The sequence below is a fragment of the Hyperoodon ampullatus genome, assembly GCF_949752795.1.
Source record: "Hyperoodon ampullatus genome assembly, chromosome: 19".
NCBI classification, from domain to species: Eukaryota; Metazoa; Chordata; class Mammalia; order Artiodactyla; family Ziphiidae; genus Hyperoodon; species Hyperoodon ampullatus.
The window spans coordinates 13761606-13831565 of NC_136932.1; the positions used below are offsets into that span (position 1 = coordinate 13761606).

Here is a 69960-nt window from a genome sequence, read left to right on the forward strand (position 1 = left end):
GATCAGGGACCCACCCTTATATCCTAATTTAACCTTAATTACCTATTTAAAGGCCCCGTCTCCAAATATAATTGCATGGGAGGTTAGGGCTGCAACCTATGATTTTCTTGGGTGGGGGGGAGGTGGCCACAATTCAGTGTACTAACCTGTGTATATACACGTATCTATAAATATTTCTGCATGTTTCCACAAGTATCCATAATAAGCATGAATTCCTATTGGTGTCTCTAATTCTATTACCTCATGGATCATTCTAGCCTTTTCCCTTGCTTATCTGTAAACTCCCACTCCAACAGAGAGAAGTGGCTCACGGCATCCACCATCATGCACTCAGTTTTTCAATTCCAGTGTGCCTGCACAGTGGTTTCAGAATTAACCGGTCCCAGCGGGAAGCAACATTACCAACTACAGTATGGGTCTGTGTGCTGTTATTTTGCCTTTAGTCTTAGGGACCCACTCATTCCTAAAGTTACTTAAGTCAGCACCTTCCCCCCCACCCCCTCTATTTGTAATGCAGCTGGATTCTTTTGTCATTCCATCTGGAGATCCCCATCTCTTAAATGATTCTCTTACATTTGCATACATTAAGCTTCATACAGTCTCTGGGGGTTTTTTGGGGGGTTTTTTTTGTTGTTTTTTTTTTTTGCGGTACACGGGCCTCTCACGGTTGTGGCCTCTCCCGTTGCGGAGCACGGACTCCGGACACGCAGGCTCAGCGGCCATAACTCACGGTCCCAGCTGCTCCGCGGCATGTGGGATCTTCGCGGACCGGGTCACGAACCCGTGTCCCCTGCATCGGCAGGCGGACTCTCAACCACTGCGCCACCAGGTAAGCCCAGTCTCTGGGTCTTAACAAACGTGGACTTTCATGTGTCCACCATTACAGTACCATACAGAGTAGCTTCACTGCCCCCAAAATCTTCTGTGCTTCACCTATTCCTCCTTCCCCCCACCCCCACCCCTGGTAACCATTAATCTATTGACTGTCCCCATAGTTTTACTTTTTCCAGAATGCCTTGTAAATGGAATCCTACAGTATGTAGCCTTTTCACACTGGCTTCTTTCAATGTAGTATGCATTTATGATTCATCCATGCTTTGTGTGCTTAATAATATTCCATTGTATGGATGTTCCAGTTTGTTATCCTCTCACATACTGAAAGATATCTTGGTTACTTCCAGTTTGGGGCAACTATAAACAAACCTGCTATAAATATTTGCATGAAGGTTTTTGTGTGGATATAAGTTGTTAACTCAGTGGGGTAAATACCTAGAAGCATGCCTTAGTTCAGGCCGCTACAACAGAACACATAGACTGGGTGGCTTAAATAACAAACATGTATTTCTCATAGCCTGGAGGCTGGACATCCAAGATCAAGGTGCCGGCAGATCTGGCACCTGGTGGGAGCTGCTTCCTGACTTGCCGAGATGTCTTCTTGTGTCATCATAGAGCGGAGAGTGGAGCGTGAGAGTGAGCTCTCAGGCCTCTTCTCAGAAGAGCCCATCAGAGGCTCTGCTCCCATGGCCTAATCCCCTCCCAAAGGCCCCACCTCCTCACACCATCACACTGGGGGGTTCAACAGAGGAAATGGGGGGACCAACATTCAGTCAATAGCCAAAGCACGATTACCGGATCTTGTAGCCTCTGGGACTATGGGGAACATGGGTGTCACCCAGCAGCTCATCCTGGTCTTGGTCTGAGCCACTGACTGCACATTCTCCTTTGCACCCACCAGTGCTGTAGGCTTGGGGGTGTAACCCCCACCAGGTGAAGGAAACGCTCTTCTGTTTCTACTGTGCTGAGAGCTTTTTAATCAGTAACAAAATAGACTAAGTTGAATCCGTTGCATTCAAAACACGCGTCAAACGCTTTTCTGTACCTATCGACTTAATCATAGGCTCTTTCTCCTTTACTCTATGTATGGGATGAACTGCATTGCTGTGTTTGATGTTAAACTAGAGAAACCCAGACCATGAGGTCTATTTCTCACTTGTAATGGGTCTTTTTTTTTTTTTGGCCACACTTCGTGGCCTGTGGGAACCTAGTTCCCTGACCAGGGATCGAACCTGTGCCCCCTGCAGAGGAAGCATGGACTCTTAACCACTGGACTGCCAGGGAAGTCCCCTATGATTGGGTTTTATTTCAGATGTTTTGTACACAAGTGCCTGAGTGAAATGGGCTTCTCATATTCTCTTCCCATTTGTCTGCTTCGGAGCCAAACGCAATGAGCTGGACACATCCCACTCTCTTCCACTTTCTGGAACATTTTGTCCAAGACAGGAATTAACTGGTCCCTGGAATCAGGGTGGGACTCACTCATAAAGCCCAGGCTCCAGGCTGGGGGAGGAGAGGGCTTGGACAACCACTTTTTAGTCTATTCCTGTTCATTACTTCATTTTGACCTTCTTTTTGTCATTTTATATTTTTCCAGGAATTTATCTACTTCATTTAGGTTTTCAGTTTTATTACTTTATAAGTGTTCCTAATGCTATCATTTAAAGTCTGTGCTGTGTCTGCAGTTATTTCCTCTTTGTTTATGTTTTATTTGCAGTGACTTGCTTTTTCCTTCTTCCTTGCCAGAGTGTTTTCATGTGATTGTTCTTCCAATGAACCAGCTTTGGGTTTTGTTCATCTCCGCTCTTCCCTCTCTCTCCCTCCTCCATTGATCTCTGCCCTTTTAAATTTCTTTTTGTATTTTCTCCTTCTTGTTTCTTTGGGTTGGCTTGGAATTAAACTGCATTTCCGGAATCCATGCTTAGTTGGTGCAGAGCTGGTCTTGAGTCAGCTGCCTTTGCCAGCCCATCCCTCTCTCGATGTCACCGAGATTGTTTTCAACAACGGTGACGGCTGACCTTTCCCAGTGTTTGTGTGTCCTGGGCACTGCAAGACCCTGTAGCACAGCCCCCCTCCACCCCTGCCCCACGCTCCCAGGCAGGTGTCATGAGCCCCATTTGAGAGCATTCCAAGTCTAGCCTTGATCTGACCCCGGAATCCTCAGCTCCTGCCCCAGCACCCAGGGCACCCCGCCTGGAGGCCTCCCGAGGGAACAGGCTTCGGGCTGGGCAGGGCTGGGTCACTCATCCAGATGCCCTCTGCCGGCTGAGATGGTGGGGTGGCCTGGCTGGAGCAGGCTGCTGCAGGGTCTCTCTGCTGTCAGAGGCCCCAGCCCCCTCCCTGTCAGGGACTTTACCACGGGACCTTCCAGGTGTGTGAGGCCCCCAGGGGAAGGGGTGTTATGGAAGTGCCCATGGCTGCCAGCTCACTGGGCGGCACCTGTAGAGGCCCTGCCCACCTGGGGCGGAAGCTCGGCCCGGTGACTCACTGCCCAGTCGCACAGCGTAACTGGAGATGCAGAGGTCAGCGGGCGAGGGGTCTGGGCTCTCCCAGCTGGCCTGGCTGCAGGGCACACAGGGTAGCCACGAGAAAGGGGAGACCACCCGAGGCCAGAGACAGGCCAACAGCTGCAGCCCATCAGAGAGGGGGATGTGGAGGTCACCCCAACTTCCTTCTGGCCGGGCCAGAACCACAGGTGCCCCTGCCGTGTGGGCATCACTCCCTGCCCACAGGCTACCGTCTCTGGCTCCTGGGATGGCATCTATAGCCCTGCCCATCCCCAGGGCCAGGAGCAGGGGCTCTCTAGGGAGCTCTGCGGGCAAGGAGGAGCAGGAGCAGGAGCAGGTCTAGACCCTGACTAGAGGATGGCCCCACCACCCTGCCTGCAGGAGATGACGGTGGACAGAGAGGGGTGGGGCTCGGGCTCGAGGCCAGAGGCAGAGGTGAGAGGCCAGGAGAAAGGCCTCCTGCGGGAGGGGCTACCACCAGAGGTCCCTCCACTCATGCCAGGGCAGGGTTGGGGGGGCCAAAGCGGTGCTGCCCACAGACTCCAAAAGAGGCTGCAGGGATCTGCTTCCTGTCCAGGAATAGGGCTTGGGACCACTTTGGGGCCCTCTTGCATCCACTGACCATAGGTGACACTAGGGCAAGCTCCAGAAAGCACCTGCTCTTTTTTTCGTTTTTTTTAAATTAATTTATTTTTTGGCCGCGTTGGGCCTTCATTGCTGAACGTGGGCTTTCTCTAGTTGCGGCGAGCGGGGGCTACTCTTCATTGCAGTGTGTGGACTTCTCATTGCGCTGGCTTCTCTTGCTGAGGAGCACGGGCTCTAAGCACACGCGCTTCAGTAGCTGTGGCACACAAGCTCAGTAGCTGTGGCTCGCAGGCTTTGTTGCTCTGTGGCATGTGGGATCTTCCCAGACCAGGGCTCGAACCCATGTTCCCTGCATTGGCAGGCGTATTCTTAACCACTGCACCACCAGGGAACTCCCAAGCATCTGCTCTTTACCGGTCCCTCCTGAGCCAGGGATTCAGGCTGGAAACCGGCTCCCTGAGGCTGGAAAGTAAACAGGGAACCACAAAGAGGGGGTGGGGGGTTTGGGCTCAAAGTTCAGTGTTGACTTACTTTCAGAGCGAGACTGCCTCAGCCCCTGGTGGCCCTCTGTCTGTCCAGTCTAAGTACTGAGGACCTCCTGGGGGGCTGGGGCAGGGTGGGGCGCTCCCGAGCTGGGCCTGGTAACACAAAGACCAAAGACCTGACTTGTACCTAGCCCCGGTGGCCAGTAGCCTCTCGAGTGGGCCCCGGCCCCCTGCCCCTGCAGCTCTGAGGCTCAGGACTCCAAATGTCAGATCCCCTGCCTTACAGAGGGACAGGCAACACTCACACTTGTGGATGTTCTTTAGCACTGCCCTGGGGGCTGGCACAGCAGAGCCATCCATCTACCTGGCCTCCTCCAAGCTCACACCCTCACCTGACGGAGGTAAAAGACCTGTCTGGGAATCAGGCTCACCAAAGCCTCTATCCAGTAGGCAGAGACGCTAATCACGCACCGGGCTCCATCTAAGGCAAGGGGGTCTCCACCTTGGCCCCAACGACACTGGGGGCTGGATCATTCTGTGTGTGTGGGAGCACCCTATGCACTGTAGGACGTTGAGAGCATCCCTGCCCTCCACCCGCGAGATGCCAGTGACCCCCTGATTGTGATAACCCAACATTGCCAAATGCCCCTCCACACCCCCACCCCAGTTGAGACCCCTGGTCTCCAGCAGCTCTGCCCAAGAGAGCTCTCTGGGATGATGGAAATACTCTGTTCTGTGCTGTGCAATCCAGGCATCACTGAGCATGTAGAACGTGTCTAGTGAGACAGAGGAAGTAGGTCTTTACTTTTACTTCATTTTAATTAAGCTATAGAGCCACGCATGGCTAGTGGTTGCCTTTGCAGCAAACGCCTGTCAGTGCTGGAATCCTAGCCCAACTCTGGCCTCCACCCCAGTCTGGCCTGTGCCTGGGAATTTGGTTGGGGGCATGAACTCACTTCCATTTCCCTCCTGGCATGGGTCGGGGCTGCATGCCTCTACCCGATGAGTCATGGGGTTGGCACGGAGCACCCAGAGCCTAGAAGGCTGCTCGGCCCAGTCCCATGGGTGCTCTGTCTGGCCAGGGCCCTGGGTGTCCCCAGCATTTCCTGGAGTTTTCCTCGGCCAGTGGCTGGGTACTAGCTGTGTGGGAAACACTCACATGCACATACAAGCCACCAGAGCTGCAGACCAGAGCCCCACGGCCCCGTGTCCACCTGGAGCCTGTCCAGGAGCTCCACAGTCCTTGTTCACTTCCCGATGGTTGGCTCATGCATTCTCAATCCCCCAGAAAAGGACTCACTGGGTGAATTTTGTTAATTAAGTGGGGATGATCATTAGTACTGGTGGCAAGGGGTGGGCACGGTCCTGACTGCCCCTGGATGGGAGCTGAAGGCTCCTGAGGGGGGGCCCGGCCCTGGGCTGAGGTGAGAAAAGAATCCCGGTGCACAGCCTGGAGGGCACTGTGCTTCCAGAGCTGCCCCTGGAAGGTCAGGAGCTGAGGACGCAGCTGGAGGACTCAGGCCCAAAGCGCAATTGGAGTGGGCCTGGTCTGTGTCCCCTGAGGCAGGCCCTGCTGTGGTCCCTGCAGGCCCTGTGCTGGCCCTGGAATCACTCCCTAACCCCCGAGTCTCTTCCTGCTTCCACAGGGAGGCTGTTGGGAGAGAAGACATGCCTTTCAGTAACAGAAAGCAAAGTTCTAAAAGTGGGTGGGGGGTGCTGAGAGCAGGCTCTGGGCCTCACCCCGGGGACAGTGGGAGGCTAGTGGACTTGGAGCAGAGAGTGAGAGGGCTGATGTGTGGGGCTGCTGTTTAAAGGTCAAAGGTGGTTTCCATCAGCCAAGGGCATTTGCTCCTCATGAAGGAAGCGAGCCTCACCTTTGGCTCAGGGAGGGGTAAGGGAGTGAGCACTTCCTGTGGGACGGTCTGTGTGGGCTGATCTCCCCCTCCCCCTCTACCCTGGGAGCAAAAGGAAGGTTGGTTGTGTTTGTCCTGATGGCAGTGGAACCCCGGACCCGTTATGCCCCCACCCAGCCCAAGGGGACCTTAATGGGGTGTTTCTCCTCCCCACTCAAAAGACCAACAAGAGTCTCTGCTCTTCCACTTGCTCAGAGGCCCCAGAGAGAGTTCCCAGCTCTCAGTCCGCATGTCAGGCCCCTGGGTGGGGAGGGGTCACAGTGAATTGTGTGCAGAAGTGCATTCCCACCCCTGCCAACCCACAGAAGCCCCTCCAGGTGCTCTCTCTTCCTTCAACATCTGAGGGGCCAGCTGCTTCATCTCTCTGGGCCCGTGAGTGACCAATAAGCAGAGTCCCCTCCCAGCCACGATGGATGTGGGGCATAAGCAAGACAAAAACTCTTGTTTTCAGTCCTTGGGTTCTAGGAGCTATTTGTTACCCATCCCAGCCTGACTGAGACAGTCTGTACCTATTTGATCCCAAAGTATCCAGGGCTGAACATGGGCACCTGGAAGGTGTGGGGCTGGGGACTCCAGGGTGCCCCGCTCCAGGGTGGGCACCTGCTGGGCAAGAAGCACTGGCTGCCTGCAGGGGCTTAGGAGAAGGTCGGTCGGGGGGGGGCATACCCAGCCCCATGGGAGAGCCCCACAGATGGCGCTGAGGGTCCAGAAGTTTGCCCACTTTCCTTATCCTTCCTCCGGCTCCGACACTAGGGTAAAAAAGCAGGATCAGGAGATGAAGGGACCGTCCCCTCCAGCCCCTGGGAGCTGCATGCGACCTGGGCTAGTGAGAGGCTGGACCCAGGATCTCTGGAAGCTACCCACCAGGGACTTGGATTTTAATAAATGAAGAGACCAGAAACCATGGACCGCCCAGGAAACCCATCAGGCCTGGAAGGGCGGTTTTCTCAGGGCAGGCTCAGGATGGTGGGGAGAAAGCTGTAACTGCTCCCTGCCCAGGCCCCCAGGTTCAGGCTGCCCAGCCACGGCCCAGCCCTCCCTGCTCCTTCCTCTCCCTACATGGGATCTCCACCCCTCGTGCTCTGCTGCTGCCCTGGAAGCCCCGCAGCACTTTGCATTCATCCCTGATGTTCCCTCCCCTTCCTGATGTTAATAAGCAATTTTTTTCTGCTGTTATATATTTTTTAAACATTTTATTTTATTTTATTTTATTTATTTTTGTGGTACGCAGGCCTCTCACTGTTGTGGCCTCTCCCGTTGCGGAGCACAGGCTCCGGACACGCAGGCTCAGCGGCCACGGCTCACAGGCCCAGCCGCTCCGCGGCATGTGGGTTCCTCCCGGACCGGGGCACGAACCCGTGTCCCCTGCATCGGCAGGCGGACTCTCAACCACTGCGCCACCAGGGAAGCCCCTTCTGCTGTTATTTGAAAACAAGACACAAACTATTTTTCCCACCAAGATGCTCTACTCCTCACCTTCCCCCCATAACAAGATGAAATCTATGGAAAATTTATTCCTGTTTCCTTGCCTCCTGACCACCTATCATGAGACCTCAGGAAGGATTCTATCCCCTGACTTCCTACCCCCAACTTCCAATCTTTTAGAGCTAGCCTACTGATAGACTTCCTGACAGCATCCATATCAAGGATCTTTATTCAACACTTACTTCCCCCAGTTCCAGAGAGATTATCACTACCTATTTTTCACTACATGTCAGCATGCATGCAAGTATATGCACACAAACCACATGTATGTGCACGTGTTTCTGGGCACACATCTGCATGTGTGTCTGTGCACAGATATGCATGCATGTATGCACATGAACTCACAAGTGCATCCGTGCATGTGGTGTGCATATACGCACATGTGAGTGCACACATACATATGTACACGTGCACACATGCAGGCATGCACATTGTACACATCTCTGTGTGTGGGCGTGTACACATGCATACATACAGATAGGAGGTGGGGGAAGACAGCTCACCACTGCTCTCCTGGTCCCTTTACTTCTCTGCCCTGAAAACTGGGTTCTGTCTCATTCTTGTTTACTAGGAGGCCTCTCTGGTCCCCTTCCTGGCTGGGCTCAGCGTGTCCAACTCAGGTGCTGGCACATGAGTCCAGCGAGCAGTCTAGGCTCTCCGAAGATGCTTTTCCCCAGCCTCTGCAGGCTTCGGGTCACACAAGGAGCCCAATGTCAGTCTGAATCTTTTTCCTTTGACAGCAACCGCTTTCTCAATGAAGCTTTGAAAATCTCTTCCTTACCCGTGGGGTTTAGATTTATCAGGATGGGCCTGGGCGGGGCCTGTCTTGGCCTCCTGCCTGGAGCTCTCTGGGCCTCGCATGCCTACATCCCAGGATCTTCCTAGAGATGTTCTATTATATCTGTCCAATGGTCCTGGTCACACTAACCACCTGTCGCTTTTGCTCCTCTGGGACTCCATCCACAACTGAGGTCTAAGCCTCTCATTTTTCCTGTGTGCTCCCTGCATTGGGAACGCAGTAAAACTTTTCTTACCAAAGTATAGTTGATGTACAATATTATATTTTACAAGTGTAAAATATAGTGATTCACAACTTTTAAAGTTATACTCCGTTTGTAGTTATTATAAAACATTGCCTATATTCCCTGTGTTGTATAATATAACCTTATAGCTTATGTTATACATAATAGTTTTTACTTCTTACTCCCTTACCCCTACATTTTTATTCCCCCCACACACTGGTAACCACTAGTTCACTCTCTATTTCTGTGAGTCTGTTTCTTTTTTGTTGTATTCACTAGTTTGTTGTATCTTTTAGATTCCACATATTAGTGATATCATAGAGTATTTGTCTTTCTCTGTCTGACTTATTTCACTTAGCATGATACTCTCCAAATCATCCATGCTGTTGCAAATGGCAAGATTTAATTTTTTTATGGCTGAGTAATATTCCATTATATATATATATATACCACATCTTCTTTGTCCATTCATCTGTTGATGGACACTTAGGTTACTTCCATATCTTGGCAATTGTAAATAATGCTATGAACATTGGGGTCCACGTATCTTTTTGAATGTGTTTTTGTATTCTTTGAATATATACCCAGGAGTGGAACTGCTGGGTCATATGGTAGTTCTATTTTTAGCTTTTTGAGAAACCTCCATACTGTTCTCCACAGTGGCTGCACCAATTTACATTCCCACCAACAGTGTACAGGGGTTCCCTTTTCTCCACATCTTCATCAACATTTGTTTTTTTGTTTTTTAAATTTTTTATTTATTTAATTTTAAAATTTTATTTATTTTTTGGCTGTGTTGGGTCTTTGTTGCTGCGTCAAGGCTTTCTCTAGTTCCGGTGAGCAGGGGCTACTACTCTTTGTTGCGGTGCGCAGGCTTCTCATTGCGGTGGCTTCTCGTGTTGCGGAGCACAGGCTCTAGGCACGCGGGCTCAGTAGTTGTGGCTTGTGGGCTCTAGAGTGCAGTCTCAGTAGTTGTGGCACACGGGCTTAGTTGCTCTGTGGCATGTGGGATCTTCCTGGATCAGGGATTGAACCCGTGTCCCCTGCATTGACAGGTGGCTTCTTAACCACTGCGCCACCAGGGAAGTCCCTGTTGGCTTTTGCTAAAATCATAGAGCATTTGAAATTGCGGGTGCTCTGGAAAATCTAGAATCGGATAGCCTCTCTGGGCCTGTTCCTGCATCTCACAAGGATGTACTGATGATCTCTAAGGGAACAATGCAAGTTAGTATTCCTATGGTTTGTCAACATGTAGCAGGAGCAGAAAGGAGGAGACTCACCCCCTGGGTGCTCACGTGGGAGTCAGCTGAGGATGGTAGTCACAGGGGGCGAGCTTCCCTCCAGGGTGTGAGCCTGGGCCACAAAGCCCCTCCTTGGTGACCCTGGGCTGCCCCAAGCTCTGGTCAAGGGGAAGCCACAGGTAGACATAATTTGCAAATGACCCCGGCCCCTGACCCATTAATTGGCTCTTGCCGGTGACCTGTGACCTGGGGCAGAAGAAGAACAAGTGACCAGGACCAGCCAGTAGCTGAAGGAGGCACAGCAGGGAGGTCAGGGGAGCTCAGGGGCAGAAACTACTGGAAGCCAGAGTAGCCAGCCAGAGGAGGAAGGAGAACAGAGGGAGTGGCTGGGAGGTGTGGGGTCACCATGAGAGACTGCAGCCAGGGGACCCAGAGCAGCTCCCACCCCCTGCCCAGCCCCAGGTCAGGTGTCCTTCCAAGGACATGGGCACATGCACATGCCTCTTGTTTCTGGAGATTGGAGTGTGTATCTATCCCTCTCCCCCAAAGAGTCTGACAACCCTTGGAGGGTTGACGTGAGGTCGGGATGGGAGAAGGGAGGTGTGTGCTCTCAGGGGACAGGAAAATGCAAACCTCTGCAGCCCGATGCCAGCCCTGGCCTGACCTCAGAAAGCACAAGGGCTTCGTTCATGCATGGGGCGTTTGGGCATAAGTGTGGGGTACGGGCTTCTTTTTGGGGTGATGAGAATGTAAAATTGACTGTGACAATGGTTGCTATATACTAAAAACCATTGAACTGTACACTTTAAATGGGTGAATTGTGTGGTTTGTGAACTCTGTCTTGATAAAGCCACTCACACAGGCACACAGTCACACACAGCACAAGCCCAGGAATCTTCTGCACACCAGGACACACACGGTCTCAGCTTGCTTCCTTTGCGCTCTGCTTTCACATGAGGGCAGAGGACAGGCTGGGCATCCCCTCCCCTCCAAAGCTTCCTCACCTGCCCAGGAGGTCAGAGGGGGTTTGGGTTGAAGCAAAGGGGACCATGTATTTGGAACTGCATTAAAATCGCGATGCCAGGTGGAGTGGGGATGGTCTGTGGAGAGACGTGGGACCCTGACAGCAATGCACAGGGGATGGAAAGAGGTAGCAGGGACCAGCTGGGAGTCCAGACAATGGGGAGGGGCCTGCAGGGACGGGATTCGGTGAAAGGCCTCCAGCCCTCCAGCCCCCACCCCACAGGCTTTTGGATAAGACTTACCTTCTGTGGTTTCAGATTAAAATAAAAAGACCCCGGGCAGGGGTGTATAGGCCCCCAGCCCAGTTGGGAACACACCTGGGGCATCCTAAGTGTGAGTGAGTTTTGAGGGGGGAGCTGGCACAAGCCAGTGTCCCTGCTGGAAGCAGAATCATGAGCCTTGGAGGGGGCGGTGAAACCCACCCTGGCTGCAAAGGCGGGGGTCTGAGCCTGGCAGTTCTGCTTGGAAATGGCCTGGGCTAGGAGCTGGGAGTTCATCCATGTGAGTCATCCATGAAGCCAGCGTTTACTGAGTGCCTACTATGTGCCAGGCGCAGGCTGGGTGTCAGCTTGGAGTCAATGTGAGCTGGGACACTAATGAGGCCATTTCCAACAAAAAGAACACTCACCTATGTGGGAGCCTTCATGCCACATGCCAGCCTTCTGGCCGTGTTATTCCTGGTCCTAACACCATGCTCCAAGGGCGGGTCTAAGACACTGACTTTCTCCTTCTCAAGGTCACACAAGAGCAGGGCTAGGGAACAGAACATGAGCACAGAGAGGATTGCAGTTCTGGAGAGTGTACCAGGCTCCCACTCCGGTGGCCAGAAGTGGGGAAGCAGCTGTCATAGTACAAGCCCTAGCCCTGCAAGGGTGCTTCACAAATGGGAAACTGAGGCACACACAAGGGACGACTATGTGATTATCCTGACCAATTCTGAGAAAAAAAAGAAGCAGGCAGAACCCTGGGACCTGGGGGTAGCCCCAAGAGTTGCAGCTTCTTTCTGAGAAAGGACATCGAGGCCCCAGTAGGGGACTGCTGACCAGCGATCAGCCCAGGGCAGCTAAGGAAGTCGCCAGTCCAGTATTTTCAGGGAGCTGGTGCCAAGCCCCTTTCTGTTTCCAGTCTCCACTCATGGCTTTCTCTCGTGGGGAAACTGGACACTTAGCATATTCTGCCAGCAAGGCTAGTTTTACTAGTTTGGCAAAAATCTTCCCAACACCCTAAGACTGAGAAACTAGGCTAACCACTGTGCATGGACATGGGGTGTTCCTAATTGCCCGCCACTCATTAGCAGCTGATCACGGTTTGCCTTTCAGCCTCTCCTTCTGTCTTCGCACTGCTATGTAATGCTCAGGAATTGATGCCCGCTCCCCCAAATTGACCTCCAACTATTTTCAAACAGGGGCTGCAGTACTGAGGTTGAGTGGTGGAGAGGGAAGACTTGTGAATGGAGAGACCAGGCACTTTCCTTCTCTGCAACCAGGGAAGATGATCCTGAATGGCGGCCCTGGCAGCTATCTCACCCACACCTCTATGTAACCCCTGTGCTCAGAGTAGTATGTTTGTTAGCTGTCCAAAAATATGTATTAACAGCCTGTTTTATGGTTCTTTCTTTTTGGCTGGGGTGGGAGATAGGCCTAGAGAAGCATCGACACGAAAGTCATTCCTTCTTGGTTCAGGCACCTCTCTGAAGACCCAAGGCAGACTAGATGAAAACATTGATCCAGTCTCCAGGCAATGGAACTGGAGAGGCAGGCAATGCAGGCCTCACCCTCTAAAAGGTGGTAGTGTCACCCTCACCCTTCAGTCTGACACCAGGCCCTAGGACGGCTCCTCCTTCAGTCCTAGGCTTGAGAGTGCGGTAGGCCTGGGACTTACCTCATAGGGTGGGAAGGGAACCGCACAGTGCAGGCCCCGGCCAGCCCAAGAGACCTGTGCACACTTGTGTCCCCTGTAGCCTGGCCTGTGTCACTTCCCACAGGCACCGGTGCAGGGAGGACGGCCCCCTCCTGGAGAGTCCCGAATGTGCGGGTCTGGGGCCTGGAGGGACAAGCTCTCTCTCCTCTCTCCCTCCAGCAAAGGGCACTGCCTGTGTGCTTGTCCCAGGCTTGTCGCGAGGAGACGCTGGCTTCCCAGACACCTGCGGGAACAAACGAAGACCCTGCGAGAGCACGTGAGTCCTGCATGCGGAAGGGGGCCAGGCAGGGGGCTATCGGCCCGGGACTGCTGCGGGGAACAGGGGGTAAGGAGAAGAATGAGGTCCGGCCTGGCCTGGACGTCCGAGGGTCGCGAGGATGAAAAAGAACGCTGGGCTGCGGGGCGGGGGCCGGGGGGCGGGGGCCGAGCCCCACCTGTCGCCCCGCCCCGCCCCGCCCCGCCCCGCCCTGCCCTGCTCGGCCCCGCCCCTCCCGCCCCGCCCCTCCCCAGCCTGTCTTCCGAGGCCCCGGACCCGCCCTAGCCCCGCCCCTAGAGCTGTGAGGTCCCGCCGCCGACCAGTTGCCGAAATCGAGGCCCCGCCCCTTGGTCAGCGCGGCCCCGCCCCACCGGGTTGCTAGGGGAAGTGACGTCACAGCGCGATGGCGGTGGCTCCTTCCGGCAGCTGAAGGGGGTTTAGGCCCGGGAGATCCGAGTCCATCCGCGGCGGGGAGAGGGCAAGCGGGGTGAACAGGGGCCGGAGCAGGGGCGGCGGCGCTCAGACTGTCCCATCCGTCCCGTATTGAGGCGTTGGGGGCGCCGGGGCGGCCGGAAAACGATGGTGAAAGCGGGGCCGTGAGGGGGGCGGAGCCGGCAACCGGACCCGCAGTAGCGGCAGCAGCGGCGCCGCCTCCCCGAGCTCAGACCCAGGAAGCGGCCGGGAGGGCAGGAGTGAACCGGTCGCACCGCCGCCACCGCCATGGAGCTCAGAGTGGGGAACAGGTACCGGTTGGGCCGGAAGATCGGCAGCGGCTCCTTCGGAGACATCTATCTCGGTGAGGCGCCCTTCCCCGCGGATGGGCAGCCCCAAACTGGCGTCCCCCGGCCCCGGTTCCGCTCCGGCCCCCTCCCCGGCGACCCCGCCCCCGGCGCCCTCAACCCCAGCCCCAGCCCCGGGCATCCCCTCCGGCCCGTGGCGGTAAGCCGCGTCCCCGTCGATTCGGGCCTCCCAGTTCCCCAGGCAGGAACTTGCGGCCTTTCCGACCCGCGCCCTCGAGGGCACCTGACTAACGTGCGCTCGCGGCCTTTGGGGAGCGGCCGGGAGCCTCGGTTAGGCCCTCGCTACCCGCTCGGCCCGCCCGCCTTGTGTCCGCTCCCGGTGTCCCTCCATGCAGACAAAGGGCCGTCGGCGAGTGCGGCCCCCGCGTCCTGCGGGCGCGAGTAGAAACCGGGGCTGGCCGAGGCTTCTTCGGCGCTCCTCGCGACGATGCAGCCCCGGCTGACCAGCCCCTCTGGCCCGGGGTCTGGGCCGTGGACCGCAGGTGGTGCGCAGGGTCGCCTGGGGGCCAGTAGAGTGGTTGTTGAGAACATGTTGCGCATCCAAGTTCTGTACTAAGTACCTCGGCTTAAACGAGAATGACATTCAGGTGATTCGGGACAAAGTCAGCGCTAGGGTGTTGGGAGAATTAGAGGCAAATAAAGTGGCAAAGGTCTGCTCATGAGCTTGTCCTTTTGCTATGAAAATTCTCCAGGTAGACTGGAAAAAAATGGGATTAGAATGTTCTGGATTGTTTCAGATTTACAGTGAAAGAATGCGCACATGCACGTGTGTGATAAAAGGTTGGCTTGAGTCTTAAAGTTGGAAGTTTTAAAAATATAAGCGTTTCTCAGAGAAATTGTGTGTAAGTTACTCCTACCCCCGCATTTGGGGACATCCAGCCTGGCCCGCGATGCATGTGCAGAGGGACTGTCATTGTGCAAGTTTGGGGGTGAACATGCTCTGCTTGCGCAGCCCGCTCTGGTGTTTCTGTTTGGCTGGTGTACTTGTCAGGGAGGGTCAGGACTAGATTTGTATGTCAGTAATGCTTCTGGTTATGCCTTTCAGATGGTCCCAAGTGTGTGTGCTCACCGCCCCATCCTTGCCTCTTGTTACCTGGAGAGGATGCACGACCTCCTGGGCTAACAGCGTAAGAGGATTCCACACTTAGGGTAGTTTATAACTGCTTTTGGTACCCTTACCCTACAGTGTAATCCTGTCACATCAGTATGTGCTTTACTGCCCTGCTGAGTAAAAACACACTTTAGAGATACTTGCATTTTACTATTTAAATATTTATGTCCAGTAGTCAGCAGTTGCCTTCTCAGCAGTGTTTTGGGAGGCGAAGTGCTGGGTAAATGCAAGCTGTTTGCCTTATTTATAGAACAATAGATTTTGGCAAAAGTTTTAACTCAGGATCTAGGAGCTGCACTGAAAAACCAATCTATTAGCCACCCTTACACAGATACGAAAAAGTAGATATTTTGAACCTTTTTGTTCTGTGGTCTGAAACCTTGCCAGACAGTTTTCTGCTTTCTGAAGCTGCGTTCAGACAATCAAATCGTGGAACGTTGTCACCAAGTCATTCACAAAGAAGTTGAGAGTTTCGTGGGAGACCCTGAAAGCTTATTCACAACTGTGTCCTTTGGGCCTCACCTTGTTCTGGGCACACCAGTGGTGCTTGATCCAGCCAGACATGGGCTGACCGGTCCCAGAGGGGTCTGTCCTCAGTTTCCTCCTTCATGTTTATCCTAAAATGGATAGACTCTGGCTCTCGCGCCCTAGTTATGAGTACCCACATGGCCCACCCACTGGAGTACACTTAGAGTTACTTGTGTGCGGTTGGGTACAACCGATTCGGCGTTGACTCTTGGCCCATGTGGTGGTCCCTTCAGGCTACATGCTACCCCACTGAGGAAATGTGAAGTGGTCTTGTTAGATTGAGATGTGACTGGAAAGGTGGGTCAGAGGAAGCTCACTATATACTGAAGTTAAGGGTCACAGATGACCGATCCAAAGACCATGGGATGGGTTGAGTCTTCTGTACCATGTTTTTTTTTTTTCTATTTGTTAGGCAACTAGTCGTTAGTTGAGGAATTCGGTCCTCATCTTAAAAATCGTTATGTTCTACGTATTCTAGTGTGACAGCAGTTAAAGTCGTTCCTACTACTGTCATTTTGCTATAGGTCAGAATGCTCTTAACTCCTCCTTCTTCACCTTGGTTTAAATGTGGGGTTTGGGGTCTTGGATTTCCACCTGTGACTTTCTAGTGCTTTCAGACGTTTGAAGCCGGGGGAGGGGGAAGAGAGAGCTGTCCTTCAGCTTGCCGAGTACCTTATGGACCAAGAAGGCCCGGTGCTAGCCTCCCTTTCCAGCAGCCTGCTGTGCTGACATGAGCATGTGGCAGTGTGCCCTGCAGGTGATTCCAGTCCTTCCCAAACAGCGTGAGCCCCCTGTTCTCATGGAGTTCTGTTCTTGTCCCATGTCTGTCTGCTATAGGTGGTGGCAGTACCTCGGACCCTCCTCCCTGCCCCCCATTCATGATTGGTAGAATGGAGGTTTTCTTCCTGCCAGCTGTTGGCATTTGTACTTGATCCTGTTGCTCTGTCAGTTTATCGGAGGATGGCCTCATCTGTCCAGCTGTTACCCAGGTGGACTGTGTGGTTTGGCTTCATCACATACACAAATGCTTTTGGGGAGCTAAAGCTTAGTAACCTCTTCATATTTTTGATTTTCATGTTTTTCCCCTCGCTGACTTTCATTTCTCTTCCGTGGCACCTAGCAGGGTGTCTGGCACACAGTAGGGGTTCCAAAATGGTGGCTGGCTGGCCGGGAGAGGAAAGCAGTTGCCTGTACGCAGCTTTCATAGTCACGTGCCTGTGTCCTTTAGGGTGATGGCTTGAGTGTTTCTAGATACCGCATCAGCTGCCTTCTCAGTGGTTGCCCTGCGAGAGTGCCCTTTGCCCTGCTGTTCAGAGGCCTCTCCCTATTTCTTTGTCGATAAGGCAGTCATCAATGGGAGTTACCTTTTTGTACCAGGACAGGGTCAATCTTGGGGTTAAGTTCATTTATCATCTGCGTTTGCTCAACTTGAGGGGCATAATTTTGTTTTCCTAGGCCCAGCATTAATCTGTGTCTAAACATAGACTAACATCTTCGTCTAGTGAGGGGGAGCTCCTGTCTGGCACTGGAGCTGCACAAAAGAACTGAGGTTGTTGGGTGATAAAAGACCGCACTATAAACAGACACTGAGTAAACATGATGTGCCACTTGGTTTTGACTTGCTCTGAATCTGGAACCCAGAGCTCAATAGTATCTTTCAGATTTTTGTTCCCCATCTAGAAGTACTTCTAGAAGTTACCTGTTGTGAAGGACCAGGTTTTGTAATTTCCATTCTGTGGCAGATCAGCACTTTTGTAAAATAGGATTAAAATGTTGCAGCAATGTCATGTTGCTATCAGAGCTCCTGGGTGCTTCCTCGCTGTCCTGTATTTGTCCCCTTGTGGACTGGTGGTAGTTTGAGGACAAGACTTGGAGCAGCACTGCCAGTAGAACACAGGGGCTGCTGTCAGCCAGGGGAGGTGGGACCAGGACTGCAGGGCTACAGTGGTGGACCACCCCAGTTTTGCTCAGTGGTCTCTTATGTTTGGTTCCCATGGAATACCCAGAACTTGAAGCGCTGCTGCTTCACCCAGTGTTGAGGACCTCTCAGAGGAGGCAGCCTGCGTGTGTGCTGCCCTCAAGGCTGTTTGGCAAAGAACCCAGGCTCTCCTCTTTGAGTCATCAGACTCAGGGCAACCTTCACAACTGTGATGCTGTAGAGGGCTGTTTCTGTTTCCAGGTGTGATCCTGGGGGAAGTGGGCTCTGTTTCCAGGTGTGATCCTGGGGGAGGTGGGCTCTGTTTCCAGGAGTGATCCTGGGGGAGGTGGGCTCTGTTTCCAGGTGTGATCCTGGGGGAGTTTGGCTCTGTTCCTGGTGTGATCTTAGGAGAAGTGGTCTTTGTTTCCAGGTGTGATCTTAGGGGAAGTTGGCTCTGTTGCTGGTGTCATCCTGGGGGAAGTGGGCTCCTTTGCTGGTGTGATCTTAGGGAAGGTTGGCTCTGTTGCTGGTGTGATCTTAGGGAAGGTTGGCTCTGTTGCTGGTGTGATCCTGGGGGAGGCTGGCTCCATCTGCTGGTGTGATCCAGGGCGGGGGGGAAGCTGGAATTCATATTGTGTTCCAGAGTTGCCTGTGGTCATTTGTCCCCAAGACTGTCCGTATTGCAGGGTGACTCAGGTGTTAGCTTTACCAGCCACAGTACAGTGGAACCAGAAGTGTCCTCAGCCTTCTTGAAGGTGCTAGTTCAGTAGGTAGCCTGTGTGGGCCCAGGCTGTGTTGTCACTGAGAACCTGCGTCCTGGCACAGGTGACAGGGCTGACATAGTTGGAGGAGCAAGAGTGCTATCATCAGAGGCTTCTCTGCTCCTGCTTTGGGGTGGGGGGAGTTGCTGATGTAACGAGTAAGGTGAGTCATCTGTTCCTCATGGGCTGGTGAGTTCAGTTCAGAGTGCCAGGTCCTCACAGGAACTCAGAGTTCATTTTTCGTTTGCACAGTACATTTTACAATGAAGTAATTTCTCTTGTAGCTAGATAGATTATCCCAGCCTCAGGGAGGAAGAACAAAATGTATTACCTGTCTTTCTTCTGAATGCCCAGGAGTCTTTGTGGAATGGTAAATGGAGTTCTTAAATTTAGAATGGTCACTGGGAGTTACCAGATAGTGGTTATTCCCATGGAACCCCAGCATTGGTGACCGGGTTTGGATCCAGGCCCGCTAGAAGCAGCCGCATCTCAAGCAGCTGTCTGAGCAGACTAGAGGAGAAAGTTTCTCTGTCCTTCTTGGGCAGTTACTGGGTTCATGAATATCAGCAGACAGCTCTCCTGCAGGTCGTCATTGTTCTAATGCTTGCTGACCTTACTCTGCCTTTTATCCGGGAGTCTTAACATTCTCTGTAACCAGTAACCCATTCATCCCACAACTCCCTCATGAAACAGACTGCTGGTCTCCCTGCTGAACTCAAATGGTGAGGGAAACTGAGTCGCCAGGGACTGGCAACATTGCTTTGCCCAGCAGGATGGGTCTGCGTTCTGTCTGGGCTGCTGGAGCCAGTGTTAATTCCTTCACGAATAACCATAGTCCTGGGAAGGATTAAAGTGCTTTATACTTAGAAGGAGCTGGTGAGGAGAGCAGGGGGTAGCTAGGTGTGTGCTTTCTAAAGACTGCTTTTCCCATTCTCCCCAGTGAATGCTCCTTGAGGGAGGGCTTGTAGCATAGCTTTGGGTCAGATTGGAACTCGGGAGCATTCGTGTGTGAAGCATGGAGGGGTAGTGGTTGTCACATTTGCAGGCCCATCTTGTAGTAAAGAAGAGGACGGCATCTTGAGGTTAAAACTCTAATCTTTAATCACGATCTGGTAACCAGGAGGTGGGAGCAGATGTATTGCTGGTTTTAGCACAAAACTAGCAAAAGGCGGGGCTTCCCTGGTGGCGCAATGGTTGAGAATCCGCCTGCCGATGCAGGGGACACAGGTTCGTGCCCCGGTCCGGGAGGGTCCCATATGCCGCGGAGCGGCTGGGCCCGTGAGCCATGGCCACTGAGCCTGCGCGTCCGGAGCCTGTGCTCCGCAACGGGAGAGGCCACAACAGTAAGAGGCCCGCGTACCGCAAAAAAAAAAAAAAAAAAAAAAACCTAGCAAAAGGTGAGTGACAAGTACACGTTGCATAGATGTGATTAGGGCTTTGAAAACAGAGCCCAGTCCTGTTCCAGTGTCCATAGGAGATGCACAGTATGTCCTGGTCCCTGGGAGGGGAGAGGTGTGCTGGGCCTCCCTGGGCCTGGCCTGGCCTGTGATAGCTGAGTGATGGCTCCTGCCGTGTCGTGGGAACCGAGTCCCCTTGAGAAGCGCCCTGCTGTATGCGGCTTGGTACCTGGGCCACACAGACTGGGATGGGCTGAGGCCATGTGGGAGTTCAGTGGAAACCCAGCCACCCCTCTGGAGAGAGGCTCGCACACACCCGAGACCTGTCAAGGCAGCGTGGAGAAATGGGGCCCACATGGAATGTGTTGCCCTGGGACTCCCCACTGTCTGGCTTTGGGTGGGTGAATACAGGGCTGAGCAACAGGCTGGATGAGAAGGTTTAGACCAGATGGGGGTCCTATGGAGAGAACTGCATACCCTGTCTCTCGGTCCCCTGGTGATCAGAGTAGAGCCGTATGGAAGTGGGTGATGTAATACCAAATAAGACTTTTCTGTATGTGTCAAATATTCCTGTTTTAAAAAGTGAAAATAGGGATATTTTCCCACAGGGGTTTATCTACCACTGACACCATCTTGTAGTAGAAAGTGGAGTGCATCCATCACCTGGTCCTCCTTGGAAGATTCAGATAGCACTCATTGTTTCTCCAGCATGTTGTAACATTGGGTGAGGTGGTAGACACCAGACGATTAACATTTGTGATTTTCTTTTCTTTGCCAAGGTACGGACATTGCTGCAGGAGAAGAAGTTGCCATCAAGCTTGAATGTGTCAAAACCAAACACCCTCAGCTCCATATTGAGAGCAAAATCTACAAAATGATGCAGGGAGGAGGTATGGTCTTTACCTGTTAAGAAAACCAAGGTGGTGTTTGATGAGGGAGAATGCAGATGTCATGAATCACAGTCTGGTTAATTAGGAAAAGGGGCAGAAGCGTTCATACCCTTGACCCCATCCTGTGGCTTCCCTTCAGATACTGCCTGTAGAGGGCCTCACTCGACAAAAAGAAACATCATTTTATGCTTTTTGCATAAATATTCTCTTCCTTAGTTTCATATTACATACTGGTGTCTTTGAATGCAGACTTGTATGAACGCTGACCTGGAGCTTGCTGCTGGTCCTCCTGTGCCGCCTTGGTCATGCCTGCAGCTCTGCAGGTCGTCCCCACAGACTCTCCTGAGTGAGACCCCTTCTAGCTCAGTTACTGTCCCCATTCTGTGAAACCTCCCCTTGGGCCTGAGGGTACCTGGTATCAGAGTGCCCATCCTGATTTCAGAGTCTACCTTTTAGAATTCTCTGGACTTTGAGATTGTTTGGCTAATGGAGCAGGAGGGGGTCTTATTGGGGGTCTCAGAGTCCTGAAGACATTGCAGCATTTTGAAGGGTGTGCCTGTGCTGCTCCCCAAGAAGCTCAGGAAGCCCAGGCACAGCCCTGAATGTCTTGAGCTTTCTCTGGGGACAGGGCTTCGTGTGTGAAGAATAGCTGTGTTATTTCCTTTTGGATACCCTTCGAAGTAGAAGCCCCCGTGATACTTTCATAGTTGGGGGGGTGGGGGTGGGGAAGGCTCTTGGCACCTTGCCAAAAGAAAGCTTGTCTTCAGAGTGTGTGTTGGTCCTTTGGTCAGGTGGAAAGGGAGGACTGGTGATGTGACTTCTTGACATCTTTGCCTCACAAAGCAGTTTAATCTGTGGTGCTTAATATCAGAAACCAGCATATCTCAGTTGACGTAGCACAGGGTGTCTCTTTAACAGCAGATATATCTTAAAGCAACACAAACAGTCCTATGAGACGACTGCAGAAGGGGGTGTCCAGTGCCGCTCGTCCTGGGCATTATGGGACCAGAGCAGGCTGTGGGTTCTCAGATGGCACATAGGGAGGAAACTCCCTGGCCCGTCCTGTGCCCAGGGAGACGTTGGCAGAGGACCCTGCCAGTGTGTCTGTCCTCTGGCGGCCCTCAGCAGGGTTCTCAGGTATCAGGGATGGTCTACACAGCTTTTAAGGTGGTGATGAGTAGGAAGAGGTGACTTGGTTTATGGCCTTCGTGGTGGGAGGAGCTTGGTGCTGGGGGTTGGATGAAACCTTCTGACTGAAAAGCTTGTGTGTTTGAGGAGCAGCATCTCTGAGAACTTGGAAGCTGGGCCCCCAGGGATGGAGGGAAGAAGAGCTGACACCCAGGGAGGAGCTGGTATAGTAGATTGAGACTCGGCAGAGGGGAATTTCCCTGGTGGTGCAGTGGTTAAGAATCCACCTGGCAACGCAGGGGACACAGGTTCGAGCCCTGGTCCGGGAAGATCCCACACACTGTGGAGCAACTAAGCCTGAGCGCCACAACTACTGAGCCTGCACTCTAGAGCCCGTGAGCTACAACTACTGAGCCCGTGTGCCACAACTACTGAAGCCCGCGTGCCTAGAGCCCATGCTCCGCAACAAGAGAAGCCACCACAACGAGAAGCCCGAGTACTGCAACGAAGAGTAGTAGCCCCTGCTCACCGCAACTAGAGAAAACCTGCACGCAGCAACGAAGACCCAACGCAGCCAAAAAGAAAGAAAGGAATGAATAATTTTTTTTTTTTTTTTAGGGCTTCCCTGGTGGCGCCGTGGTTGAGAGTCCGCCTGCTGATGCAGGGGACACGGGTTCGTGCCCCGGTCCAGGAAGATCCCACATGCCGTGGAGCGGCTGGGCCCGTGAACCATGGCCACTGAGCCTCCACGTCCGGAGCCTGTGCTCCGCAACGGGAGAGGCCACAACAGTGAGAGGCCCGCGTACCACAAAAAAATAATAATAATAATAATTTTTTTAAAAGACTCAACAGAGGGAATTCCCTGGCAGTCCAGTGGTTAGGACTCTGTGCTTTCACTACCAGGGGCATGGGTTCAGTCCCTGGTCAGGGAACTAAGATCCTGCAAGCCCTGTGGCGCAGCCAAAGAAGAAAAAACTCAACAGGAGTTTGGTTTAGAACAAAGTCTCCTCAGAAGCATAGCCGTTTGTTGTGGAAGCTGTCTTCTGCATGGAGGACAGGGAGCAGCATCCTAGGTGCCAGTAGCCCCCCGCCCCCAAGTTAAGATGATCAGAAATGTCTCCAGACGCTGCTCAATGCCCTTGGGTGCACCGTCGCTTCCTGTTTTGACCCCCTGCTTTAGGACGTAAAGGATCACTTGCTCTCCTGGTCTTCCCATGCCCCTTCTCTAGGATCCTGGAAACCCACTGGGATTCCAGAAATAGATCTTCTCCTGTCTGGCCCTTCCCCACGCATAGGTCAGGTTTTACTCCTGTTTCAGATACACACTTGGTATAAATTTCTGTTTTAGAAAACAACATTCTGTCCAGGAGAGCAGAGAGCACCATCTTGCTGCTGTTCCGTGAGCTCGTCCTAGCCAAGATAAAGCTGGGATGGCAGAGGAGATAGAGGTCGGCTCTGCCCAGAAACCTCACAGCTCTGCTGTTGACCAGCCTTCTACATCCATCTCATGTGGGTGCATCTCTGATCGTGGCTCTTTTTATGTTAAGTTCTGGGCTTCGTTGCAGGTGCTTGATATTGACGGCATCGTAGGAGAAAGCTCGAAGCCCAGGGCCTGCCTTGCCCTCTCTAGCTCGTAGTACAGGGTTGCCTGGGATGCTGCCTCGTGATGGTGGCCTTGCAGTGCTTGGCTAGAGACAGCTGCTATGCTGGGTCACTCAGGTCCCCTAGGGGAGGGGTTAGCATTAAAAACAAAAACATGTTTTGGGGGTGGATGAAATGGGTGAAGGGGTTCAGTTGTATGGTGACATTTGATAACCAGACTTATTGTGGTGATCACCTTTTATTAGTGTATACAAAGATTGAATTGTGTCGTACACTTGAAAGTAATATGTTATATACCAGTTTTACCTGAATAAAAACAAAAAACACACGCTAGTGTCAGGTATTGTTAAGAGCGTTTTTAAACATGTGGGCACGTTCTACGCCACACAGTCATGTGCAGTGGGTATCATCAGCCTCGTGTAACAAATGAGGAAACTGAGGCTGTGTCCAAAGGACACAGATTTGAACTTGAGCATTGTAGGTCCCAGGCCACTCCTGCACAGCGGCCCTCCATGGCGGTCAGGGATCACGAAAGTGCCCCAGGGCTTCCCTGGTGGAGCAGTGTTTAAGAATCTGCCTGCCAGTACAGGGGACACAGGTTTGAGCCCTGGTCCGGGAAGATCCCACGTGCCGCGGAGCAACTAAGCCCTTGTACCACAAATACTGAGCCTGCGCTCCACAGCCCGCGAGCCACAGCTCCTGAAGCCCGGGTGCCTAGAGCCTGTGCTCTGGAACAAGAGAAGCCACCGCAATGAGAAGCCCGCGCACAGCAACGAAGACCCAACACAGCCAATAAATAAATGAATGAATGAATGAATGAATATATATATATATATATATATATATAATTTTTTCTTTTAAAAAAAGAAGAAGAAGAAAGTGCCCCAGGTCTAATTGGAGCAATAGATAAAAAACCTGAAATAGCAGAAATAATTTTAAGTTAATTACGTTAGTGAAGGACATGGGTGGACACCAAGTTTTTATCAAAACAGAGTGGACTGCCGGGCAGAACCTAGAGGCTAAGGCTAAGGCTGCGCTTCCCCATCCTGATAACCCCACAAAATGTCTTTAAACCATGTCCTCCTTCGGGAAACTCCAAGTGGAGAACCTTTGTTTAGTTCACAGCTGCTTCTGGTCAAGGTTCATGGCGGGTGTGGGACAGGAGTGTGGGCCCTTTGTATCAGAGAATCCAGGCCAGGGGTGAGGGTGGGAGCTCTGCGCTGAGGGTGGGTGGATGCCGCCAGCAGCGTGGCTGTGGCGCCACCAGTGAGTAGAAACAGGCAGCTTCACCCGAGTTCACTCTCTCTCATCTCATGTGCCTGTCCGGTTCCCGCACTGTATTTCAGACAATCACGGTCTTTTTGCTATGAAGTGTTTTACAGTACTTAAGAACATATGTAGCTCGTGGCTATCAAGAATACTAAAGTGAACCCCCAGGACTCCCACCTTCTTGAAAGAGGGAGCAGGACGGCCCTCAGCACCTGTGTGCCCACCCCAGGTCGCCCTCTCTGCAGCTGCCCAAAGCCTGTCTCCGCATGCCCTTGCCTAGTTTGTTTTTATTTTTATTTTTTTAATATTTATTTATTATTTGGTTGCACCGAGTTTTAGTTGCGGCAGGTGGGATCTTTGTTGCAGTATGTGAGATCTTTTAGTTTCGGTATGTGAGGTCTTTAGTTGTGGTGTGTGGGATCTAGTTCCCTGACCAGGGATCAGACCCGGGCCCCCTGCATTGGGAACACAGAGTCTTAGCCACTGGACCACCAGGGAAGTCCCGCCTAGTTTGTTTTTAAAGTTTTGATTCCTCGTCATCCTGCAAGAAATTGGTTTTTAAAAATCTAATGACGGGGCTTCCCTGGCGCAGTGGTTGAGAGTCTGCCTGCTGATGCAGGGGACACGGGTTCGTGCCCCGGTCCGGGAAGATCCCACATACCACGGAGCGGCTAGGCCCATGAGCCATGGCTGCTGAGCCTGCGCGTCCGGAGCCTGTGCTCCGCAACGGGAGAGGCCACAGCAGTGAGAGGCCCGCATACTGCAAAAAAAAAAAAAAAAAATCTAATGACATTGTCCAGAAACATTTGGCCGTTGTATTTACAATTGTTTTAAGGTTGAATTGCCAAACGCTTCATGAAAAATTGTATTTGTGTTAATACTGAGTCCCCATATTTATATTGAAACTTCCCGCAAATCAAATGGAAAGCATTTAGCTAGCACTCTCCCTCATTTTTCACCCCCAAGCATATGTTTTGGTATCTTTGGACTCGATGAGGGAAAAAGTATCAAGTGTTCAGAGCTGCACATAAGAGTCCAAGTGACCCATTTCCCATATTAAGGGCATGTGGGCAGGAGCAGCTGGGTGTCCCTGGCATGACTGCTCGCCTGGGCACAGGGCAGCACTCTGGTGGCTGTGTGTTTGACCTACAGCCTCACATGTCCTTCCCCAGCCCCAGGAGCAGCACTCTGGCGGCACAGGTGCATTTTTAGCTTCCTGGTCTCACTGCATCAGATGTCTGAGGTTACAGAGCAGCAGTCTCTGCACAGGCGGCGGGATTATTCTCGTGAATGGCTTTTGAGCTGATTTCTGCCTGGGGCCTCAGCACTTAGTTTACAGACAGTCTGCTTAGGATGAAGCAGGCTACACAGCATCCTCTTCTGGCCAGAGAACTGAGAATAGGAGGACCCTGCTTCTGTTGTGTCTTATCTTAGGGTGATGAGGTGCGTTGGTGTTGCCAGTAAGAAGGAAGGTGCTGCCAGTGAAACAGACCGTCAGAGCAGACGAGTGGCAGGTCCGCGCCCCGTGTCGTCCCAGTTCATACTCTTTTGAATATGAGTAATACAGTCTTGCCGTGTGTGTTTACGACTTTCTTTTTTGATCCACTGTGTTCCTGAGGTTCTTCCATGTTTGACACAGTTGTGGTTTGATGGGTTTCATTGTTGTTTATAGACTCTTGTGTCTCCATAAACAGTCCTCCCTGTGTTGAAGAGCCCTGGCTAGCTTCTAGTGTTTTGCTCTTAAGGATGGTGCCTCAGTGACTCCCTCACCACGTCTGGTGCAAAGCCTGTTAGTGGAACTGCTTTCCATGAAGCAGGCAGGTGCTCGGCCTGCAGGGTGGCACCCGGGCCACAGGGATGTGTTCCCAGGTGGTATGACACATTTACCTTCCTGCCTGCACAGCCTCAGAGCTCCTGTTGGATCCACACCATCTTCAGCCTCGCCATTACCATTCCTCTCCAGTGTGTCATGGGGTGTCTCAGCTAGCACAGAAGCTAGCACAGAAGGGAGAAATTTTAAAAATTTAAAAAATTTAAAGGATGGAGAAGGAAGAAATAAAACTTATTTGTGCATGATTTAACTTCCTACATAGGAAACCCACAAGACAAGTTAGAGCATTGAGCCAGATAGCTTAAGATCAAAGGATAAAATCAGTTCCTTTCATTACACCAATAACGGTCAGTTAGGAAATGTAATTCTTTTTCCCCTCAGTATGAGTAAGTCTTTATTCATTGCATTTGACAGGGAAAAGCGAGGGGAAGGGCCAAGATGTGTGACGGGACTTGGCGAGTGGGAAAGGAAGTGCTGGCACGGCAGAGTCAGCCACTGAGTCTTTGTTCTCCAGGCCCCAGGGCTTAGTCTCCTGGAGTTCGGGAGCAAGGGGAGGGGAACAGGAGAGGACAGACTCCTCCTTCCTCGTAAATTCAACGTTTCAGACCAAGCTTTGGTGTCTAGCCGTGAGCATGGAGTTATATTTCTGTTTCATGTTGAACAATCATGTGGCCACTTTGACAGAAATTTCTTGCACTTGCACAAAAGCTCCTGAGTGACTCCGAGATACATTCATCTTTCCCTGCTTGGTCTCCCAGCCTCACTTTCTACATAGAAGGCCCCCCCTTGCTTTTCTCTACCCAGGGATTTTTTTTAATACTTATTTTATTTATTTATTTGGCTCCTCTGGGTCTTAGTTGTGGCACGTGGGATCCTTATTGCCGCATGCGGGATCATTTAGTTGCGGCGTGTGGGACCTTTTAGTTGTGGCATGCGGGATCTAGTTCCCTAACCAGGGATAGAGCCCGGGTCCCCTGCATTGGGAGCACGGATTCTTAACCACTGGACCACGAGGGAAGTCTCTACCCTGGGATTTGAGATTAAAGTAGGTTTGATCCATCCAGTTACAGCAGTGTGTTTGTCATGAATCATGTCAAGGAACAGTCTTGACTTGGAGTTGGGAACAAGGGATGGAGTGTTTCTAGCTGCTTCAGCACTTTTGCACAAATCACTTAAGAGTTGTAGAGACACCACACAAGCTAGATGTACAGGTGTGTGGGCTTCTGGGGGGTTGGGGGTGGAGGAGGGAGTAGAGTAGGAGTCAAGTTTTAGGACAGATTTGGTCTGAAATGGGGGAAGGGGCACGAAAGAAAGGATGGCTCAGGACCCCTGTTTTGAGTGGGGCCCTCCCCAAGTTTATGTTTCACATTCTTTGCCTGGTGCACAACCTTTTGTCTGGCTGTTCTTTGAATACAGTAGGAAGTTTGTAAACAGTGAAACCCCAGAAGAACATGGAAAAAGACCAACACATTATATTTACACCAACTAGGCTACCTAGCGTTCATTTTCAGATCAGTGGCTCATGAAGTCCTATGAAGCCTCCAGTAACTAGAAGGGCAGCAGCTGGGGTGACAGAACCCGGCATCAGACATACGTCCCCCCAACCCATGTGCTCCAGTGCATCCACCCCATTCCAACACCACGAGTCCCAGCCTGTGAACTGAGCCCTTTGTCCTTCACCTGCTGCAACACTGACCATTGCTACTGCGGGCAGGATGCTGGCACCAGGCACTAGAGAGAAGCCCTTGCCTGTGGTCTCGAGAAGCCGAGGCAAGAAACCCCCTGTTAAAGCTTAAGGATTTTGGTCTTTGCTTCATCTGGCCGGTTGGCAGCTTGGGGTGGGTGCAGAGGTACCCTTTGAACCCTTTTTTTATGGATACACAGGAACCCTAATGAAGGATCGGGGAAATGAAGCAAGTCTGTGCCTGGGGTTGGAGATCCGGCACTGGAATCCCTCACCCAGCCGTGCCTTCCTCTTGGCGCCGGCACCTGGGTCTGCCTGTCCTGACCTGTCCACGGCATGTTTCCTGTTGAGGCTGATTTCCAGCCTTCCAGTAGGAGGAGATCAAGTCATGGGGCAGCAGTTAAAACCTCGTCTCCTGTGGAACATTGAAGGTGGAGGGGTTCAAGAGGACACACACGCAAGCCACCTCTGATCAGGAAAAGTGAGGTGATTCAGTAGGCTCTGCCCTCCAAAACATTGTTCTCCTTGGTAACAGAACATCAAAAGATATTCCTGCTGTGCAGTCCTGGAGCTGCTGCCTTCTGCCTGGGATTGCTCAAGGGCTTGAGAATGCACTTCCTGAGACTAAAACACACAGAACGTTTCTATCAAGGAGAAAGTTAAAATGCAGAAGATGGGTCACTTGCACACAGCTAGTGCAGTTGGCATCCTGAGAAAGTGGGACCCCAAGGAGCAGTAAACAAGTGGTGCTGGCTGCAGGGGGGAGGGGGGTTGGTAGCAGGTCCGCAGCTGTCGCCAGCCACCCCTTTGCCTGTGCTCTCAGCCTGGCGTCCTGTCCCAAGAATGGGTCAGGAGGAGGGGAAGCCCTGCCTCAGCCCTGAGAGACTCTCCCAGAGAGCAGTGGTTTGTGCTTTGGTCTTGTGCTCAGTCTTCTCACGCCGACACAGGAAGTGTTATTATTACATAGCCTTTAAAAGGAAAACACTTCCCTATCCTGGCCGCTTTCAAAAGCTGGAAATTTGGGGGTGGAGACCAATAAGTATGCAGGTTCTGGAGGGATTTCCCCCATGCCCTCGAGCACTTGCATGGAGCATGGTTGGCGTTCCTCTGTCTCACCCCTCCCCCTGGCAAGAGGGAAGTGGGTGGATGCCGTGGTAGGGGTGGCAGTGCCCCTACCCACCCTTTCCCTGCTTTTGCCACTATGTTCCTCAAACCTTGTGATCGTGAAAAGCGCCACCCACTGTGGCTCAATTCTGCCCTCTGGTGCTTCTCACTCCCCGCACAGAACACCCACCAGGACTGGTAACTGGAGAGACTCCAAGCCCTTGGGGGACTTCTGAAAGGTCAACTCCACTGCTTCTCCCTCCTTCAAGCTCTGGAAGCCCTCTGTATGCAGCTGACTCTGGGGCTCAAAGACATCCACTTGGAGGCCAAGTGTGACCCCAGTGGTTGTGGATAGGAAGCTGAACCAGGTGCATGGTGACCCACTTTGAGGTGCCAGTACCTCACAGCAGCTCTGCTGGCTCCTTGGAACAGCTGCCTGCAAGCAGCTGTTGGACACAGAGCCCACAGTAGTGGAGCCCAGATCCCTGGTCAGGTGGCTGCTGGCCCCAGAGGAGTCCAGAGGCCAAAGTTTCATTCTTAAATACTGTAAGTATAGAGGAATAAATCCTAAGCCAAGTGTGACCTGCATGCAGAAAAATTTTAAACTTCATTGGAGGGGCTTCCCTGGTGGCGCAGTGGTTGAGAGTCCGCCTGCCGATGCAGGGGACATGGGTTCGTGCCCCAGTCCGGGAAGATCCCACATGCCGCGGAGCGGCTGGGCCCGTGAGCCATGGCTGCTGAGCCTGCGCGTCCGGAGCCTGTGCTCCGCAACGGGAGAGGCCACAACAGTGAGAGGCCTGCGTACCGCAAAAAACAAACAAACAAAAAAACCAATAAACTTCATTGGAGAACGCTGATGAGGACTCAAGCAAGTGGAGATGTTCTGTTCATGGAGAGGAAGGCTCGGCAAGATGTCTCCCAGAGCTGCTCAGAGGGCTCAGGAGATTCCAGTCACAGTCCAGCAGGGCTCTCCTCCCAGGGACAGGCTGACGGATCCGCAGAGCAGCGAAGGGCCAGGTTGACTGAGGTGTAAATGCCACACTCACAGAAAGCACTAGTGACGACCCAGCACCCACTTGGGTGCTGGGCTTCTAGTATCACTCCCCACCGAGAGGAGCCCAGATTCCAGGGCGAGGCAGGAAGAAGGAAGGCGAATCTGGAGCATGTGGCTGAAAGGAAAGAAGTGCTCGGACACTGACGGGCGTGAGTCCACAGGACACGGGAGAGAGCTTGAAGTGTCATCTGTTGCCCCAATTTGGGACAGTTGAAGCCTCAAAATGAACAACGGATTATAACACGTGGAGGAAACTCTCACTCTCACCAATATGGTGTTGGAAGTCCTAGCCTCTGTAGTCGGACAAGAAAAAGAAATAAAAGGTATCCAAATTGATAGGGAAGAGGTAAAATTGTCATTATATGCAGATGACATGATACTATATACGTACATATATATATATATATAAAACCCTATATATGGACTCCACACAAAGACTACTAGAAATGATAACGAATTCAGCAAGGTAGCAGGATGTAAGAGTGACATACAGAAATCTGTTGCATTTCTTTACACCAACAATGAAATATCAGAAAGGGAAGGTAAAAAGACAATCCCTTTTAAAATTGCATCAAAAAGTATAAAATACTTAGGAATAAACCTAACCAAGGAGGGTGAAAGACTTATATGCTGAGAACTGTAAAACGTTGATAGAGGAAATTGAAGATGATTTAAGAAATGGAAAGATATACCATGCTCTTGGATTGGAAGAATGAATGAATATCATTAAAATGGCCATACTACCCAAAGCAATCTACAGAGTGAATGTGGTCGCTATCAAATTACCTATGACATTTTTCACAGAACTAGAACAAATAATCCTTAAATTTACATAACACATGGAGGAGGGGAGGAGAATTCATGAGTCCACGATGACACACACACACACACACACACACACACACACACACACACACACACACACACACACGTTAAGCTTCACAGAGGCAGAAGGAACAATCAGAAATGGAAAGTCACCACTTTGTGGGCACTTATTATTGATTGGTTTAGACCGTAATCAAAGGTGGATGCAAACATACAACTTCAAGTATTGACACTACCCTCAAAGCTTCATCCACAGATTACTTATTAATAACAAAGACGGGAATTCCCTGGTGGTCTAGTGGTTAGGACTCTGCTCTTTCACTGCTGAGGGCCCAGGTTCAATCCCTGGTTGAGGAACTGAGATCCCATGTGCCCCGCATTGCGGCCAAAAAAACCTTACAATAACAGAGAAAAGTACCTTTTGGTGGAGAAATCTGGCAGATTTCCATCTGACAGGTCATCAGAACCAGCCATCAGGCAAATCAAATTTAGGACTGTTCAAAATTGACCTGAACTCTTCAAATATGTCTCTGTGATGAAAGATTTTAAAACTGTTCTAGACTTAAACACGGCAGTGCATGGTCCTAGATTGTACCCTGGGCAGGAGGACTAGCCTGAAGGACGTTACTGGACATGCAGTTGGGGAAATGTGAGTGTGGACTGTGTCCGTCTTTGGAGTGTCAGGTGTGGTCACCTGCAGTGTTGTGCCCCCCACACTCCAGACACAGAAAGACCCTCGTGGGCACAGAATTCTGACTTCAGTGGAAGAGGTGTTACGGTCAGTGAGGGGGGCCTTGTGAACACACAGTGCTGAGGTCTCTGGGAGTCCTGCCTCCCCTCACTCCAAACTCCACTTTCAGGTGGATCAGGTGACTTCAGTGTGAAGAGGAAGACTAAAACATTTTGATTTGTTTAAATCAGCGTTATTGGGGTGAATCAAACTGCATGTGTTTTGAGTGTGTGATTTGAGAAGTTTTGCCTGTGTCCTCTCATGAAACCATTGCCATAATCAAGGCGGCGAACACATCCATCGCCCTTCAAAGTTTGTTGGGTCCTTTTGTGGTTCCTCTACCCCTGCCCTCTGTCATCTGCTTCCGTCGCTGTAGGCTAGTTTGCATCTCCCAAAGTTTCCTGTGCAGAGAGTAGTACTGTGTGTTCTTTCCTTGAGATTTTGTGTGTGTGTCAATGGCTACTCCCTTTTATTGCTGAGAAGTACTCCCTTGTGTGGGTAGTTTCTTTGTCCCTGCACCTGTTCATTTGGGTTGGTTCCAGGTTTCAGGTACTCCAAACAAAGCTGCTATGAACTTTTGTGTAGATATTCATATGGACGTTCATTTCTTTTTCTCCTGAGTAAGTGACTTGGAGTGGAATGGCTGAACCAAAAGTAAGCGAATGTTTTTCCTCTTTAAGAAACTGCCAGACTGCTTGTACTTAGTTCCCACCAGCAGCATACAAGGGCTTTGGTGGTTTGAGTCTTTCAAATAACTTGTTTGTTTTATCTAAGTTATTGAATGTATTGGCATAAAGCTGTTTATAATATTTCCCTACTAGACTTCTAATATTTGTAGAATCCAGTGATGTTACCTCTTTTTTTTTTTTTTTTTTTTTCTGGCCGCGCCATGCGGCTTGTGGGATCTTAGTTCCCCCGACCAGTGATCGAACCGGGCCCTCAGCAGTGAAAGCTCGGAGTCCTAACCACGGGACCGCCAGGGAATTCCCTCTCATTCTTGATGTTGGTAACTTGTGCCTTCTCTATTTTTTCCCTGATCAGTCTGATTAGAGATTTATCAACAATCTTCTCAAAGAAACAGCTTTGGTCTCAGTCATTTTCTCTGTTGTTTCTCTGTTTTCTGTTTCATTGGTTTCTGCTGTGATCTTTTATTTCACTTCTGTTTGCTTAGGGTTTAATTAAGTATTTTCTTAAGGTGGAAGCTGAGATCATTGATCTGTTTTCTGTAGTATAGACATTTCGTGGCTATAAATTTTCCCCCTACCATAGCAGCATCTCAAATCCTGATGAGTTTTCATTTTCATGTAGTTCAAATGCTGATTCCCCTTTTGATTCTTCCTTGATCCATGGGTTATTTTGAACTGTATTATTTAGCTTCCAGATATTTGGGGATTTTGCGGAGAGCTGTTGTTTATTTCTAATTGAATTCCACTGTCTTCTGAGAACATACATTGTATAACTTGAGTCCTTTTTAGCTTTATTGTTTTATGTCAAGAATGTGGTTTGTCTTGATAAATGCCCCCTGAGAAAAAAAAGTGTGATCTACTGAGAGGGGTGATTGACGTCTCTAGTAAGATTGTGGATTTGTCTCTGTCTCCTTGCACTATTGCCTCGTGTGTTTTGAACCTCTCTTGTTAGCTGCGTGAATGTTTAGAATTATGTTTTCTTGATCAGTCAATGCCTTTATCACTGTGAGATGACTGGTAATATCCCTGGAAATATTCTTCTACACATTCTACTGTGTCTGATGCTGACATAGCCCTTCTGCTCTCTTATCTGATGTTGGTGTGATATACTGTCCTCCTTGTGACCTAGTTGTATCTGAAGGGTGTTTGGTGTGGGCAGGGCAGTACATCTGGTCCTTTCTTTTCTGTCTAATCTGAGAAAGTGTGCCTTACCTGTGGTGTTTACATTCAGTGTGATTAATGACAGGATTGGGTTTGCTGTTAGTTTTTGTCTCATCTGGTCTTTGTTTCATTTCCCTCCTTTTTTACCTTATTTTGGATTAGTCAAGTATTTTTTACATTTCTTAATGATTTTTCTTGTGATGATCTCCTTTTTTGAATTCTGTCACTATCTCTGTGTTGTTACTTTAGTGGTTGAGTTAGGGTCTGTCATCTCTTTAGCAGGATGCAGAGGAACCTGACCTTGCGGGCTTCCACCTGCCCACCTGCCTGCGTGATAGTGTCATGTGTTTATATTTACATGTTGTAAATATTTCAGTGCGTTGTTATTTTTGTTTAAGCAGTCACATCTTTTAAATTTAAATAATTTTTTATGTACTTATGTTATTTTCATTGCTTTTCATTCCTTTTTGTAGGCCCAGACTTCCATGTGGCATCATTTGCCTCCTGCCTGAAGGACATCCTTTTACATATGTCACAGTGCTGGTGATTGATTCGTCACACTTTTTGTATCTGAAACTGTCTTCATTTTGTCTCTGCTGAGGTGTTTTTCGGCAGATTGCCTGTTCTTTTCTCAGCACTTGGAAGATGTTCCTCCACTGTGCTCTAACATGTCTTTTTTCTCTGGCTGCTTTCAAGGTGTTCTCTTTATCACTAGTGAGCGATTTGCCTGTCAGCTATGTCAGTGTTGTGTTCTTTATGGTCCTTGTGCTTGGGGCCTGTTGAGTTTCCTGAATCTGTGGGTCGTTTTCCTCAGCTCTTTCTTTCAGTGTGTCCTCTGTCCCCCTCCTTCCCTCTCTCCTCCAGTTACAGACGGCGGGTACCTTGATGTTGTCCCACAGCTCTGAAGCTTGTGTTGGCTTTTCCAGTAGTTTCTACTGCTGTGCCTTCAAGTTCACGAGTCTTTTCTCCTACAGTGTCTGGTCTGCTGTTAATCACACACCCAGTGTAGTTTTCCTCTTAGACTTTGTAGATTTCATCTTTGAAAGTTAAATTTGGGTCTTCTCTCCTTTTTTTGGCTGCACCATGCAGCATGTGGAATTTTAGTTCTCCGACCAGGGATCAAACCCGCACCCCCTGCATTGGAAGCATGGAGTCTTAACCGCTGGACTGCCAGGGAAATCCCTAGATTTGGGTCTTTTTTTTTTTTTTTTGCGGTATGCGGTCTTCTCACTGTTGTGGCCTCTCCCGTTGCGGAGCACAGGCTCTGGATGCGCAGGCTCAGCGGCCATGGCTCACGGGCCCAGCTGCTCCGTGGCATGTGGGATCCTCCCAGACTGGGGCACGAACCCATGTCCCCTGCATCGGCAGGCGGACTCTCAACCACTGCGCCACCAGGGAAGCCCAATTTGGGTCTTTTATATCTCTGTCATGTTGTGCCTTTGTTTAACTTCTTTTGACATGGAATACAGTTATAGTTTATAGTAACTTTTATTGCCCTTCTCTAATGATTCTAACTCAGTTTCTGTTGATCTCAGTGTGGATCACGTTTTCTGCTTCCTGGAATATCTGGTAATCTTTGGATGCCAGACACTGAATTTTACCCTCTTGTGTGCTGGGTATTTTAATGTTCCTCAAATTCTTCCTCAGCTTAGTTATGAGACGATGGTACTTTCATCTGCTCAGTTCTTGCTTCTCTGCTCACACTCTCAGGCAGGACTTGGGCAGTCTGGGCTCATCCTGTCTCAGGTGTCGGTGTCATTCATTGCCTCATGTTCAGCGTCTTAGAAAACCTATGTCTTTCTGTATGTTCTTTGTTCTCTTTTCTCTTCTTGGTTATTGTGGATGTGAGGGGAAGTTGGGTGCCCATTACTCCATCTTGGCTGGAAGCAGAAGTACTTTTAAAGTAATAAGCATCTCTTTCTGACTCTGAGTTCGGGAAGGGTGTCTTATGTAAGATACCAAAAACATTACTCATAAAGGAAAAGACTGATACATTCATGTTTGTTAAAATTTAGCATCTCTTCTCATCAAAAGACTCCACAAGAAAATAAAAAACATGCCATTAACTGAGAAAAGGTATTTTCCTCACATAAAAAAGATAATAGTTTAATATCCAGAATTTATAAAAGAACTGCTATAAATAGGAAAAAAACACCCTGATAGAAAAACAATGACAAAGATACGCATAGACATTTTAGAGAAGAGGAAACATGTAATGCCAATAAATAATGAAAAAAGATCCAAATTGAGAGTTCAGTGAGACACTATTTTACATCTGCCACTTGATTGATAGAAATTAAGAGCTCTGACGAGACCCTGCATCCAGCAGGAACTAATCCATTTGTGGTGGGGTTGTAAAGTGGGTTATTTATTTTGGAAAGCAGTTTGACGTTACCTTGTATAGTCAGATAATTTGTACCCTGTGTTTCTAGGTCTATACCTGGGGAAACTAGCTAAGAACAAGAATTTCACATGTGAGAATTTTCACCAGCGGACATACATAAGAATGTATTTAGCAGCACTGTTTATAATGGGGAAAGCAACCCTAAACAGTGCAGATGAGAGAAGAATAGATGAAGTGTGCTGTCCCCTCCAAGTGGAGTATTTCATAGCTCACACTCTCAGTTTACTAAAAGCAAGGAAGGGGTACAGTCCTGTGCATTTGTTGTCTGGGGGGCGCAGGTGTGGGAGGAAAGGGGAGTAAAAGTAGATGCAATTACTGGGAATGTCCCTGGTCTGTGTGGTGGGCCACAGGCTTTTGTTACATTATGCCTTATAACCTATGGATTTGTTAAATTTGTTCTCACGTAATGTACAAATGTATTTTAAAAATATTTAATTGTAAAAATGAAAAGTTGCCCCGTTGATATCAAAACTAAAACTGTTAAGGATCTTATAGTGCCAGAAAGGAAGACAGTGCTCAAAACAAACAGAGCCTGCAGTGATGGGGTGTTAAAGGGCCACAGGAGTCACGGAGGAGCCACGAAGGCTGGGATGCTTGGAGCAACAGAATAAGTGACATAGTGTTGGAGTACAGACCAAAGTATAAAATAGACACTCATGGGTCCGTACTGATAGGAAAAAACACCGAATAAGTAAATGGGGAGAAAAGACAAATCTGTGTGGAAGCATTCCAAGTCATATGTATAGATGGCTGTGCCCTCCGGGAGGGGGCCCAAACAACCCCCTGAAGTGTGGGCTGCACGTGGTGACGTCCCCGCAGAGAGAACAGGATGGAAAGGGGAGAAAGAGGAACTCCCCAGCAGAGACACCTGACAGGCACACCTCGGCCAGGTGACCAAGGGCACAGCCACGGTGAGGAGTCATGCTGAGAGCACAGGCCCTGACAGCATGTGGTGGGCAGGGCACTTTCCCTCTGTGGTCTCCCTCCCCCAAGCCCAGAGTAATAACGAGAAAAAATCAGGCAAACCAGCAGACGGACAGTCTGCACATCCCTGCCCAGCCCTCCTCCAAACCACTGGGGTCGTTCAAACCAGGAAAGTCTGAGAGACCGTCCCGGCCAAGAGCAGCCGGAGGAGATGTGGTGAGTAAATGTCATGTGGGGTCCGAGACAGGTCCTGGAGCAGCAGGAGGGCATGAGGTTAAAACTGAGGAAACCTGAATAGTGTGGACCTTAGTTAATGACGGTGTATCAGCACTAATTAAGCATTAAGCATCGCACTGGTGCAGGATGTCAGTTACGGGAAGACTGGGGGTATGGGAGGGAGCACGCCTCCTCCTCCTCAGCCCCTCGTCCCACCCCTTCCGTGAAGTTGGCCTCCCACCCTCTCCACACGTCACTTCTGACTGCTCCTGCCCGGTCCTCTGCTGGCGTCGTGGGCGGTGCACGGGAGGCAGACTGACGCTGGCTCTCTTGCAGTGGGCATCCCCACCATCCGGTGGTGCGGGGCTGAGGGGGACTACAACGTCATGGTGATGGAGCTGTTGGGACCCAGCCTGGAAGACCTCTTCAACTTTTGCTCTAGAAAGTTCAGTCTCAAAACCGTCCTGCTCCTTGCTGACCAAATGGTAAGACTTCATTTTTCTCAAGTGAAGGGCAGCCTGCGTGCTCAGCACAAGCTCGATTTGATTCATCAGAGTCTGATGAGGCCTTCAGGGCTGTTTGCTTCCTTATTGTGCGGTTAGTGCACAGGGAGAAAATGGAAGCTCGTTAACTCTGTGAAAGATAGTGACCCTTGGCGGGCAGGGTGCGTCTGCGTGTGGGCCTGAGTTCCCTGGGTTTCCTCCGCCAGGCTACTGCTTGGGGTTCAACCTCTCACCCCTGCTTCTCCACCTGCAGATTAGTCGTATTGAGTACATTCACTCGAAGAACTTCATCCACCGAGACGTGAAGCCGGACAACTTCCTCATGGGGCTGGGCAAGAAGGGCAACCTGGTCTACATCATCGACTTCGGGCTGGCCAAGAAGTACCGGGACGCCCGCACCCACCAGCACATCCCCTACCGCGAGAACAAGAACCTCACCGGGACGGCGCGCTACGCCTCCATCAACACGCACCTCGGCATCGGTGAGCCCTCCCGCCCCAGCCACAGGCCCAGCTGTCCTACAGCCTCCTGGGGGCCCTGAGGGGGGTCAGCATGTTGGGTGTGGAGGCTGGCGTCAAACTTTTGTAGCAGAGGCTGGTGTCCGGGCCTGGAGACCTTACCTTGTGGGGAGTGGGGAGACAGGCACGTGCTGGGGCTTCCTGACGGGTGGCAGTGCGTCTCTGAACAGCACAGCAGGGGCACTTGTGCTGAAACAAGGAATCCAGGTGTCCTTCCCTGTGGCTCTGAGTTCATCCCCAGGAAGCGGGGTGTTTGCCGCTTTGACCCGCTGTCCTCTCTCCCCAGAACAATCTCGAAGGGACGACCTGGAGTCTCTGGGCTATGTGCTCATGTACTTCAACCTGGGCTCACTGCCCTGGCAGGGCCTGAAGGCTGCTACCAAGAGGCAGAAGTATGAGAGGATCAGTGAGAAGAAGATGTCCACTCCCATTGAGGTGTTGTGTAAAGGCTACCCTTGTGAGTGTCCTCAGGTGGACAGCGAGCCAGCCCTGTGGTTCTGTGGGAGGATGGGGGCCTGTGAGGCTCCGGGAAAGGGACCAGGGAAGCCCCCCAGAGGCTGGCTGCCGAGGCCCCACTGATGTCCTGCATGGTAGGGGGGTGAAGGGTGAGCAGGCGCCCTGCCCTTTAGCTGGCCTCAGCCTTCTGTCCCTGGCGCTCCTCTACCTTCTTGAGCTGTAAAACTCAGGGAGTTTTCCTTTTGTTTTTGTGGGACTGCCCTTGTGATAAATGCCTCATGTGAAACTCTGTTGTGCTCTGTGTGCTCAGTTTTCTCAGCCTCTTTCCTCAAAGCATGCTCAGTGTTTCAAGTTCCAGCTTTCACACCCTCTGTTTGGGTGGCTGGGAGTGGTCAAGGGTTTTGTGGACAGACACCATGCTGGCTCCCAGTCAGGGGTACTGCTGGTTACCTCTGAGTTTCATGGTGTTTTACAGCTGAATTCGCCACGTACCTGAATTTCTGCCGTTCCTTGCGTTTTGACGATAAGCCTGACTACTCATACCTGAGACAGCTCTTCAGGAACCTTTTCCATCGCCAGGGTTTCTCCTACGACTACGTGTTCGACTGGAACATGCTCAAATTCGTAAGTGCGCCCCCAGCTTACTGACTGCTCAGCGTGGAAGGGGCATGCCGGTCAGCAGAAGGCCACTAGCTGCTGCCGTCCCTTCCTGGGAGCTACACGGGGTGGGGCTTCAGGAGGCATGGCTGCCACACGGGGAGCACGAGGGGTTCTGAGAAGCCAGATGCCTGTTGGCAAGTGAAGAAGGCACCTCAAGGCTGCAGCGGGGCTGTGGGGTTCCTGGGCCTGAGATATGTCCGCAGTGCAGGTCTGCCCAGACCAAGGCTCTTACTTGGAATGCTGAGGTCATTTTATCATCATCATCATCCATCCTAAGGACATTGAGGCTGCTCTGGCCTGTGAGTTCCTTGTCACTGGGGTGTGGCTGCCGCCGGGTTGGGTGAAGACTTCCTACTCCTCCCCCTACCAGGCCGTGCCGAGGCCCGGCCTCTGAGGGGGTGGGTGGCCTGGGAGGCGCTGTGTGTTAGGTCTGCGTTTGGCCTTGTGATGAGCTAGACTTACATTTGATTTCCTTTGTTACCCAGTTCGTTCATTAAGTGTGAGCCTGTGTTGTGCGCACGCATGCTCCCGGGGCTGGGGGTGGGGGGGCTTGAACTTTAATTTGTTTTCCTCTCTAAAACAGGCCGCCTGTCCCTGAATCTGTTGTATGAGTTTGTTTAATCTCCAACACTACGGCCAGAATTCCAGTTTTTTTTAAATTTCCACTTTCTCTTTCATTAAAAATGTGTTCTATGAGCTTAATACAAAAATGGGCTCGTTTCTAGGGTGACAAAATCTGATGGAGGAACAGAACCTCCTCTTCAGAGGGTGCAAAACAGGAAGCCTTATTCCATGGCCTCACAGGTGCAGGGGTGTTCACACAGGGACCAGGTACGGGTGGGGGGCTGCAGCCTCCCAGAGCGGGGGCCAGCCCGCAGAGCCAGCCTCCCCTGGACCTCGCCCATGCCATCCGGGTGCCAGGCCCCTCTGTTAGGGTGGCCTTCGAAGGACAGCCTTTGGGAGTGGTGCCGCAGGTTACCTGGAGCCTGGACATCAGAGTGGGCCTCCTGCCAGAGCCACTTTAATAAGTTCTTTGTTCTAACATTGTCATCCCTCCCAGGGGCTCAGCAAACCTCTTCTGTAAAGGACCAGGCAGTCAATAATTTTAACTTTGCTGTCAGCACAGTGGTGCGACCACTCAACTCTGTGTTGTAACTGGAGAGCCGCCCAAGCAGTGCGGCAGTGAGTGGGCATGGCTGTGCCAAGAAAACCGTATTTGCAGGAACGGGTGTGGCTGCATTTGGCCCGTGGGCTGCAGTTTTCAGACTCTTGCCTTACAGCGCTGGTAATTAGGATGTGACCTCTACTAGGGCAGGTATCTTAGCATCACCACTTAAAATCAAATGTCCCCGTGTTTCTGGTGTGATGTTCACTGAAAGTGTAACTAGCTGTTTGTTCTGGGAGCAACTAGCTTAGCTTAGGTGGTGCCCACCGCATGGCCCCCCGGGATGAGCCTGGCTGCTGGCCTCCTTATTTCAAGTGCACCAACAGGACATGGGCCTGGCCCGGGCATCTGGGCTCTAGTTGGACCCCTCAGCCAACCAAATGCTGTCCCTCCCACCTGCCTTGCGGACTCCCCCAACTGTCGCCGCATTGGGCCACCTCTGACCTGGGCTGTTTCCCATCCCCGTGTGAATGGTCGCAGAGAAGAGGGCCGCCAGGTGCCGTTGGTGTCTGGGTTCTGAGGAGGTGCTGAGGCGATGGGGTGGGGGTTTCCTCTGCTGTGCTGGGAAGAGGAGACTGAGAAGCCTGGTCCTGCTCGCCCACGGTCGTGGGACGGGCCATGCGTGGACCCAGAGGGAAGAGTGCCTGGCTTGCCGCGAGGCTGTGGACGGCTTTGCGGGCAGACTGTCCCACACGCCCCGGTGTTTTCTCGAGTGGCAGCCAAGGGCCTCAGGTGGTTTTTCACCAAACCCAGTTCAGTTCTGGTCTCGCCCTCTTTCCTCTGTAGGGAGCCAGCCGGGCAGCTGACGATGCTGAGCGGGAACGCCGGGACCGAGAGGAGCGGTTGAGACACTCCCGAAATCCAGCCACACGCGGCCTCCCTTCCACGGCCTCGGGCCGGCTGAGGGGGACACAGGAGGTGGCTCCTCCCACCCCCCTCACCCCTACCTCACACACTGGTGAGTGGTCCCGGGGCTGCAGCTTGCACCCCGGCCCCTGCTCTGCAGGCAGTAGGGGTTCTGTTTTGAGTGTCACTTGCTCTGGACACTCCAGTGTGTGACCTCGTGGGGTCTGGGCAGGAGTGCCTGGTGGGTGAAGACACGTGCATCCTTATTCTGATCAGTTCTTATTTCCGAAGTTAGGTCAGGGAACGCCCTGGGACAGTGCCTTCGGGAATGTGTTTCCCAGACGTTGGCCTCTTGAAGGGTTGTGTTCCCTGCGAGCTCTGTTGCTTTGCCTCTTGTTCTTCTCATGGCACGACATCCTCCATCACAAACCTCTCCAGCCTCTTCCTTGCTTGTCGAGACAAGCGTTGTAGGCAGAGGCCCCGGCTGCCCTCCCACTGGACACCTGGTGCTTCGCTCCCGGGGCATCAGCAGAGCCTGTGGTGCCGGCCTAGTCTTAGGGTGCAATAGCCTGTCCTGTGCCCGACACCAAGGCAGCCGAGGGTCCTTGTTAGACGTGGTTCCCGAGGAGAGACCCCGTGCTGGAGCGTGGGGCCGCATTCCGAGGCCTCACGCTCACCCCTGTCTCCCTCTCCTCCAGCGAACACCTCTCCTAGGCCCGTGTCCGGCATGGAAAGAGAGCGGAAAGTGAGTATGCGGCTGCACCGCGGTGCCCCGGTCAACATCTCCTCGTCCGACCTCACGGGCCGGCAAGATACCTCCCGCATGTCCACCTCACAGGTACGCGCCGCCGGCGCCTGATCTCAACCCAGGCTGGGCACTGCAGGCCTCTGGCTTCTCCATGTTTGGTCTGGTCTTACGGGCTCCAAACAGAGTGGGATGATAGTTTCGAAGGCTTTCCTTCTTTCCTGCCTTCCCTTTCTCCCCATTTTTGGGTGTTTTAACCATTGGGGGAATGTTGCGCCCCTCGCAGTTTGGCCCGTTGGTTGAGAGCCTCTGTGACGAGCTTTGTGGGGTAAGGGCTCTACACCCAGCCGCCCCCCGCCACCCCCGCAGTTGTGCTGGGATGTGCCACGGGACCTTTTCTCTCCGGCTGCCCTCCGTGTGGCCCCCAGCCCCCGGCCAGCTTTGGAGGCTTGGCCGTCTTCCCTGGGCAGACTGGAAGCGCCAGCCTGCCTGCTCATGCCGTTTGTCATGGGCACCTCCAGCCTTTGGGACTCTGTCCTCGTTCTTGTTGACCAGGTGCTCCCCCAGCAGAGAACCCGGGGGGGGGTGGGGGGTGGCGTATTGCCGGCGGTCACTCTGCAGTGTCATGCCCAGCGCATGGCGACGTGCTGTGGGGCTGAGGGTTCCTGTTTTCTGACGCCCCTTCTGACGTTTGTCTTCTCTCTGGCGAGGCGAGTGTGCTCAGAGGTGCAGGGCCTGGACCCAGGGCCTCCTCCACCCATGTCGTCTTCCCCATCTGGCTTTCCTTGCTGTTTTTCTGTTCTCACTAACGTGCCTCCCTCAGCAGAGCAGCTCTTTACCTGCTTGCGGACGTTATTCCTCAGCTAGCTTTCAGGGTCTCCTCCCGTGGGCAGTGGGGGTGGGCAGGGGTCCTGTGGGGGCCGGGACCACCCGGTGGTGTCTGCTGGGTGGGCAGGTGGTGAGTTCATGAATGACTGAAGCCCAGGTCCTGGCCGTGTACTGGGGTAGCATCCGTTTGCTTCACCACGATGCCTCAGGTTTACATTTAGCGCCCTGCCCTCCCCCCATGCTTGCTGGGCATTAGGTGTAGCTTGTTGCTGAATGTGGTGGATTGAGCACGTTGATCAGGAGGGCACAGGGTCTGTGAGAATTGCCCAGAACCTCGGTCCTGTGGTGTCCAGCTGGTCTTCTGGCAGAGGAACAAGGTGTGCCCAGGCAGAGGAAGTGCTCCTGACCATTTTTCTTTAATCAAGTGAAATAGTATTTTTACCAAACACTTCTAAATTACTAGTAATTCTACTAGAAATGGGTTCTTATATGGTAATTCTCTCTCAAAGAGGCTGAAGATGCAGGTCGTTTGAACTGTGGGGCTCAGCGGGTCTGGCCAGAGTGATGAGATTGGGCCTCTTAGGGCTCCCGGCCCCACACCCCTCCTCTGTGACCACAAGACACGGAAAGGGCTTAACACGTTTCTTCCACGAGCCCTGGAACGCATGAGCCAGCAGCTGGGAGCAGGTCCTGGGAGGTGTTTTGCCGCCCTTGGCCAAGTGGGCCTGGCTGAGGGCCCTGGAACACCTCAGCCATCAAGGACCAAGGAAGGGACAGGCTTAACTTTTTTTTAACACAAGAAAACGTATTTTGCTTTGAGGATCGTTGAGGGAAACGGAAGAGGCAGAGGGTTCTGAGGGTGCCAGGTGGTTACGGGTCTTAGTCCAGCTTCTTCTCCAGCTTGTGTCCACCCCTCAGGCCACCGACCCGTGAGTGTTGACCACACGCAGCTCCAGGGTCTGTCCTCACAATCACGTGTCTTTGTCCTCTGGTTCTCTGCTTTCCATACGAAGAAGTGTCATGTGGGCCTGAGCACTGGGGGGAGTCTCTGCAGAGATTCGATTTGGGGGTATCCTCTCCCAAAAGAAGCACCCTAGTCACCCTGGGGGTTTCCTTAGGATCTTCATGTTGAGGACAAAGCCCCTGAGGGCGTGTCCCCGGTGGCCTCCATCCTGGGGACAGCTCGGTCCTTTGGGTTTTTCTGGTCATCCCCCAGGCGCTCTTCCTAAGAGACTCTGAAAGGGTCTTGTCCACCAAGGGCGTGGTCAGAGTTGCTCCAGCTTTTACAACTCTATGGCCTCCATTCATCGCCCTCCCCCGCAAAGATACGAGCCGGGGTAGGGGCAGTGACACACCAGTCCAGGGGGTGGCACCGCGTGTGCACAGACCCTGGCCTCTCTGTGGCCCGGCTGGGGCTGCTTCCTACCAGCTTCCTCTTTGCCCCTCGAAGAGGAGAGGTTGCGTCCTGTGCCAATGCACCGAGTGCAAAGGAGTGCTCATCCTCAGCACAGAAGTGCCCAGAGCCGCCCGCCTGCTTGGGGGAGGGCCCTGCCGACCCTCTCCAGCTGGAGGTGGGAGGGCGTGACATATGTGTCGCTTGTCCTGGCCGTTCCTCCTCACCCCCACGTGCTTCTCCCGGGACCACAGTCCCCACATCCCTGACCCCGGCCTGTGAATCTGGCCTCTCCAGCTGGAATAATGTGGAGACTGAAGGGCTCCTGGTGGATGAACCTGTTTGTCATGTCTCTCTTTGTGAGGAGGGCCTCCTCCATCCGGTGCTATTGGCAGAACGTGATGCTGGTCCGTGGTGCCAGTTTCTCCTTCAGGCTTACTCGTTTCAATCCCTGCGCCCCAAGTAAGGTCCACAACCGTGTCCTCTTCCTTGTGTCAGTGAGGAAATGTGTCCAGTCCTTTTGTCACAGGGAGGTGGTGTTCTCTCCACCTGCCAAGCACAGGCCTTGGGGAGCCGCTGGTCCCAAGAGCTGATGGAGGGGCTGCCTTCTGGGCATCCAGTTTTCTTACTCCGTGAGAGTTGGGAAGGGTCTCCCTTGTTGGCCCCATTGCCAGATCCATCCTCAAGGAGCAGCAGCGGCTGCATGTCCAGGGGCCACTCTCGAGAGGCAAGACTGAGCTCCTGTGTGGTCCTTGGGTCCCCTCGAGCGGCCCTGGCCAGTGGTCATGGACCTGGTTGAGGCAAGGCGAGGCAGTGCTTGCGGAAACAGGAGGGCCTCACGTGCTGGTCCGGCCAGCGTAACCCTTACCAACAGCTGTCTTTTCCCCCCACCTCAGAATAGCATTCCTTTCGAACATCACGGCAAGTAGCTGCACGTCTCCCCGTCGGAAGGCAGCACTGGGTGAGTGTGCTCACGGCGGGGCTCCTCAGCAGGCGCCGGGCGGGGTGGGAGCTGCCGCCCGCTCGCCGACCCGAGGGAGCACGCAGGGGGTCGGGCTTGCATGCCAGGTGCCCCAGGTAGAGCAAGGCCCCTGGCCCAGGTCCTCTCCTCACGTGGATTCTAGAGCAGCTGTGGTGGGCTGTCCAGTCTGGGGTGACCCCAGAATCCTGTCTGTTGGCCTTTGGCCTTTGCTGTGGTCTCCAGTTGGGAGCCAGCGTGGGGAGCAGGAGCCCAGTCTCGGCTCCAGTGGCCCCAGGGGCCTCAGAAGGTTCGGGGCCGCGTGGTTCCAGGTCGGTCGCTGGACGTGTGCCGTGTCATGCTGGCTGTGGGGGCCGCGCTTGGCAGGGGCTCTTGCACTCTTGCTGCGTGAGACACTCCTGATGGTCCCTGCTGTCCCGGCTTTGTCATCTCTCTTCCTTTAGCACTGATTTCTGTCCTCCTCGTTTGTTTTTCTTTTTGAACTTGGTCTCTGCCTAGCATCTTGTCCACCACACTCTCATCTGTATTCACCCATCAGCCACAGCCACCCGCTCCCTGCCGTTGGTGCATGGCTGGGCATCCAAGCCAGGCTCCCCTCTTGGTGGCAACTCTTGTGGCTCCTCCCGGCCGAGGGCTTGCAGCTTCTGTCCACTCGGCGCTGCGGTGGGAGACCAGCTGCAGTTGTAACGTGACTGCACTCTTGGGGACATCTTGATGGGAAATGCTTTTCACGTCTTGCTCCACGTGGAGTCCCAGTGCCCGCTTGGGGGCCTCGTCCCTGTTTTTGGAACACCAGGCTACTTTCCAGGAAGAGGGGCTGGGAGCAAGCATCTCTTGCCCGCTTGGACTCTGGTCTGACTGATCATGAGCTCGCGGCCCCACAGCCTCCTTGCCTGCATGGCTCTTCCTTCCCCATCTTCCTGTCACTCTTTCTGCTGCACGTATCCTGGACTCGAGGGACCTTCCAGAGCAGCTGGGGGTGCGCGTGTCCAGAGGGGCTAGGCGGCATCTGTCCCCTCCCCACCAGGGCACTGTCACTGGTGTTTTCTGCCCAAGCCCGACCGGCTCCGTTCCTCTGGCCTCACGCTGACCTTCTTCTGTGCTTTGGCTCCGACAGATTCCCGGTCGGGTGGCGTCCAGTGGTCTGCAGTCTGTCGTGCACCGATGAGAACTCTCCTTTTTGCTGAGGGCAGACAATGCATGGCTGATCTACTCTGTTACTAGTGACACGCCCCCGGTCTAGAACCGAAATGTTAACACCGGGACCTCTCCAGGCCACCCACCCAGCGACGCCCATGGGGGAAACAAAACACAAACCCAGCTGGACAGACTCCAAGCGCTGCCATCGCCAGGGGCTGCACTGAGCCCCCATGAACTTGGTTCTAGCGGGGCTGGGACGAAAGCAGTGAGATGGTTGCAGAGAGAATCAAACTCCCATTCAAGAGCCTTTCAGTCCCCTCCGTGGTGGCGCACCCATGTCCCTGCCGAGTCTACTGTAACTACCGATCTTCTACTTGGTTAAGACAGTTTTGTATCATTTTGCTAAAAATTATTGGCTTAAATCTGTGTGAAGAAATCTGTCTTTATTGTTTCTTTCACGTCTGTTTTTGCGGTCTTGAAGATGCTGACTTTAAAGGATTCTAACGCAGGCACTGGTGTGGAGTTCGTGTAGAAGGAGCGAGGCAGGGAGCAGAGCGCGTGGGTCTCCGTGGTCTGCGTCTCGGGGTTTGTTGTGTGGTCACTGTGGAGAAGGGATTTTCTCATCGGAAATTCTATCACGTGTACATGTGTGTGTAAGTAACGTGTGTGTCCGTGTGTGCCGTGTGTCTCGTGACCTCATTAACCTGGTTTTGGCTGTCATGCTCCTTTCCCCACCGTAAACTGAAATGCCTGCTCACTGCAGACCCGCTGGGATTCTTGAATCATCAGAGCAGTTAGAAAGTGCTGGCTACACGCATGGGCGCAGCGGGTGCTTCCCCACAGAGCAGCCCGCCGATCTGACCTTCCCAGACGCAGCGAGAAGGAAGCTGAGCCTGAAGACTGCAGAAGCTGTGGCTTCGCGTCGTGTCGCTGATCCCTCGGGAGAGGAATTCATACTGAGAGACTTGGGCCCTCCGTGGAGTCGTGTGTGATTATTTTGGTGGTGGTTGCCTCAATGCTTTTGAATCTGGGAAATTTTCTAAATAGGCTGTCAATATTACCAGTGCAGATTGGCCCTTAATCTGTGTTAATATCTCTGTGCTCAAAACCAAGGGCCATGGTATCTGCCCTGGGTGCCAGCGTTGCCCAGAAAGGCCAGCGAGCCCAAGGAAATCCACTCTGAAGTGCCAAGAAGCAGGTGACTCTGATGACCTGATTGTCCAGGAGGGTGAAGGGTCACCCGCTTTTGTGACTTTCCCTGGGACATAGTGACCCCACAGAGGCCAAGAGTCAGAGCAGGGCTGAATCTCCCCAGAAGGACCTTCTGGGGCAGCCCAGCTCCAGGTGGTTTCCTGAGATGCTCTCCCTCACTTTGCAGTAGCAGAGGCTCCAGGTAGTAATGGTGGCCGGTAGACAGGAGCCCCCATCTCTGGAAACGAGGTGCAATATATATGTTCATAGGTACTTTCACATTTCTTCGCATCATCCCCCTGCAGTGTGTTCTGTTTGGAAACTGGGACACTCGTAGGAAGATAGGGACCTAAAAGGTGTCCACGTCTGTGTTTTCCCTTCCTGCCCCCAAAGTCTCAGCACAGGGATGCTGGTCCTAGGATGCCCTGACTGCTGTATTGATGGCACAGAATGCAGCTGTTTACTTTTTTCTGATTCCTGAGCTGGCTACTCTGTAAGTGTTCTGGGGTGTGGGCACTTGGCCAGATCGGGCTGTGTTTCTGGGAGTGCAGAGGGAGCTCGCGTGGGTCAGAGTGAGTTGGGGGCTTTCATTGTGGCCCAGTGCCTTCTGCAGAGGTGGGCTTCCCCTTCCCAGCAAGGTGTTAGCAGCCGCAGCCCCAACATTCTGCATCCAGGTTTCCACCTGAAATTGCCAGGTGGCATTTGAGAAGTGGACTCTGACCCCGAGTCCTCAGCAGTGTGGTTGTGGACAGTTGTGTCCCCCCCTTATTTAACTCCCCATCCTGACTTGCAGGAAACATAGTTGGAATGTCTGTATCAACCTGTGTATCCGTTGCCAAGTCTCTGAACTGCGCTTTTGTATGACCACTGTATTTGTGTCCTTAACTACCGTGTAAATAATAAATTCATGACGACTTCTACCTTTATTCCCTGCCCCTGCCATGTGGTCTTTATTTCACCAGTTTGAGTTTTGATTTGTTTAGATTAACTGTTTGAAACTAATTTTCTGAGACTGGGCGTTCGTGTCTGTCCTTTAGAAGCCTGTTGGTGTACTTTGTAAGCTGATCAGGAGTAGGTGGAATGAGCCTGTGGGACGTGGCATGGATGTGGCTGAGTTGTCGCCGGGTGCAGGCCATGTGCACATACCAGTCCCCTGCCTTAACCACCTTTATGGGAAGGAAGTGCTTCCACCCACCTTGGGTTTTCTGGGGAGTGAAGAGCACGGTAGCTGACACATAGCCATGTTCCTGCTGCCTGTGGTGGGTGCTCGAAGTGGCTGCTGAGTGGGCCCCTGCTGGGACCCAGGGGCTTGGACCTGGCAGTCGCCATCCCAGTGAGAACACCACCCTGCATGCCCCATGCCCCGGGTGTTGTCCTTTCTAATCAAGGCACCGTCTGCAAGGGGACATCATCCATCCATCCGTTGGGCTCATGGCCCCCAGCAGGCTCTCCTGCGCATGGTGACTTGCAGGGCTGGCCGGGTGGGAAGGTCCGTCCCTCTTGAACTGGGACCACAGATGTGCTCCCACGGATGTGTGGTAATCAGCCACTTCCTGGTCCACACCCACTTGTCCTGGAGCTGAGCATGCTGGCCTTGCGTGCGTTGCAGGGAAAGCTTGGCGGCCCCACCCACATGCGTGGGGAACAGGTGGGGCAGGTGGATCTCCCACCTGCTGCTGGCTTGCTTTTGCTCCTCCTAAGCCACCATGGCTATGCCAGTGGTCCCTGAGGTTCCGAAAGGGCCTGAGCTCTTCTTTGCGGGTTCCCCACCCCAGCCACCTGACATGTGGACCCAGCTGAAATGGTGACGAGGCAAGCCCTGAGCCACCTCTTGTTTTCCTGCCAGGAGGTGGACCACAGGCAGGACAGGGACCCTGTCATCTTGCGCTCAGAGCCTGCTCGTCCTGCTCCCCAGCCCCCTCGCCACCTCTGTCTGCCTGACACAGAGAGCTTCGCCCCCTGACCCGCGTGGCAGGCTCCACGCTCAGGAGAGCAAGCGCCGGGCCCATGCCTCCACCTCCCACCTTCCCCCAGGCCCCATCACCACTGAGAGTGGTGCTTGGAGCCCCTCCTGGAAACCCCCGTGTTGGGGGAGGGGACCCCTCCTGCCCTTCCCGCTGCCTGCCCTGCCCCCCGCCCCGCCTCCTTCTGCTGGGAGCTCTGGAAACAGTACGCCTCTCATTACCTGTAAGGGTGTTTAGGGTTACAGGGAGTGTCCTTTAGGGAACCATGAGGGGGCCCTGCGGGTCTAGGCGGCTGCCTTCCAGACCGCCACTGGCAGGACCCTTAGGCAGCCACTGACGGTGGGGTCTGCCCTCCTGCCAGGCTCTCCTAGCGTGGGGCCTGCACACGTGTCCTGAGGTGTTCTCTGCACAGGGTGGCAGGTGCCCCGAGGTCTGGCCAGGGTGGGAGTAGCAGCCCAGGGTGCCTGGCTCGTGTACCCCACCCCCCACCCCCCAATTTAGGCTGATTGTGTATGTGTCCCCCAAGGAGATGCTGAAGGGCCCATGAGAGTGGGCTTAGCATGGGCATCTGGGTCTTCACAGGATGCTGGGTGTGAGTCTCCTTTAGTGGGACGTCTAGAGGGTTAGGGGCAGCCCCGTCCACGCCAGAGCACTGATGACAACTGTTGTCAACTGCTCTTAGGGCTCTTGGCAGCCACAACTTTGAGGACAGGAAGTTTTTTTTCTCTGTGTCTTGGGCACAGTTGGAAACATCTGGAACCAGAAAACTAGGCAGTCAAGATGGTCTGGTCACCTTCTCCCGCAGGGCCCCTGCGGATCAGTCTCCAATCTTGGCAGAGCCCCTGGATGCTTTAACCAGCTGGTGTCGCTGCTGTGCGGGCATGGGGCCTCAGGTCCACCCTGAGGTGCATGGGTCCAGCCCCAGACCAGCTGTGGGTCCCACCCCCAGCGGAGCAACTCCCACACGTTGACCATCTCAGAATCACTGAACAATGTCCCCAGAGCATGCCTGTAGAGAGTCGCCAGTCCTCGAGTAGGGAGCGGGGAACGCATGAGGCAGCTTTGGGTGAGAGTGAGGGGGTGCTAGCGCGGGATACTGGGGCCCTGGTCACCACCACGGCTGGTTCCAGGAGACCCAGGGTAACTGAATGACTGGCGACAGCCAGGCCAAGCTCATATCAGGAGAGAAGGGGGCGGTGTGATGAGGGCTGGGAGGTGGCTGGGGGAGGGGCACAAGCAGGCCGCCCACTTGCATCCTTTTCCCTGCCTCCTTCCGGCTCAGGTAGGTGGTTGCAGAGACCACAGGTGGGGCTCGCCCTTTAAGACCTGACAAGTGGGGCGCTTATGGCTCAGCTTTGCCCAGGGGCTGGCCTGGGGGCCCTGCTTGGCTCACCTTATTACGGGGTGAGGTCAGCGGATGCAGGGCTACCACTTGACCCCTGTGACTGCTAGCACCGCCCACAGCCCAGGCCCCTGGCAGAGGGGAAGGAAGGACAGAAAGGATGACAGACGGGGCAGGGGGCTGCGGGCAGGTGCCTGGCTCCCTCATAGAGCTCAAGGGGCAGATGGAGGAGGGAGACAGCAGCCCCTTTGGGGTGACATCTCTGGGGCGGACCCAAGATGTGAGCTCTCGCTTGCTTTTCGTTGCAGAGGAGCAGGGACGTGGCATCTCTCCGGCTGCACGCGGCCCTCCAGGGTGCCTGCTGCCGTCCCCAGCGCCCTCGACGCACCACCTACTGAGGCGGCCCCAGCGGCCTCTGACCGGGCTCCCAGCCACACAGGCCACCGCTGGCCACAAGGGCAGGTGGGTGTGAAGTACCCGGGGTGAGGCTGAGTGGGGCTGTTCGAGGAGGATGGGGAGCAGATACCAGCCCAGGGCGCTGACCACACGCGGTGACTGTCAGCTAACTGAGGGGCGAATAAACAAAAGGCAGGCAGATCATTTTCTTTAAACACACACCAGTGAACAGAAACCACACATATATCTCAGCTTCAGTGGACACACCCCTGCAGCGTGGCCCCTTCCCTGCCAGCCACCAGGGTGCTGTGTGAACACTCTGAGCCGTTTGGGGTCCATCAGGGCAGGGTCCAGAACCAGCAGTGCTTAGAAGGCCGACATGGCTGACAAGGACCAAAACCACTTTGTAAAAATAACCAGGCTATTTGTTGAGAAAGTGAGATTTGGGGTGAACAGTTAGAATACTGCCCCTATGTAGAGCAAAACTCCTGAAGCTCCTGGAAGATATTCCTTCTGAGACAGCGCCTCCCACGTGCAGGTTTATCTCAGACCTTCAGAGGTGAAGGAGGGAGCTTTGTCCACTGGACGCTCAAAGAGGGGTGGGCTGGGGCGCATGGGGAGACCTGGCAGGATGGGGCGCTCACGGTCACGCAGGGAGGCCTGTCGTGGCAGTGCCCGCTCCGCAGCTGTCCCCGGCCCCGCCCCCTGATTAAAATCGTGTTGTCTCCAAAGCGTGGGTCTCTGGGTCCTTGAGCCCAGCGGTGGGCACCGGGCTCCCTGGGGTGAGCAGGTGGGGTCCCTGGTGCAGACCGCTCATAACCTCACGGCTTGGCTTCACCACAGATCCACCTTGGAATGACACGTTTCCACCCTGCCACCTCCCCTGAAAAACACTGATCGGGCGATGATCCGCTGCCTGGGTGGCTGGCGTGGAGCCAACGGCCCCGCCCAAGCTAGTCCTGTTTGTGAAATAAATACGAGCGTTGATGGTTTCTGTCCAGTTCCCTGCCACCCCTGCTGGCCTCCCCCGGCTCAGACGCTCGTTTCTGGGGTGTGAACGACCTCCCCGTTCTTCTCAGGCTCTGTCTTCAGGAAGTGCTCCACCTCCCGAGAGTCCACCCTCACGTCCTCGGGGGGCTTGTGATGCTCCTCCTCCGTGGCCGCCTCGGGCCTCTTCCCAATGCAGAAGAAGTTGCCCAGCACCAGCACAATGGAGGAGGCCAGCACCTCAACCCCCGCCAGGACAAACACATACTGGTACACGTGCGTCGCATCCAGGAGCTTGCCTGCAGTGCAGGGGGACAGGGTCAGCCCAGGGCTGAAGCTTCCACCGGATCCCCCCAGTCACCAGTGCCCTGCCGCGGACAGCCCAGGGCCCTTGAGGCAGCCACCCTCACCCCCACCACCTTCCCCCGGGCCGCGCAGACCCAGAGGTTAAGCAGAGTGGCTTTGACGAGGGTTTGGAGCAGGGCCTCATCCCCCGCCAGGTGGAGGCACCTGGAGGGATCTGGCCCCGCTGCCTGTCACTGTGGCGGCCCTCATAGGAACCACCTGGGCCCCAGAAGGGACCCTGGGACCCCGAGGCAGTGACGATTCAGGCACCTCCTCACCCTTGCCCCAGACCTCTCCAGGCAGGAAGAGCCAGAGGCCCAAGGCCAAGTGGGAGGCGGGACTACAGGGTTGGCTGGAGAGACCCAAACCCAGGTGCAGAGGCTTGGTGGGGACTTGGCCACACCGCTCCCACCGTCCACACCATTTTAATCGCACACCATTATTTTCTCAGTTACCAAAAAATAAAGCAAAAGCCCAACATAACAGAAGCCGGCCCGACCTTCAGCTCTGAGCCTCCCTGGCGTGTGGGGACAGCCAGAAAGGAGGACCAGCACTCCACCCTGGAGCCATCACCTGTCCCCACGACTCAAGCCCATGGCCTCCTCCCACAATGAACCAAGGGGGACCCAGGGTATGTGAGAGGCCATGTTCTCTCCTGACACCGGCTGGCCATGTGCTGAGGTACACGGTGGCGTGGCTAGACAAGGCTGGGAGCGGTGGGGGAGGGGGTGTCCCTCCAGCTAAGAGCCCCCCATGGTGAGTACCCTCCCCAGGAAGAGCAGGTGTGGGAACTGCCTGGAGGCCTGGCCAGGCCTCAGGGAGGGGAGGCACTTCGCTCCCCACCCTGCCCGCAGCACTCACCTCCCGACGGGGGCCCAACGAGCACAGCTATGGCCTCCAGCAGCAGCACGAGGCCAATGGCACTGGAGAACTTCTGGGTGCCCACAATGGCCATGAGGACCTCGAACTGCAGGGCCCCCACCATGCCGTAGGAGATGCCGAAGAAGATGCAGAAGACCACCAGGCCACCGTAGTCACTGGCTGTGGATCCCGTGAGGTCGGTGAAGCCGTTGAAGAACATGGCGAAGCTGAAGAGGTACACGGAGTAGGGCCGCACCTTCTTGAGCCCTGTGATGAAGCCGGCGGTGGGCCTCGCGAAGATGTCGATGAAGCCCAGGATGGTGAGCAGGAAGGCCGCCTGGGTGTCGGGCACACCCAGGTCCTTGGCGTAGCTCACCACGAACACGGGCGGCACAAAGAGCCCCAGCACCATGATGGAGGCGGCCAGGGCATAGATGACAAAGCCGCGGTCCCTGAAGACGCTCAGGTCCAGGAGCCTCCGGGACGGCCGCTGGGGCCCAGGCCCCGAACCTGAACCCAGCCGGGGCGCCTCCAGGGGCCGCATGAGTGCAGCACACACGCAGCAGTTGAGCAGCAGGCCACCCAGGATGAGGAAGCCACCCCGCCAGCCATAGTGGTCCTGCAGTACCTGCCCCAGCGGGGACAGGGCGCACAGGAACACCGGGCTGCCCGCTGCCGCCAACCCATTGGCCATGGGGCGCCGCTTGTTGAAGTAGCGGTTGAGCATGATGAGTGAGGGCTGGAAGTTGAGCGCCAAACCCAAGCCTGGAGGGGAGTGGGCGGGTGAGCGCAGGTGGCACGGCCCCAGTTCTCCCCAGTGCGGGCTCCCGCCTGAACGATTCTATGTGTGGGCCTGACAGGCGTCGACATGAGGAGACTCGGCATGTGTTCAGAGCCCCTGTTGCCAACCCACGTGCCCGGGAGAGACAGATGGGGAACGAGGGACAGGATGGTGCCTGGTGGGTACATTCCACAGCTGCCCACCCCTGGGAGGTCCTTTCTCTTCCGTCAACATGAGCCATCGCCACCCGCCGCCCCACTTCTGGCGGGGCCTCACTCACCAGTAATGACCCCAGTGGTGAGGTAGAGCTGGATGATGCTTCCACAGAAGGATGCAGACACCATGCCCAGGGACGCCAAGAGGCCACCTGCGAACATGACGGGCCGGCAGCCAAAGCGATTCACACACACGCTGCAGAGCGGGCCTGGGGGGTGGGGGACAGCAGCTGAGGGGCGGGACCGAGGCTCTCCATGCCCAGAGAGACCTGCCCTTCCCTGATGCCCCCTTGCCCCTGGCTCAGGATACACGGGGGCACCAGGTGCCCAGCGTGCAGGTCACGCTCGCCCGTCTTTTAAGCAAAGCATGGCTCACAAGGACCGGTCCCCGTTAGAGGGGTCTTTTCTGGTTGGTCAGTGCAGGCAGCAAGAACAGCTCCGGGATCCAGCACAGCTGTGCAGACACAGCCCTTTGGACAGGGTCCCAGACAGCCTTGGCCTGTGCCCATCTGCACTCTGGAGACCACGGCATCCTCGAGGGCTTCCCACCAGGGGCCCCTGGGGGCCGGGGCTGAAGACGCTGGGCGCTCTACCCAACCCCTGACCGCCAGACCTTTTTGTCCAGAACTGAACTTGCTGAACTCCCAGAGGCAGTCACCTGGCATGACGGCCCCTCACCTGTCCCGTACAGCATGGCCAACAGGATGGAGGAGATCCAGGCTGTGTCACTGTAGCCTATCCCAAACTCTCGTATGAGCTCTTTGAAGAAGACGCTGACCGCCTTGGGGAAGGCGTAGGAGAAGCCTGTGATGACAAAACAGCCCCAAAGGATGGCCCAGCCCCAGCCCCCATCTGGGGCCTTGACGCCCGTCGGGCCCTCTTCGACCACGGCCCCTCCCATGGCCAGGAGGGCTGGTTCCGCGTCCCTGAGAAAGAGGAAGCCAGGCTGACTCGGTTGTCAGGCAGTCACCCAGCTGCAGCCCTGCAGTGTGGGGACAGAGACGCACCTGAGGGCTGGCACCCAGGCCGGCCACCCCTCCCTTCAGGCCTCAGCCCCCAGTGGGAGCTCAGCTCTGGGCCAGGCCACCTGTGCGATGTGACCTGAGAGCCCTACCTCTGACCCTCACCTGTGCTGGGTGCAGGGCAGGAAGGTCTGGGGTGACCAGCAGCTGCAGCTCCTCCTCCCTCCCCCGCTCAGGCCTGGCCTGCTCCCATACAGCTGGCTCTAAAGGGCAGTGGCTTTTTTGGGCTCAGCCAGGTCTCAAGTTACCTCCTGAGGAGGGCATACCCCAGTGGGGAAGTCAGCCGTGCTCTGACCTCCCGCCTGACCCTGTGTTGGGAAGCAGTGTGGTTTTAGCAGCCAGCACCTCGGGCAGTGAAGCCAGCCCTGGTGAGGACCTTGGGGCCCGATCTCGGCTGCAGTCCCTTGAGACCTCAATCTAGATGTGGCCAGCCTTGCTCTCCCACCCCCAGGGGGACAGGGCTCCCCGATCCTTTCCACCCACTCTGATCACACTGCACAAGAAGTGAGAGTGTGAAGAAGAGGCTCACACAGGCTGTGCTGTGCAGGGAAGAGCAGGCGGGGAGGGCGGGGGTCCCTGTGCTGGCCCGGACTCGTCCCATCTCGCTATCATCCACCTGCCGCAGCTCTTTTGGGAGCCCGAGGGCAGCAGGGCCAGCCCAGGTGGAAGGTGCCTGTCGGCCGCTGGAGTTTAACCCTTCTGGCGAGGGAAGGGCAGGAGGGACACGCTTCCATCCAGCCTACCAGAGCAAACCATTCTAGCCCCCAAGGGCTGCCAAGCAGGGAGCTGGCTGCACCCACTGCTGGCCCAAAACCCGAAAAAGCTCAGGGTCAACTTTCCTCTTTTAAACCCCAGGAACTAAGCTCGTTTGAGGCCCAGTAACTTGAAACACTGCAGCCAGATTTCCACCTGGAGATCCTCCCCTCCCCTCCCATCTTCATCCCCTACCCCTCCCTGATCCTTGCTCCAGAAACCCCCTAATCCCAGAGATCAGCCTGGTGGCCTAGTCCCCGCACCTCACCTGACAGAAGCTGTTCCAAGGACAGAGTAGGCCTTGCTGCAGGCGTGGGGAAGGGGAGGGCGTGTTGGATCCAGCCGCTTGCTGCCCACTGAAGCTCTCGTGTCTCCCCACCAGCGGCAAGCTATAAACCAGCTCCCTGGTGGGGGAAGCGCTGAAGTGTAGTATCTGCCGACTTAGTGGTGTAAACACTCCACCTGCACGATGCCCGAGCACTTCCTGCACGAGCTGCACACGCAGCACCACAGCCCCCTTCCTATCAGCCCCCCTTCCTGGGTTTCATAATCTGTCCGGACTCCACCCCTTGCCCCTTTTCCTTGAATCCTTCTTGACCTGGCACAACCTGCCGGTGGCCACTCTTTCATCTGAGGCTACACAGAACCTGGGACTGGACTCTGGAATGAGGACAAGGGCTTCTATGCCCGGACAGTCTGAGCACAGCTTCAGTGTGGCGGGAAAAGAATGTGGAAAATAAGACACACTCCCTGCTCCCCCCAACCCCACCCCACCCCGCCTCCAGCCTGCCCACCAGCACCCCAGCCACAGGTGCTGTGCCCTCTGGGGTCTCTGATTCAGTAGTCTGCAGGGATCTGGGCTCTGATTTAGCAGTGGTGGGGCATCTGAGATCTGATTCAGTGCGGGGGGTGGTCTCTGATTCAGTGGACGGGTGGGTATCCAGGTTCTGATTCAGCAGTGGAGGGAGGTCCTGGGCTTTGATTCAAAGGGTGTTGGGGGAGGATTGTTTTTTAAGGGCATCCTAGGTGATTCTAAGAAGTAGCTGCTGTCCGTGGGCACCACCCTTTGATGACCAGACCTCCAGGAGCCAGCTGTCTGTCAGGGTGATGACAAGGCAGACACAGCCCACCAGAGCAGAACAACGGCCCTGCCCCCCACCCCAGACTGGGCCAGAGGTCCACCTTCAGAGCCTCTGCTGGTTCTCAGCTGGGCCAGGGCCACAGGTGCCACTTTTGGGAAACCTAGGAGAAGCCCTCACCTCTCCCGGCACTCAGACCCCAGTGCTCTTTCAAGCACTTTGCCCCGGTGCTTGGAAGGCTCCTGGGCTTCAGTGAGCAGGATGAAGGGTGCGTCCAAGGCCAAGGGCTGCACAGCCATCCGGGGACACAGCTGAAGGGTGCACGGGGGCACCCCAGCCAAGGGAGCCCCCCATCCTCCTGCAAATGTGTGCACAGACCCGTAACCTGGCATAGCCCCCTGGGTGGCCACCTCCACGTCTGAGGCTACATAGAACCTGGGATGGGACAGTCTGAGCACAGCTTCGGTGTGGCCCACCCCTAGGTTCTCCTCCAGAGCCCTGCCTTTGACAACACAGCCGGGTGCCTGAGCCTGGAACAGGACAACTGGACAAAGGTCATCCACAGCCAAACTTCCCGGGTTGGGGTACCGAGCTGCTGTCCCTTCCCCTTGATAGCGTTAAGTTTAAAAGGTCTCTAAGGTACGTGCACCTGAATGATATTAAAAAAAACAAAAAACTAGTAAGTATATCTTAGGAATGGGAACATTCCTAAGATATACTTATCTTAAGCAACACTTATTGATGCAGTGACACTATTTAAGGCAGAAAGCACAGGAACCCCAGACCCAGGACTCAGGACAGTGGTCATGGTCATGGGGGCACTGAGGGACTGGTTGTCCTCAGAATCCTGGCATGTTTGGGGTTGTGGGCTTTTTAAAGTAAATCAAGTGGGCCATGTAGAGGCCAAGGAGGGGAGTGTGTCTGGGCCGAGCAATTAGGAATAGCCCAACTCTTATAAACCCAAGGTTCCAAAACAGAACAAAGGAGGGCCTCCCTCTGAGATTTCCGTGGTTCCACCAGCCATGGCTGGTGCCCCATGGGGATCATGGGCACCCCGACCTTTGAGGCCCCATTCTCTGCCCGCCAGGGCTGGGTCCTCCCTGGAGGCTCCCAGGATCCTCAGGAGAACTAGCATCTGGGAGAGTGAGGAGGCAGAGGGGTGGGTGCCAAGGCCCAGAGGCAGGAGGGTTCAGCGTGTTCTGGGACCTGCGTGGGCCAAGGGGCTGCTATGTGAAGCTCACATGCGGAGGGGGCCATCTTTTGTGCCTGGACCAAGGCCCAGTGGTCATCTCTCCCACCAACCCCTGAATGCCCCAGAAGCTCTTCAGACACTACTTTCTCCCAGCTAACCCCCCAGCCCAGGGTGCCAGCCACACTGAAATTACCCCCGCCCTGTTCCCCACACCAGATGGTCCTCAAACTGAGGTTTCTAGTGCATTTCAATTTGCCAATGGCGGCGGAGGTGGTGGTGAGCAAGCAGGGAGGATGATGGAGGGCTGGGGGGCTCTAGGTTGGGGGCAAAGGGATTTCGCTCCGCAGTGCTCTGTGTATTTATGGGGTGGGTGGAGAAGGGGCTGGGGTTTCCAAGAGCAAAATGTCCTCATCAGCCCAGCCCGTCATGTTGAAGAGGCAGGCTTGGGTACGGGCTGGCTGATGTTCCAAGGAAAACCCAAGGTGAGAGGAGCAGCCCCCTTGGGGGCCAGTCGGAGACCCTCAGTGCAGCACAGAGGAAGGTGGCACCAGCACATCTGTGAGCACATGCCGGCTGGCTGTCCTTTCAGTGACATTTAGTCTCCCAGAGAAGCATGCAAACCACGTACGCAGCCCAGAAATAACCCGCCCTCTGGACCTCAGAAAGCTGATCTCCCAGGTGGGGTGTATGTGCCCGCTTCTGGGTCAGGTGAGGCTCCAGGGGCTGCCCCCAGGTCCCGGCCCAAAGAGGAATGTACACAGAGGTCCCTCAGAATGACCCGTCCATTGTGCACTCCCAAATCAAGGGCTCCCACCAGCTGCTCCCTCAGGGGCGCACTGGCTATCTGGGTGAGGGTCCCAGCTGGGGTCCGGCTCCAGCTTCTGCATTACCCCTCTCCCCAGTGCCCCCCTTCCCTGCCTACGCCCACCGGCTTTGAATGCCATCTTGGTGGTGACAGTGCCCAGCCTCACCCCCACCCCCACCCCCGCACATGAGATAGTGCAAACCTCATACCAATGTGTTCCCAACCCGACCCCACACGCCTACCTCAGAGCCAGCCCTGAACTCACGTTCTGTTGGCCTCACCACCTCCCGGACCCCTTCTGCCACTCCAATCCAGCCACAGCTTGCCGCTGCTCCTTAGGCCTCTGTACTGGCAGTCCCCTCACCCACCTTGGGTCCTGGGTCTGTGGCCCATCAGTCCCCAGGGCAGGCCATGAACCCAGGGAGCGGGGTTCAGTGCGGGGGGCCCCCAGCCCTAGAGCCTGCGGCCTGTCCCAGGGGCTTAGTCGGTGCACTTCCTAGGCTGGCCACTTACCTAACTGGACTTCTAGTCCTTGGAGACTAGCTCCAGGTGGGCAGGGCAGGAAAGGGGCAATTACGTTTCTTCCTGACTCTTCCCGCACCAGGAGGCTTGGGAGACATGCCTGAGCAACAGGGAAGCAGGCCAGTGTGGCTAGCACCTGGCTCCTCGAGCCCCAAGGTCCCTGAAGCCCATGGGGGTAGCTGACAGGCAAGAGAGTGCTGCACCTGAGGAGGGAGGACCTCCACTTCTTCCTTCCCCCACTGCCCCTGTTGTGCAGACAGGTAACCAGAAGATCCAGGACACTCTCACCCATCCACCACTGGTCAGAGTGCCTGTCTCCCTCCCAAGAGGGGGGAAAGGACCCCAGATGTCCACTGGAGGGTGGTGACTGGGGCTTTTTCTGGGGAGGTGGGAGCCGGGCAGTGGGTGAAGGTCTGATCCAGGCCTCCTCAGCTTGGCCTGGGCCCTCCACCCCACCTCCACTGACCACACAGCTCTCCACCGCATGCCCAGTGCCCCTGCAAACTCTCAGGTGGGCTCACGTCCTCTTGGCAGGGGCCGGTGGGGTGGAAACAGTGGCCTCATTCACCAGATTGGACACTGCGCCCCAGGCCAGCCCCTAGCTCTGAGTCATTCTCCGCTCCACCACCATCACCCCGTTATGACAGGAGGAGGCCGTTCGAGAGTGGCCCTGGGGATGTTTTTGTGCGTAACCTGTTGGAGCCCCCTCCTCTAGAGAGCTCAGTGGGCAATGAGGAGGGGCCAGGAGGTAGTTGAGCAGGCCCAAGCTGCCCGCCTCCAGGCCTGGACCCAACCCTGCCCAGCCTGGGAGTGCCTGGCCTGCCCATCCACGTGGCCACCTTGTCCCATTCCTCAACTCCCTACAGCCCCCCAACCCGAAAGCCTGTAACTTAAGGCCAAGGCCCAGAAGGTGGTCTCTGTGTCGGCAAGCTTCACCAGCCAAGAGGGGCCCCTTCCACCAAAACTGGGTTCCCAGCTCCCACCACCACCGCATAGGGCCTTTGGAACAAGGAGGAGAGGGGACGTGGCTGAGGAGAGGAGAACGGCTGGGGAGGGGGATGTGGAGGGACCTTGAGCACCCACCACCACCACCACCACCGGACCCGAGGGAGCAGGACGGACAACGGACGCTCCTTCCTGTTCCTGCTTCTGGCTGGGCAGGTGGGGGTCAGGCCGACCTCGCCGGCAGCGGGGGGCTGGGGGGGAGGGAGAGAGGATGCTCCGCACGGCCCCGCCCCAGCCCCGCCGCTTGGCCGTGCGCGGGACGTGGGGGACGTGACCGCGCCAAGGGAGGAGCCGCCGCCGTATTGCCTGGAGTAGGCGCCCTCCCAACCGCTACCGTATTGGCCAGAGCGCACAGCCAAGGAGCGGGGCTGCCCGGGTCAGCGAGCCCCGGAGCCACACTGGGCGTCCCCGAGCGCCGAAGGGGACCCCGCGGCTCCCACAGAGCGGGGCCCGCTTCACTGTCCCCCCCGTTGGGCCTGGGCCAGGTGGGCGCGAGTTGGAGCTAGCAACATTGACTGAGAACTCCGGGTCTCCAGGACCCACTTCCCCGCACAGCCCGTTTCACAGATGGAGACTGAAGCCGGGAGGTCTGCACTCGCCGAGGCGAAGCCATGAGGAGCCCCATGCCTTGTGCACTCCCGCCCCGCCCCTGTGTCGGGGCCCAGTGCACCCGAGGCCTGATCCTGCCTGATCCGGAGGTGTCTCTAATGGACTGATCGCTCTGTGTGGCTGTCTTTTCCACTGGTCACCTCCCAGAAGGGCCAGCCCGGGGCCCTGGGGTCGCTCTGCTGGGCTCCTCACCTCGAGGGGGCTGAACTGGCCCCCTCCACACCTGCCAGGTCTCTGCGAGGACCGCCCTGGAGCAAGTCAGCCTTGTCATACGGACACCACCAGCCAGTGAGTGGGACCCCACAGACCCCGCTCCACACACTGTCCCTGGCCAGTGTCCTGAGGAGCATGAACACCTCCCGCTCCTTCTGCCCTTCAAACTGAGGTATCCAGCTGGAGTGGGTGAGAGCTGGGTTGCCTCCTGGGTATCAGGCCCTGCCCAAGGTCACATGGGGTTGTTACAGAGCCTGTCTTGGGATCAGGCCTCCCAAAGTCCACCCCAGGCACTGTCTACACCACAGACTGCTGGGCAGGAAGGCTCCACACCTGTCTGGGCACTGCCACCCATGCCCTCAGAGCCCCTTGGGGGCAGACCTCCCACCATGGGAGCAACTCCTTAACAGCTGATCCCAAAGGGCCCAGTCCATCCTCCAGGACACACTCCTGCATCTGTCTCTGTCCCTCCCGGCGCCCATCTGACCCCTGAAGACTTTTGGGCCTTCAGAATGAGGCAGTGGACCCCTGAACCCACTAACCCACACAGCACCCACACCTGCCCTTGGCTTTGGACAAGCCCCTCTGACCTCGGCTGGATGAAGGCCGTTGGTCCAGCTGCCATCTCCTGTCCCTCAGACCATTCAGCCTGGCCATGGTCATCACACAGAGTGATCCTGTCAGCCCAGGCACCTCTGGGTGTGCAGCTTAGTGCATCTGGGACAGAGAAGCACTCTGGGCCCTGGGCTGCCCCTTTGTCCCTCACCCAGAATCCAGGCACCCCCCCCCCCCCACCAGCGGCCATGACCCCAACTGCTTCCCCTTCCACTCACAGGCCTGCCAGCCACGGGCCTGGGCCAGCATCCATGTAGGTAAGTTGCCAACCCACTTTTCAGGTAAGTAAACCAAGGCCCCTGAGGCCCCACCTGGTTTTCCCAGGGCTAGGGGCCTGGGAGGGGGGTGAGGCGAGCTCAGGGGCTCCAGTCTGATCCTGGAGGGGGGGTCCCCGTCTCTCTGCCCAGGGTCTGGATCAGAAGCCTTTGCCTGAGGGCGGGTTTAGGTTGGTGAGTGTTTAGGGCGGCGGTGAGAACAGGGAGGAGGTGAGAGAGAGGACGGGCCCTCGGGCACCACCACCCGGGCGCCCCGGCCTGGAGCGCACGTGCTCCCCAATCCCCCCGGCAAGGGGGCACGGGCCGCGGCAAGGGGGCGTTAGCCCCACCAAATATAGCCGGCGAGCCCCGGCCGCTCGCCGCGAACCGAGCTATTTATACCGGAACCGGAGCCGCAGCCCGAGGGTTGCCCGACGGAGGGGCGCCCAGATGAGTCGGGGAAGTCGAGGTCGCGTGACTCGGGGTCCGAAGGCGGGGAGGGGTGCGGCTGGCTCCCCGGGGACCTCAAGGGGGGCCACCCGGGTGGGGGGGCTCTTTTGTGCCCGGGGCGCCCCCGGACCAGGAGGGCGAAAGGCAAAAGCGCGGACCCAGAGTCTGCTCCCACGCGGGGTGCAGACTCAGCGCCGGGGCGACTCAGAGGGTCCCAGTCCCGGAGCCGCGGAAGCACCCGGGCCGTGCCTACCTGCTGCCGCTCGGCCGCCGCGCGCCTCTGCTCGCCTAGCTGCCGGGCGCGGTGCCGGGGGCGACTCAGTACTCCAGCCGCTCGCGCGGCACTTCCCCAGTGTACGTCACCGCCGCCTGGCGCCGCCCTGCTTGGACCCCGCGGGAGGGGCGCCCCAGTGCTCTCCGACGGCGCGGACACCGGCGCGGGTTGTGCCTTCTCGCCTGACCAGTCCCGCTCCCCCGCGCCCTCAGACCGACCCCCCAGCCTCGCCATCCCCTGGCGCTGGGCTGGGAGCCCGGGCGCGCAGCCCCCTCCCGCCCCTCCATCTCCCACTCTGTGCGCACTCGCTTCCCTCTGCCTGGGCTTGATGGGAGCCCGACTGGGTCCCGCAGTGACCCCCGCGCCCCGGGCCGCGCCCTCTGACAGGTGGGCGCGCGCATCCAGGCGCACCCCACGCCGTGAAGTGCCCGCGGACCCCGTGGGGTTCCCGCCTCTCGGCTCAGCTTTGGGGCTTTGCAGGCCTCCCTGGCCAAGCCCCCTGAGGTCTGCGCCCCCATCCAAACCTCGGGGCCGACACCCGCCCCGGCCCCCCAACCCCCAGCCCGCGCTGCCTGGGTGATCTTGGGCAAGGGCTCCGTCCTCTCTGACTTCCGTTTCCCCCTGTGGCTTTGCCCGCTGCTGAGCCAAATAACAGCCGCTGCCCCTCCTCTCGCGCTCCCAGAGCTGGGCTGTGCTGGGGGTATGGCGGGGGCCCCAAGGCATACTCCACATCCCCACACCCCGCAGACACTCATCTAAGGGGAGCGTTGATCCTGGCTGGTCCTGGGCAAGGTGCTTCAAACCCCCGGTTTTCTCATCTGCAAGATGGAAAGAACTAAGGTTTGAGGAGGCACCAGGGAGTGTGGCCATTGGTGGCCTGGGCCCAGGACACCACTTGGTGGCTGCCCCCGAGCCACAGGACCACTTCCCATTGAACCTACTTCAAAATGACACCCGAGTCTTCTGGGACTACAAGAGGCCAGGCATTGGTGTCTCTGGGATTTATGGCAAAGATTCCAGCTCATCCTGGACAGGGTGACAGAGTGAGCATCCCTGGAGGATTATCCCCCTCCAGAGGCCTATGGGGTGGCCCACCCCCCTTGGCACAGTACAGAGGGGTGGGCAGAACGGTGGTGGCGTTGGCCTCCTGGCCCAGAGTTCACCCTCCGACCACCCCTTCTGAGACACCAAGTCCACTGAGGCCTTCTGCTTTTTTTTTTTCAGATGCTGGGAGACCACCCCACCACCACCCCCTGTCAGAAGAGCCCTAGCACTCAGAGAGGCTGAGCTGGGTCTAGCTGCCACCCCGGCCCGGGACCCGACCACCCTCACCCCCAAATGCTAAAGAAGTTGCCACATAGGCATGCACACACAAGAAAGCAGGAAGCACAGCCCAAGCCTCCAGCAGCAACTTGGCCTAGGCCTCCCAGGTGAAGCCCTGCTGAGTTGGCCTGGACCCTGGGTGTCTATAGGGGCCCTTGGGAAGGAAGGGGGTCCCCATGGGGTATCAGATGGTACCCCCAATTGCCTGCACCAACAACACTCACTGGCTTCCTCACGGCTGGAGGTGGAAGGTACACCAGCATGGGAGGGCATCTGAGGGAGTGCAGGGCAGAGCTGCAGAAGGGAATCCCTCACCCGTGCTGGTAGTTCCAACCTCTGGGGTGGGGCACCTCCCTCCTCTGCCTCAGACCATTTAGACCCACACCCTGCCCTGCGTGGGCCCCTCCTGCCACCACCTGGGTGCCCTACCCATCTTCATGAGGCTTGGGAGCTAGTGCCCCTCACCCCAGGGACCAAAGATTCCTGTTAGGTAGGAGCTGTGCAACCCTCGAGCCCCGACCCCCCCGCTCCTGCCCCCACCCACCCCAAAATGGAAGAGCTCAGAGCGGCCCAAAAAGGGAGACAGATGTGGGTTGGCTGGGGTCTTCCGGCCTGCTCCCAGCCTCCCTCAGACTAGCGCTGGGTCTTCTCTGAGCTCTGCAACTGGAGAGAGCCCCCACCCAGTGATCTGAGGGAGTGCCTGGGATCCACCCTTGCTCCCCAAGAAGGAAAGGGACACCAAGGCTCCATCTGGGAGGGCTGGGGGTGTTTATCCAGAGATACTGTGGTCCTGCAGGAGCCCCGAGGAGGGAGAGGACAGTTCCCCAGACCCAGGGCCCCTCAGGCATGCTCTTCTGTGGGTGTGGGCCCCAGGGCCAGCCTGGCTGCTCACCCAGAGCTAAAATGTGGACTCCCCCCTCCCAGGGACACTGGGGGCAGGCTGATCAGGCACCGGCTTGCCAGCCCCCGCCCCCACCCCAGCAGGGCTCCAGGGAGTGTGCTTTGACTGGGGAAGTGGAGGAAGACCAAAGCGGGGTGGCAGAGTGATGGCCTCTGTGTGTCACCCTGCGTGGGAAACCACCTGCTGACAGTCAGCGGAAGGGCAGAGCAGGCTCCCCCCAGGGCCTCCCGTGGACCAGGGCCCTGCAGGGGAGGGCCAGGAACCTCCACAACCTGAGACCCTCAGCCTTCCAGACCCCAGGCTCCCCCTGGGTGCTTCAGTCCACTTTCCAGGGCCAGGAGCCCTAAGCACAGCAGGGAAGGAGTGGGTGCAATTCTATGGTGCAGGGGAGGGGTGGAGGAGGCCAGGGACACCCGCCCCAAGTCTGACTCCGATGGCTGGTCCCTGAAGTGGCCCTGGGCTAGTCCCCCAAGTGAAGCTCCCCTTTTCTGAAAGGGAGGGGGTGGGTGACCCGGGGAGGTGCAGCCACCCCTGGCGAGGTGGGGGGGATGCTCTCCCTCATGACCCAAACTGCTTCTGGCCCTGCCCTTCCCCACGGTCCGCCACGCCCCTGCCGGTGCCCCCACCTGCTCCATCTCCTGGATTCTCATTCTTCCAGTTGTTCCAAATCACAACTGCAGGTCCCATCAGGCCCTAGAACGTGCTCTGAGGGGCCTCCAGGCCTGCCTGCACCCTCTCCCCGGCTGCTGCAGCTCCTGGGTGGGGACTGTGCCCCACCCTTCCCAAGGAGAGAAGATGGATATGGAGCAGGAGTGTCTACTGGACCCATCACCTTCTCAGAGTCTGATCTCCATTTTCCACCCAGATGGTGGATGGGAGCCAGGCTCCGCCGTGCCACTGTCTCTGAAAATGATCTTGGAAACCTGGAGAGACTTCAGAGGGTCTCAGTGGCAGCCCCCCGGGGAGGATGGTGGGACAGGCCTCCTGCTCCTATGCAGGGCCAGATCTTGGGCATCAGGGAACCTTCCAGGGTCTGATAGGGCCATGCAGAGGCCCCATCCTTGAGCCCTGGGCACCCCCACTGGGCTCCAGGCCCCAGCCGGGCCATTCATCCTGCCCCTGGACTGCCTGTGCCACCCAGCATCGGCTGCCAGCACCCTGTGGACGGGTTCGGGGCCAGCACAGGCTGGGTCGGTTGAAGAAAGCCGAGTCATGGGACGGACATTCTGGCTGAGCCTGGGCCCCCCTGCCCTGGGGTCCGGCTCCTGACCCCACCGTCCTTAGGGACCTGGAGGCAGGCAGGACTGTCGCAGCCGGTCCTCACTCACACCACAGCTGGGCCACACCTCCCATGATTCAGGGTGGAGAGGCCGCCTTTCCGGAAGACTGAGGCCAGCGGTACACAGGCCCCTCCCCAAGGTAGGCCACTCCCCTTCCTCCCTGCTTGCCCCTCGGCTTTTCCTCCAAGTCAGTTCACGCGCCCTGAAAAATAAACATATTGACCACTTGGCTGGCTCAGGCTGTGGGCGGAGGTAGAAACAGGCGGCAGAGGCCAGACCGCTGCCCAGCCCAGCCTGGTTCGCCTGCCCTCCCCACCCAAGCCTGGTGTTGGGCACGGGGCTGAGGGTATGGGTGGGGCTTGGGGGCGTCTGTGAGGGGTGGGAGTTCCGGGTGGGGTTCTGTGCGGATATTGGGGTGTCTGTGGCAGGCGTTTGAGGTGTGGCTGGAATTGGGGGTGGGTGGGCTCTGGCTTGGGCCCTGGTGGGTGATCCCTCTGATAGCCATTGGCTTTCCCCTGCGGAACCCGGCTGGCTGCTGCCCCCCGGGCCAAGGTCAGTCACAAGGGGGGCCGCCCCTGCTGCCCACTCCTCCTGACCCTGCAGCAGTCCTGAAGGGAGGGTGTCACCCGGGAGGTGAGGAACAGCAACCCAGCATGGGAGGCTGGGTCCAGGTGGGGACAGCAGACTTGGGCCAATGGCCCCTCTCCTCGGTGGCCGCAGTGACCTCACCCATGCCACTAAGAGACAGGACTGAGACAGGGTCGGTGCTGCTGCCGAAACATTCAGCACCCAAGGTCAGTGGGGCTGCTGGGCAGGCGTGCCCAAGACTCTTGTCGAGGTGGGGTGAAGGGGCCCAGCAGAGAGGAAGTTGTGCCGGCGGCCTGGGTCAACCCTGACGCGCTCTGGCCTCAGTGTCCTATCCGTGAAGTGGCAGTGAAGCCCTCCTGACCACTCTTGGGAGGGTTTGAAAGCTCACCCAGCTCACCTGTTAGGGGTGTCGCCCCTGCCCCATCGTCTAGCCAGACTGGTCTGGCGGGGGGGGCTCCCATGTGGACAAGCCCCCCCGCCCCGCCCACGCCAACATCCGTCCGCCGGGCTTCAGATTGAGGCCTGCCCCAGCTTGGCATCGCCCTCCACCTTCCCAAAGTCATCCAGCACCCTGCACCCCTCACGCCCACCCCCGTCCTCCACTGAGCTCTGCTTGGACAGCCAGTGAGGGCATCGAGGGTGGGGCACCTGCAAGGCGCGAAAGGGGGAACTTCTTAGGGCCACAGGCTCTGAGGACAGGTAGCTTCTGTCCTGAGGCTGCTGCCACACCCTCTGGCACCCTGTGACGCCCTCAGGAGCTCTCCTCTCCCCCCACCCGCCCCCCACTCCGCCCATAGATGAAATGGGCCTGACCTGGAGGAGGCGGGACTCAAGTGCAGACCTGAGCTTAGATGTGGGAGGGCACAGGCAGAGGCAGGGCATGGGGAGCGGGCAGGAGGCCGCCGGCCTGGCCAGGTGTGGGTGACACGGCTGTGGAGGCTGGAGACTGGGGGTGCAGCGCCCGCCCCAACCCCACCAGGCTGAGAGGCTCCTGGGACTCCCGTCGGCTCTCCTCCAGGCCTCTGTGCCTTTGCACGTGCTATGCCCTCTTCCCGGGGGAGGCCAGCGAGCCTGTGCTGTGGCTTTGTTACCTGGATCGTGGCTCCTCCCCAGGTGAGACTGGGGGCCAGAGCTCAGGGGCCAGGTGAGTGCGGGAGGATCCCGGGCAGGTGAAGGCAGGCCTGGGCTGTCCGAAAGTGCCTGGTGCTTAGCCAGGACGTCCCTTCTGCAGGATCCTGTCAAAACACTGGTGTCCCAATGTCCTGCCTCCCCCTGCCCGCATCTATAGACGTGGAGCCTTGGCTCCAGGGGAGGCCCCACCAGGAGAAGACAAGGTGCCTGGTGTCGGGGCTCCCTCTCACCCACCACAGGCGAGAGAGGTATTCGTTCTCTATTGTTACACAAGAAATCACCCCCCAAACGTAGCCACTTAAAACAGTAAGCATTTATTACTCGCCCTGTGTCTGAGGGTCAGGAATCTGGGGGCGCCTGAGCTGGGTGGTCAGGGTTTCAGGGGGACCCGCTTCCAGGATGCGGCTGTTGGCAGGAGATCTCAGGTCCACTGCAGATAGGCCTCTTGGGAGGGCTGCTGAGTGTCTCATACCATGGCAGCTGGCCTCCCCTGAGTCTGTTGGCAGGGGATCTCAGGTCCTCTGCACATAGGCCTCTTGGGAGGGCTGCTGAGTGTCTCACACCATGGCAGCTGGCCTCCCCTGAGTGAGTGGTCCAAGACAGCCAGGGGGCTTTGTGGACCCGGTCCTGGAAATCCAGCATCATCCCTCCTGCAGCTTCCACCGTTAAAGTCACTCTGTCCAGCCCACACTCAAAAGGTGGGGAATTTGGCTCCACTTTTTGAAGGAAGATTAAAGAATTTAGAGGCCCCAGAGGACAGCAACCCTTGACCCTGGAAGGAAGGGGTGGGGGGCAGGTGTGGAACCAGACCAGAATTGCTGTCAGGGCTACGACCACTGATCCTCTGGGGAGGGGGCTGCTACTCCTCCCTCCCCGCCCCCAGCCCAGAAGTTTCCAGGTAGGGCCCTTTCCAGGTAGGTCTCAGCGGGGTGAGTGGACTTGATATTTGGACCTGAGGGCTATGCGGACTATGCTATCCCGCCACGCACCCCTCCAGCTGCTCAGCCCTGATATTGGGGTACAGGATGCAGCTACATCTCTGCCCCTTCACCTCTTCTCCTGGGCCCTGGGGGCTCAGGTGTGACGGTTCTCCTACCCTCGGCCACTGAGAACAGCCTGAAGGATGAAGGACACTGCAGTTATCCTCGTTTTACCTAGCCAGTCATGTTTCTGAAGGTGATGACTGCAGGTAAGGTTTCCGACAGACTCTGAGGTGGAAAGCAGTGTGCACAGTCGAATCAAAGTAGGTCACGTGTTTGCTCTTAGAAATACACACATGCCTCGGGAGAGGTACGCTCCCCAAGCGGGATCAGGTAAGGCTACATTCAATTTCTC

The 69960-nt window shown here is 55.4% G+C and overlaps 2 protein-coding genes across 3 annotated transcripts; one reads left to right on the forward strand and one right to left on the reverse strand.

Moving 5' to 3' along the window:
- Positions 1–13950: 13950 nt before the first annotated feature.
- On the forward strand, positions 13951–51422 carry CSNK1D (casein kinase 1 delta; the record flags this gene model as incomplete). Of its 2 annotated transcripts, none has more annotated exons than XM_079724822.1 (9): positions 13951–14067; positions 20566–20676; positions 37631–37779; positions 38051–38279; positions 38602–38772; positions 39247–39395; positions 41383–41554; positions 42141–42280; positions 51333–51422. In XM_079724822.1, the coding sequence occupies exons 1-9, from the start codon at positions 13992–13994 to the stop codon at positions 51420–51422; spliced, it is 1287 nt and encodes a 428-aa protein (XP_079580948.1). In that variant the 5' UTR covers positions 13951–13991. The 2 variants fall into 2 exon arrangements, with proteins under 2 accessions (XP_079580948.1, XP_079580949.1); XM_079724823.1 differs by lacking the exon at positions 51333–51422 and adding an exon at positions 46505–46953.
- A 199-nt stretch (positions 51423–51621) lies between these two features.
- Positions 51622–55510, reverse strand: SLC16A3 (solute carrier family 16 member 3; the record flags this gene model as incomplete). Its single annotated transcript, XM_079724818.1, has 4 exons — positions 51622–52706; positions 53614–54378; positions 54675–54818; positions 55288–55510. The coding sequence occupies 4 exons, from the start codon at positions 55508–55510 to the stop codon at positions 52453–52455; spliced, it is 1386 nt and encodes a 461-aa protein (XP_079580944.1). The 3' UTR covers positions 51622–52452.
- Positions 55511–69960: the final 14450 nt, after the last annotated feature.